The sequence below is a fragment of the Oryctolagus cuniculus genome, chromosome 3 (assembly GCF_051225735.1).
Source record: "Oryctolagus cuniculus isolate XC-2025 breed Fujian yellow rabbit chromosome 3, ASM5122573v1, whole genome shotgun sequence".
NCBI lineage: Eukaryota > Metazoa > Chordata > Mammalia > Lagomorpha > Leporidae > Oryctolagus > Oryctolagus cuniculus.
Genome location: NC_142869.1, coordinates 28,929,222 through 29,001,310, shown reverse-complemented (window position 1 = coordinate 29,001,310; position 72,089 = coordinate 28,929,222).

The following is a 72,089-nucleotide window of genomic DNA, read 5'->3' as shown; positions in this document are numbered from 1 at the left end:
AAAATAAAGAGCATTCAAAGATTGAAAAAAATGTCACTAACAAGTCCTGCTATGGAGCCGACAAGAAATGCTAGGAGGTAGTAAAACAGCTGGATTTGAGTTGCAAAGGTGGGCTAGGATAGGAGACAATGGAAATTTTTTAGTTTGCCTGGCTACCACCCTGTGAAATTGCCAGGAAGTGTTTGCAACTGCACTAGAGGTTTCTGACACTTAGCAGAGCCAATAGTCAGGAACAAGAACAACAAGTGGAATGGAAAGAGACCAATCAGGAACATCCCAGCACCTCTTTATCTGTCTGTCATCAATCCTAACCATTAATGACCTTCAGAATGTAGTAGTGATTGTTTTATTTCTGCAAATGTTTCATGGTCTCACTCTCAATCAATTCTAACCTGGAACTGAATGGGATTGGGGATGCTAGGATATATAGTTCCCAGTGAAATCAAGTTCACAAAAGAACATGTTGCACACTAGAGCTTACTGGTCTGTAACGTCAACTGTTGATAGGGACCTAATTTTGAAAGACTCATGTCCTAAGCAAAAGAATTTGACTTTCACCCTAAAGACATTAGTTTCCATTTATAAGGTTTAATTAAGAAGTTGACAAAGTCAATTTTGTATTCATATTGTGAAAGACGAATTGTTAAGGCTTGGGGTTGAAGCTGGGTGGTAATGTCTCAAAGTCTGCATCAGTGATACTTGTCTCAGTGAAAGATGAGAAGTAATATGAATTCAGAAGAAACTGGGATTATATCCATGTTTTTGGTTTGAGAGAGTATGTGAATGATGAGATATTACATTGGGAATGAAGTAGTGGGAAATAGTTCATAAAGAGGAACACTGATTTACAATCCTTTATTTGGTGTAGAGTTGAGCTTAGCATCAAATTTACTGTTCCCAAAGCTTGAATGATTTGTACCATGAATAATAATTACATGTAATAATTACATGTAATGTCTACCTGATTGTTTCACACACACATGAAAATAAGCAAGAAACCAAATATTTTCTCACTTACATCTTATAGAACATGAATTATTTACCATTTTATAGTTACAGATTGAAATCCATTGTCTGTGTTGACAATGCTCAACCTATTGGCAGTTCTGCATCCTCTAAATTCTGATTTGAATAGAACTGTAGCATGCTGATGGCCCCATAAGCAAATTGTGTGGAGACAGTTCTCTTTAATAAAACATAACTTCTATTCCCACTATGGCTGACTATGCTTAGTGTTTTACCTGTAGCACATCAGATTAGAGATCTATCACTTATATTGTTATGCTTAGCTCCTATGTAAAGAATCACACCTAGCTATCATGATTCAAAATTTTTGCCTCATACATATCATTTATTGGAAGAGCCACTCAAATCCTGTTACAGACAATTTCAAGGGGTTCTTCTTTTGTCATATTGAAACTAGTTTAAATTTTTCCTTAGTAGTTGAATGCTTGGCTAGAGTACAGACATGTAGGGATTTCAGCTGAATTGGTATTTTCTAGGAAAAAAAATTCACTTGGGACTATGTAAACAGATTTTGGCTCATGTAATTATATTGCAGGTTAACCTAGAAACCAAGAAATGGAGAAAATCTCAGAGAATGTGTTTTAAAAGCCATTTCTAATAAAGCTATTTCTTCACCAATGCCCTAAACAAGATTTCTTAACCTTTTTCAACTATTCAGCAAACAAGCTTGCTCTGTACACATGTGCCTTACTTTACCTGAATCTCAAATAGAATGTTTATGCTTGGCCAGATGTTAGTTAATTGAAACTAATTACATTTCCAGAGTAATCCTAGCATCTGGAATCAGCCAGGCTGAAAGTAAAGCTGAATTGAAGCATAGTGTTGTCGCTGAGTTTTCCCAGCTGCTACCAAAAAAAGAATGATTAGTGGTATAAGCACTTTTAAGTAAAAAAATTCAACTCAGTTTAATATTTTTATAAGTAGACAGTAACATACTGCCTGGTTATTATTAAGCAAGGTTATCATGCATGGACTCCAGAAATAAATGAAAAGTAACATGGAGATTGTGTTACTTTTTTTTATATCAAACGTTTTATTGATGACCTGCTTACATACATGACAATGCCTGTGGTGTTGTCTTACATAATTGTAGTTCTTAGCCATAACCATCACAGTTTGTATTTCAGAAAGGAAGCTTCAGCTTTTTATCATGAATTCTGATTAGCAGTGTTATAATGAAGTGACTTGGAAAAGAATTTTTAAATTGCCCTGATTTAAGATCAGATAGTTTCAATAATTTCCAAAAGGCTAAAGTGTATTTTAGTGACTTTTAGTCATGGATCATTTTCATGTGAGTTCATTGTACAGGCAAACTTTGTCAGAGAGAGAGAGTACTTTTTGCCACATAGGCAGAATTCTGACAATGACAGAAGAAGTGGCCTCATTATAGGAATATGTTCATTCTGCAATTAGTTGAATGAACTAGTGTTGGACATCAAACCATTCTAAATATCTAAAGCACAAAGTTATCACTTATTAAATCATAATTGAATGAATGAGTGGATGGATGAAATTATTATGCTATCATGTTATACTTTAATATTGATAATGCTGACTCTGGCCTCAGAATCAGCCCTTAAGGCATTAGGATCTGGCTGAAGAGCCCATGAGAGTATTTTAGGCATGGAAAGCCAAGACACTCTGGCAAAAAAAAAAAGAAAAGAAAAAAGAAAAAGAAGGCCTAAATGAAAGATCTCTGCGAGTAAGATCCCAGTGGAAAGAATGGGGCCATCAAAGAAGGAGGTACCATTCCCTGAAGGGAGGAGTGAACTTCCACTTTGACTATGACCTTGTCTAAATAAGATGGAGTCAGTGAACTCAAAAGGCTTCCATAGCCTTGGCAACTCATGACTAGAACCTAGTGAGATTACTGATGCCATAAACTAGAGTATCAAATTGTTAAGTCAACAACAGGAGTCACTGTGTACTTACTCCTCATGTGGGATCTGTCCTTAACGTGTTGTCCAATGTGAAGTAATGCTATAACTAGTACTGAAACAGTATTTTTCACTTTGTGTTTCTGTGTTGGTGCAAACTGTTGAAATCTTTACTTAATATATACTAAATCCATCTTCTATATATAAAGATAATTGAAAATGAATCTTGATGTGAATGGAATGGGAGAGGGAGTGGGAGATGGGAGGGGTGCGAGTGGGAGGGAAGCTATGGGGGGGAGCCACTGTAATCCATAAACTGTACTTTGGTAATTTATATTTACTAAATAAAAGTTTAAAAAAATATTGATAATGCTGAGAAAACTGTGTGATTTCCTGAAACACATTGACTCCCAGTAAGAGTTCTCCATTCACCCATAATGTTCTGTTGAAGGGGAAATAATTTACAGAAAGAAAAAAAGCACCAGAAGGAACCCAAGAACTGGTAAGATACACTGAGTCTGAGAAGGAAAACTGGTTTTGAGGTTTGTTCCAACAGAAGCACAGCTTAGACAAAAGAGAAAATTAAGATGAGGTATTATCTGGCATAGAGGTCCACTTTACTGATTGCTAGTGGGAAGTGTAAGATTATTGTAACTATACTAAGAAAATGACCATACTATTAGTAAAAAAAATATTATAAGTTTTGGTGGGGACAGATGACTTGGGAAATGAGAATTTCTTGAGAAGTTTAATTAGAAAGCATTTGAAACACCATAGTGTCATTTGGATAGGTGAGTATATGCATAGAGCACCAAAGTATTTACTGGCATGTGTTCTGTTATATATTTTTAACATACATGCTGGTTGTATAAATATTATCATTTTGTTATTTAGGGAGGAATTTCAAAGAGTACTTAAAAAGTTTGGTCTTGACATGTATAAAATGTGGAGGGGGGGAAAGTTGCATGGTATTGTTTGTAGGCTCTTGTGGGGTAGTGAGCTGTGAGAACCTGTTGGAGTGGAAGCATTATGCTAGATGTGATGAACAATAATCATCTTGGGAGGACCTGTTGCATAGTTTTACCCAAGAACTGACATTTCCAGATCTCAGTTTGGCTTATTCTCCTAGTTGGATTTTCAGAAGAGGTATTCCTTGAGATAGGAAACTCCACACTTGGGGATTCCTCTGAAACAATGGTGTACTCATTGAGAAATGATATTCACGAGAAATAGCAATCATAGCCATGCACATACTTTTATACCTTCATTCATTCATCAATATTTAATGAGGATTGTTAGTTCCCTGCTAATGTACATTCTGGATATTTCTGGATACAAACTCCAGGTGTTAATTGAAACATCTGGGACTATGCATTCTGATTTCTCGTCATCCTTAGTCAGCTGTAACACCCATGTACGGTCAAGCAATTTCTGTACTCCATAGTTTTTGTCTTCTGAAGTGAAACAGTGGCCTTCCACATTCTTAGCTTTTCATTGCTCTAGTCCATTAAGTTGAGATATTTTTCTTCCATATATAAGCATTGCCCTTCTTTAGGTTTGGGATTCTTTAACTGAACAGAATTTTGAAAACCTCCAGCTCGGTAGCAGAGAGGTATGGGTATCCCATTGTTTTGGTTGTTGGTAGCCTCTTTCCAACTTCCTGCTATAACCTATTTCTTCCTTTCTCTGTTCCTTCTGACTAATATTCTATTTTGTACCTCATTTGCTGAGAACTGGTGCTGGCCTCATTTCCCTGTACTTTTACCTCCGCTTTGATTTGTCATTGACAGTTCCCTGAAACCAGCACCTTGCCTTTTCCTTGCTGGTCTGCAGCTCTTGCATTTCGTAGTGGCAACTCCACTGATTGGTATGACATGTGCTCTAGACCTCCTTTATGCTGCCCACCCTCCTCACTGCAACCTCCCAAATTATTTGTTGTTTGATTTCCTGGGGCTCAACACTAGTTATTAGCCGTTAATCCTCCCAAAGCCACACTACCAGTGTATCATTTGTTGGAAACTATGTTCATTACCAAAGCCAGCTATGGGTTGTCAGTGGATATGGCTGTGTCTTTGCTGTCCTAGGGGATGCATTACTGGATCCAGAGCCTTCCTTTGATGGCCCTTCTTTTTGTTGTCTGAGCTCTGCTTCTACGAAGTGACAGGGATTGGAGTTAAAAAGGAAACATTCTCTTTATCCTGATGTTATTAAGGTGGAGGTAGTGGTATGAGGTGTAGGACACTGGTAGAAACAGTCCTACTGACTGGTCAGATTTTATGACAACAGAAGCTTTTCATATTCTGAGTGACTTCACTTTAGAGATTGGGATACACACCCAGCCTCTCACAAATCACTTAGGGAAAAGTCAATCTAAGGAGAAGCCTTAAAGCCCAGTTTGAATCCATAAAGAAGTAAAGTAGACAACAGAGGAATCCCCTGGGAAAAACAATGCCACTGCTCCCTCTGAGTGTGAAACAATAGCCTGTGTCTTTAAAGAGCCCAGTGCCAAGCTCCTGCTTTGTGGCAGTAATGTTGCCTCATGAAGTTTTGAGGGAATTTTGCACACCCAAATTTCATATATCATGAAAGTTTCTAACACCATTTATTTTGTGGGCTATTTCTGATTCATTCACTCTGACACACTTAATTTTTTATTTTTAAGATCACTTGGACTGAGTCTTTATTCAGTTGTTAGAAAGCAGAAGAAACTGTAAGCACTTTTGGAGGTATTTTGTATGCATAATTCTCTCTTGTCTTAGACTTCGATTTTTTTTAAAGATTTTACTTATTTATTTGAGAGGTAGAGTTACAGACAGTGAGAGGGAGAGACAGAGGGAAAGGTCAGTCCGTTGGTTCATACCCCAATGGCTGCAACAGTCGGAGCTGCGCTGATCCAAATCCTGGAGCCAGGGGCTTTTTCCTGGTCTCCCACCGTGGGTGCAGGGGCCCAAGCACTTGGGCCATCTTCTATTGTTTTCTCAGACCACAGCAGAGAGCTGGACTGGAAGAGGTGTAGCCAGGACTAGAACCAGCACCCATATGGGATGCTGGAGCCACAGGCAGAGGATTAACCTACTATGCCACAGAGCTGGCCCCATAGACTTCAATGCTTGAGCAGCGGCATCATGAGATACTGTTATGATGCTCTGCTTCTGAACTAGTATGCAGGGTTTACAAGGTTGAGATTACCCAAAAACATTGATTGTGAAGGGCTTTCTGGATGTTATCCTTTAAATTAAATGCTGGTTATTAAAATTAGGCCCTGTATTATTCATTTCTGCTTTAAAGTTATATAATTTTTCATGTATATGATACTTTATGTATAATTTACTCTGTTATAATTGTGCCTACTTTAAAAATAAAATCATTTAATTATTTAAATAATAAGTGGTCAGCTTTAAAAATTGAGCATTGCCAACCCCTCCAAAACTTTGCTGAACACCTTCTCAGAACATGTCCCTTTGCCTCCTTAAGGTCAAAGACATTGAAGAATGTATCTGTTGCGTCTGTAAGGATATGGTCACTAAAGCTTGTGTTTGTCTTCCCTTGTTTTTCAATATATTTTTACTTAAAGCATTATATGTTTATTTTTAGCATATTATATTCATGATATTCTATATTTTTACAGTGAGATAGAGAGAAAGGTCTTCCTTCCTTTGGTTCACCCCCAAGTGGCCACCATGGCCAGTGCACTGCACCGATCTGAAGCCAGGAGCCAGGTGCTTCCTCCTGGTCTCCCATGCGGGTGCAGGGCCCAAGCACTTGGGCCATCCTCCACTGCCCTCCTGGGCCACAGCAGAGAGCCAGACTGGAAGAGGAGCAACCGGGACAGAATCTGGTGCCCCAACCAGGACTAGAACCCGGGGTTCCGGCTCCGCAGGTGGAGGCTTAGCCTAGTGAGCCGCAGCGACAACTGTGATATTCTATATTCTTAAGGGAACTTGTTCTCAACATAATACTTAAAATTTATTACATAGATGATTATATAACTGCAACTTTTTCATTTTCATCACTATGTAGAATTCTATTGTTTCAATAGCAGAATATTCATTTGTTTATTCCATTGATGGACACACTTACTGTTCCTCTCTTCATCCTCATTTTCTTTCCTCCTTCTTTTTTACCAATCTCTCTATTGAAACCAAAGTTATTTGGATTATACGTGCAATTTCTGGGTTATTGTCAACATGCACGTGTTTAACAGCCAATCCTAAATAGTTTTCCAGAGTGATTGTGCCAAGCCATAATTCACTCCGCAGGGCTTTCCTCTAGTGCTGACTGTCCCCAACTGTTACGTGAATTTATCTTCTCTTGGTATCTTCATAACTTTAAATCTTTGTTAACCCATTGGTTTTAAAAAAGATAACTCATCCTGGTTTTTATTTCTACTTCTGTGATTATATAAGGGTTTGGCTTTATGTAAGAAAATATCCTTCATGTTTACTCATAGGTGACACTCTTCTTCAGAAATTTGCTTGTATTTTTTCTTCATGCTTATCATCATCCTCTTATTGCCTATTGAGTTTTGCTAAATTTGAGCTATGGATTCTTTGAGTGTAGTATATTTTGCAAATATTTCTTCCCAGTTTGTGGTGTTTTATATCATGTTTATTATGATATATTTTAATAAATAAAATACTTAATTTGAACGTAACTTTACTTATTAGTTGTAAATGCTTGGATATTCTGTCTTAAAAATGAATACTAATTAATACAATAAAATGAATGTTTTAAGAAGCATTTAAAAGTTATCATCATTGTGATTCTAGTGCAAACTCATATAGATTTTTACACTGGGAGAGGACAGAGAGCAGCTAGATACATATATGTATTTATACATATATACACACACAAATACACACACAAATTCTTGAAGTCTTCATCATTTTGAGAAAAATCACATCATGACTATAAGTAACATCTGTGTGTCAGTTAATACCTTCTCTGGTTTAATACACTGTCCAGCTTGGTTTGGCCATTTAGTTTATGAAGCCATCAATTTTTTTTGGCAGCAAGTATACCTATGATGGCTTTTCTCTGATACATTATGTTTTTATCATTGTTATTTGTTTCAGCCTATGACTTTATTCTCTGATATTGGAGAAACCTATTTATGTTGTCTAAAATACTACATAAGTATCTTTGAATTACTGTTTCATAGTACAGAGATGTTCAGGAGTCACCATAATGAAATAGGTTACACATACTTACAGTCAATAGACATTAAGAAATTGGATGTTGGTGAATCACAAGTGAATTTGTGTATTTTTGTGTGACTTCCTTATAAACGAATAACAACTTAGGAACAGTGCTTAGTTATGTAAATGACATGCTCTACTTTGCCAACAGAGTCATGATATTATGAAAAGACAAACATGACTTGTTGAAGTTATAAAAAAATTTTAAAAAAAGTTTACATAATTTACATGGTGTAAATGTAATTGAATATAAAAATGAAGTATTTTGTGTTTATACAAAAATATAAAATAATTATCAGAAAAGTTATCACCTAGTGTTAATATCCAGCAAAACATTACAAATTAGCACAGAGCATAGAATATTTTATTAGTCTTGCTTATTCTGTAGTTTAAAGAGCATTTTAATTTTTTTTATTTAGATAAGATGAACAAATATCTTGTATTCCTATATAAAAATTTAGGACAACAGCATAGAGATACTTCCTATCCTACCATTCCTCCCACTCATGCTCCCACACTCCATCCTCCTTCCTTACATATTTTTAATTTTTACAATAACATTCTTTCAGTTTATTTTATAATCATAAGCTTAACCCCCCACTAAGTAAAGACATCAACAAATAGGAAGAAGGAAGAGGAGGAGAAGGAAATAAAACACTTTCCCCCAACAATAAAGGGCTGTAAAAATAATTAAATCTGAAAATGTCAATTTCACTCATGTACATTATATTTTTTTGTATTCTATTAATATCACATAGCAGGGAAGACATATGATATTTTGTGGGGACTGGCTTATTTCACTAAGTATGATGGCTTCCAGTTGCATACATTTTGTTGCAAATGACAGAATCCTTTTTAATGTTTGAGTAATATTTCATATAGTATATATAACATATTGTATATATAACACTGTTTTTAATCCAGTCATTAGTTGATTGGTATCTGGATAGATTTCATACATTAGCTATTGTGAATTCAGTACCAATAAACATGGGGGTATGGATAACTTTTTAATAGGGTGACTTCATTTTGTTTAGGTAAATTCCCATTAGTGGGATGGCTGGGATATATGGTACATCTATTTCCAGCTTTCTGAGGAATCTCCATACTGTCTTTCACAATGGCTGTCCTAGTTTACGTAACTACTAATAGGGGCCTAGGATACATTTTCCCCATATCCTTGCCAGCACTTTTTTTTTTTTCTGAAATATAGCCATTCTAACTCGGATGAGGTAAAACCTCATCCTGGTTTTGATTTGCATTTCACTGATGGCTAGTGATGTTGAACATTTTTTCATTTCTTTGTTGGCCATTTGAATTTCATCCTTTGAAATATGTGTGTTGAATTCCATTGCCTATTTCAATACTATATTGTTTGTTTTGTTATTCCTAAATTTCTTGTGCTCTTTATAGATTCTGGATTAATCTCTTATCGGTTGTATAGTTTTTAATTAGTTTCTCTCCTTCTGTTGGTTGCCTCTTCACTTTGTTGAGTGTTTTCATTGCAGTGCAGACACTTCTTAGCTTGATGTAATCCCATTTGTCAATTTTGTCTTTGATTGCCTGTGCTTTTGGGATATTTTCCAAACAGTATTCACTATGCCAATGTCTTCCAGAGTTTTACAAGGTTTTCCTCTGGTAATATGATAGCATCAGGTCATATATTTGGATCCCTGATCCATTTTGATTTGATTTTTGTGTAAGGTACAAAGTAAAGTAAGGATATTGTTTAATAATTACATAGATATCAATTAGGTCCATTTGGTCCATTGTGTAGATTGGGTCTGTTGTTTCTTTGTTGATTTTTTGTGTAGTTTGTTTGTCTATTGATGAAGTGGGGTGTTGACATCCCTCTTTATTATTTGACTGGAGTCTCTGCCTCCCTTTAGATCCAGTAACATTGTTTTTAATTAGCCAGGGGCTGTGGTATTGGGTGAAAATACATTTACTATAGTCACATATTCCTGTTGAATTGATCCCTTAATCATTACATAGTGCCCTTCTTTATCTCTTTTAACAGTTGTTATGTTTAAGTCTATTTTGTCTAAATCAATATGGCTACTGCTACTCTTTTTTTTGCTTTCCATTAGCAAGGAATACCTTTTTCCATGCTTTCACTTTCAGCCTGTGTGTATATTTGTTGGTGTGGTATATTTCTTGTAGACAGTAAATAGATTGGGCTTGTTCAAACCATTCATCCAATCTGTATCTTCAAAGAATTTAGGTCAAATAAATTCTAGGATATTATTGATAAGTAACAACTTGGTCCTGTCATTTTTCCATGAATATTCCAATTGTTTGCTTTGGATGTTCTTTGTATTTTTTTTAAAGTTTTGTTTTATTCATTTGAAAGACAGAGTTTCACAGAGAGGTAGAGACAGAAGGTCTTCCATGTGCTGGTTCATTCCCCAAATGGCCACAAAGGCTGGAGCCAAGAGAATTCAAAACCAGGAGCTCCTTCTGGGTCTCCTTCATGGGTACAGAGGCCATCCTTTGCTGCTTTCTCAGGAACATTAGCAGGAAGCTGGACCAGAAGTGGAGTAGCTGGGACTTGAACTGGAGCCCATATGAGATGCCAACACTGCAGGCTGAGGCTTTAACCTATTGCACATAGCACCAGCCTCCTTTCCTTTGTTTTAATGGGAGATTTTTCTGCCTTCACAGTCTTTCATAATGATGACTATTTTTCTGTGTTTCTGTATATAGCCATCTTTAAGCATAATTTGTAAAGCTGGACAAGTAGTGACAAACGTTTCAATTTCTTTTCATTATGGTAGGTTGTTATTTCACCTTCATTCATAAATAAGAGCTTTTCAGGGTACAGTATTCTCTGTTGACAGTTGACAGTTGACTACGTCTATTATCTCCTAGCCTGTAAGTTTTCTGATGAAAAATCAGCTGTCAGTCTAACTGGAGATCATTTCACGGTAATCTGATGTTTCTCTAGTGCACATTTTAGAATGTTTTCTTTGTGTGCTACTGTTCAAAGTTTGACTGCAATGTTTTGTGGTGAAGATTTTTTTCTGGTAATGTCTATTAGGAGTTCAGTGTGCTTCCTGTACTTAGATGTCCCTTTCTTTCTCCAAATTACAGAAGTTTTCTGTTATTATTTCACTGAATAGGCTTTCTAATCCATTCTCTTTTCACACCTTCAAGAACACCTATGACCCATATGTTGGGGTGTTTGATAGCATCGCATAAATCTTACACACTGTTTTTGATTTTTCTAATGTCTTCTTTTATTTTTTCTGGGGGGAGTTGACTGAGATATTTCTAAAGATTTGCCTTCTAGACTGGATATTCTTTCTTTTGCCTCATTAAGTCTGTTGTTAAGGCTTTCCACTCTATTTTTATTATACACATTCAATTCTTCATTTCTAATATTTCCTTTTGATTTCTCAGTAATCTCTCTCTATCTCCTGGGTAAATTTTCAGCCATGACATAACAGATTTCTTTAGCTCAGGAATTTGTTTCTCATTTCTTTTGAGTAACCCTATGATAATTCTTTTGAATTCTTTTTAGTTATTTCATCAATACCTTTGTCTTCATATTCTAATGTTGAAGTGCTGTTGTGTTCCTTTGAGGGAGTCATATTGTCTTCATTGTTCATGTTTCTCTTATTTCTCCATTTATTTTTAGGCATTTGTGGAACTATTTGTTGGTTTTCTTCTCTGATGGCTTTTGTCTCTTAAAGTACAGCTCTGTGGCTTAGTGGAGTGTCTACTTCTTTTTTTTTATTTGACAGAGTTAGACAGTGAGAGAGAGAGACAGAGAGAAATGTCTTCCTTCCATTCACTCCCTAAATGGCCACTAGGGCCAGCACTGCGCCGATTCGAAGCCAGGAGCCAGGTACTTCCTCATGGTCTCCCATGCGGGTACAGGCACCCGAGCACTTGGGCCATCCTCCACTGCCCTCCTGGGCCACAGCAGAGAGCTGGACTGGAAGAGGAGTAGCCGGGACAAGAACCTGGTGCCCATATGGGATGCCAGTGCCTCAGGTGGAAGATTAACCAAGTGAGCCTCAGCGCTGGCCCCAAGTGTTTGCTTCTTTAGTGGATATTCAGAGGCATGTACTAGCTGGTACCAGGGAGGTCTGGTCAGTGCTAAAGTCCAAGAGTCCAGGGTGACACCTACATTGGTGTAAATGTAATAAATCTCTGATATTTTGGGTAAAGAAGTGAAAAAACAACAAAGACTCTGTGAAACAGGAGAGAGAGGACAGGGACAACACTGCAGCCTACCATGTGGCTCAGTCAGCGCCAGCTGTGAGCCACTGTCATACCATGACAACGTAGAATAAATTGCTGCGTTGTTTGACACTCACAATTTTAGCTGAGACGGAATTCCACAGTTACGCACTGACTTTTACTTCAGCCTGGGGAGCTGAATTGGGTCTGGGCAGGGAAGCCAACCTTCTTCTTCTACTCCTCCACTCCTTCAGACTGCCATATACAGCAAGAAAAAGTTGCACAAAGCTCCTCTGTTCTACTCCTACCAGTATCAGAATTAGCACCAGGAATTGACATCACCTTCTTAAAGAGAAATGAGAGGACTCTGCAGCAGACTTGTCACTGGTGATATTATCTGAGGGGAACCCTGAGAACCACATGGACTTTGAGTGTGGCCTGGAGGGCTAGTGGGGACAGGGTATCTACCAAAACCCTGTAAGTGAGAGAACATTGTCTTCTTTCCCCCACTGCAAGGGCTCCCAGTGAATAGTAGGGAAGAAGCATCAACTTAAAAGATGAGTAGAGGGTGTCATGGCTCGTGTGTATGTGACTAGGAAATTTTAGCTGAGGGATAAATCCACTCTCTCCACTGACTTTGAGTGTGGCCTGGAGGGTTGGTAGCGGGCACAATGGCCACTTAAGCATATGAGGCTCTCCCTTCTGTTGTATATCACTGAAACCTGTACTCAAACAACCAAGGTAGAACACCAACAGGCTGCTGGCCCTGGAAACACTTAAGCTCTGAGTGGATGGAGCAACCTCACGGAGCAAAGAGTGGATCCTCTTCTCCCTAAGACTGTGGGAGCCCTGTGCACTGTGACTGCAGGATAGGATGTGGGATGTAGCTGGGTCTCGGGGCAATCCCTGTCTGGCTTCAGAGGCTCAGATTTCACTGAGTGCCTGGGGTTTGTCATTACAGAGGGCTGTATGCTCACACTGACAGCCACAGATTCTTTGGGAAGTTCTTGTGAATGCGTTAGTGGGGTTGTGTGCAGCCACTGTGGGCTCACCTTTCACATAGATCAGCTTGGCAGAGAGGAGGTGCAGCAGTGATCACAACAGCTGATGTGATCATACTTTCCCTCCGCTTACAATGAAGAGGCTTTCGAATCCTTGCCCAAAAGAGCCAGTAGCGCTCCCCAATTATTGCAATAACAAAAATACCTCTAAAAATTTACAGGACACCTTGTGTGAGATATGACTCCCACTGAGAACTGCTCCTAGCACAGTGAGTTTCACTTTGCTAATAGCGCCAGTGGATAAATAGCACCAATAGAAAGGATCTTCTTCCTTTGTCCCCATTACTTTGCCAGTAAGGGCTTCTGATGCCTTGGTTCCAGCTGTCCCTCACAGTAACTTCCTCAAACTCACCCTTAGGCCCTTACACTCAGGCACTGATGAGAACGGACGGATAATCTGAATTGTCCCCCCTTAAGCTAATCAACAACAGCATCCCTGAAATGCATATCTGTTGAGAGTTCCTTACCTAAAAATTCTCTTCGTTTTTGTGATGAACTAAAGAAACAAATCTATGAATCATCACAATGTGGCACATTTCTGTCTCTCCAAGGCTTCCTTTGTCAAGTTCTGAAGCAGTTCATTAATAGTAATTTAGTTCCAAGTGAGTTTCAACCTCTCTACATTACCAGAGGGACCCCTTGTCCTGTCCTGAGAACATCTAAAATCAGGTTTGTAAAATACATCATTAATTCATGTGTTTTTTAAGCACACTACCAACAAAGAAAAACTTTAATCTTACAGGGGATTTTCTCTAAGAAAATTCTTAGAAAGTTATTAAAATAATTATGCAGAATGAAGAAGACCAGGCTAAAATATGTTTTGAATAGGGTGACAAATACTGTGCAGGATTCATGAACAGAGATGAGACACCATGGCCAGGAAGCAGTCTTTTATGATGTCTGCATAAAGCTCAGCTGGATTCTTACCCAAAAGCCTGAGCCCTGAACAACAGAGGGGCTTCTGTTTCATGTTTTTAGCTTCATTGTCTCCTTTATATGGCTACATGCATATGTTGATTGGTTAGTCTTTTATTATTTTTAAAGATTTGTTTTTTATTTATTTTATTCAGAAGGCAGAGTTTCAGAGAAAGGGAGAGAGACAGAAACTGAGAGGCCATCCATCCACTGGCTCACTCCCCAAATGACTACAATGACCAAGCTGGGCCAATCTGAAGCCAGAAGCCAGGAGCCAGGAGCCTCTTCTGGGTCTCTCACATGGGTACAGGGGCCAAGCACTTGGGCCATCATCAGGGAGCTGGATTGGAAGTAGAGCAGCTGGGGCTTGAGTCAACCTATGCTGGTGCTATAGGCTGAAGCTTAACCTACTATACCACAGCACTGGCCCCTGATGGGCTATTCTAGTGCTAAAAGGCTGCTATAGGAATGGATAAAATATTGTGCAAGCATCTATAATTACTGATAATGACTGATAGTTTCCCCTAATACACCTAATATTTCTTCTGGACATGTACTGAGCTGTATGCTGTCTGGCAAGTGTTATTTTGGTTGTATGAGCTTTAACAACAATTTTGCAATAATAGTTTTCTACAGAGAAAAGAGAAGCAAGTTTATTTCTTTTCTACATCATACTTGATAAAACAATTATATTTATTATTGACAACTTAGAAAAAAATTCCTTTTATCTTATGACTTGTTAGTGGTGTTTGCATGTGCAATTTTGGAACTGTGAAATTTAGGAAACACACTTTTAATTTAACTGGAAGTTTTCAGGGCATTACAAATTTCCATGTACCACGAGTATTTTTAAATACTGTTTGATTTGACAACTTTCATTAAACACTTGTCATGGGTGTCTTCATAATATTGGCAAAGTGTGGATTTTATATTTGTCAGTGTCGGCACCTCCTGTTAAACCAAGAAGAACTTAATTAGGACCTATAGTAATGTTACTGGGTCAGACCATTTCAGGTAAAGGAAAGAGCATGTGCAAGAAGACATGATTAGGCTATCAGATATGTGGTACATTTATGGTGTGAAAAAGGATGAAACACTTAGATTCAAGTCTATACATACATGTCTGGACCAAAGAAAGCAATGGAATCTGGTGTTAAATCTTGTCACATTTCTCAAACTCCTTCTCTTGATTTTATTATTTTTTTGTTGGTTGTTAATTGGCACATAATAATTGAATGTATTTAAGAGGAACAATGTGATGTTACAATATACATAAACATTTTGGATTAACCCAATCAGGGTATTTAGCATTTGCTGACCACATATATTTATCTTTTTGTAGGGTGGTGATGGTGAGAAAATATCTCTCTTCTATTTTCAAACAGTCAATTCAATATTGTTATCCACAGTACCCTTACTGTGCAATAGAACTTCAGAACACCAAAGCTTACTCCTCCTGACTGTAACTTTGTACTCCTTGACCGACCTCTCCCATTCTTCTACTTCCTTCTCTCTGCAGTTTCTGGTAACCACTATTCTACTCTGTAAGAAATCAAATGCCTATTGATGGATCACAATGCATATGAACACTATACTCATTAGCATTGGAGTCAGACAAAGCTTAGTTTGAATCTTATCTCCTAATATCACTATCTGGGCAACCTTGTTAACGTTCCTTAACAATACAGGTAAATAATATATCTCCAAGTTAATACATTTTAGCCACCTGTAAAAAGTGCCAATAGCTACTCCATTGCGTCTAAACACAAATGAAAATGTAATGGAAGAGTAGAGAGAATAAGTAAGTACAGCCATTTTATAAGTTTTACAAAATATATACCTACATGATGTTATTATTAGGATTCTTCCTAGGTTCTTGGAACAGAAGAGCCCTAAAGCTTAAATTTCTTTAAGATCAACTTGAACCTGATTTCCCCAAAAGACACAAGATCACATCTGAAAATTGAATCCCAAAGATAGCACAGGTATCCCGGAGTTCCCCAAACTGTGCAAAGCACTCTAATTACAACCCTAGGCTACCTACAAATACTGACTCTCTCCTTGCACAGTGCCAGGTTGACCTAGAGAAAAACAAACAGACTCTCTGATGGGTGTGCCAGCTGAATGTCAGGGATGATTAGTGAGAAAGGAAGGAAGCCCTCCTTTTCGCTCACCGACTTCAGGGGTGTGCAGAGCAGAGCGTGACAGAGGTCCAGAAAGCAGCTGCCACATGGTCCGGAGGGTATGCATCCCTGCAGCATTACAATTATCCCTTTCACTTTGAAAGGTTGCCCACTTGTGCATTACATATTTCTGTACTTTCTTCAGTTTCCTAGTTTTTCCTGTACAGAGATTTGTTTCACTGCAGAGTTTATTTCTAAGAGATGAAATCTGTTCTTCAGTCTTTCATTTTACTCATCCATGTTGTGTTGAAGGCATTGCGCAATAATCCTTCCCTCCATTTAATATCTGTTTTAAACTTTTATTAATCATTGGTACTTTAGTCAGTTGAGCTTCTCTGAGTCTCAGTTTCTCATTCTCAGTATTTCTTCCTCTGCAAGACAGTTATGAAGAACAAGTAAGATGGTATATATGAAAGTGCACTACAAACTGTAGCCACTGATGTGTATGATTATTTGACACTCTTGCTTTGGCTCTTTCCTGTTACGCCACTGTGTGATAGAGTATCATACTGTGTGACCAATGGGCACACGGATAAACAGTATCTAAGTAGAACTCCAATAAATGATTCAGTATCTCCACTATATTGATCATTGTATTCCTTTTCTAAAAAGACTTATTTATTTACCTGAAAGGCAGAGTTACAGAGAGGCAGAGGCAGAGGCAGAGGCAGAGGCAGAGAGGTCTTCCATCCACTGGTTCACTCCCCAGATGACTGCAATGGCCGGAGCGCAGCCAATCCAAAGCCAGGAGCCAGGAGCTTCTTCCAGGTCTCCCACGCAAGTGCAGGGGTCCAAGGTCTTGGGCCATCTTCTACTGCTTTCCGAGGCCACAGCAGAGAGCTGATCGGAAATAGAGCAGCCAGGACTTGAACTGGCTCTCACATGGAATGCTGGCATCCCAGGCAGTGGCTTAACCCACTATGCCACAGCGCCGGCCCCCCATTGTATTCTTTAAAAAGTAGTTTTTGAGTAAGAAAAACACAATTTGTCAGGTAAAGTAACTAGTGAGGTAATACGGAATGAAGGTAGGCAGAGAATCATATAGCGACACAAAGTTCAAAGGCCATTCTGTGTTTAACAGGGTGGAACATAGGAAATGATATAAATATTTAATTAGAGTTTCTTATATGCCAAGCACTCTTCTTGGTACTTGGAATATATTATTAAAGAAAAAAACTAAGATCCCTCTTCTTGTGAAGTTCAAATTGTAATATTTAAGAACAAGTCAGAAAGAAATTTTTGTTGTCAACTTATAAAGAATTTTGGAAATTTTAACAAAAATATTTTGCAGAAAAATGATTACCTACCTCCTATCCCAATCTCCACTTTGTTTTCATTATTGAAATAACTATTTCAAGCCAAAGTGAATTTTTTAACTCACTAATTTGCTAACACAAGTCATTTATTTGCTCATTTCTTCTCAGAAATTAATATATGCCTACAATACATCAATCAACATGCTAGGTGGTAGTGATACAATATGGAACAATAGTTTAAAAGAACTAAATATATGTCCTCAGGGAATTTATGGTTAATGATTATATTATAGGGTTTCATATGACCTTGTCATTCCTGTAGGTCATTAGCAGGGGAAACCATTCTATCTCAATGTGAACTGAGTAATATAAATTATTATATATGCTGTTAGCATCTCTATGTAAATGATTTACTTACACTTAAAATGTTTAGACTGTATCCTCTCTACTGCTTAGGGAATTGAGTTAGAGTTGGAGGACATATTCAAATATTAAAATGCATGAACCATTTCAGCCATCACAAGGTAAATGTTTAAAACAATCCCAGAACGTCAGCACAAGCCACCCATCTATGACTAAGATCTCCACAGATGGAAGGTGATAGAAGGAATGAACAGAATGAGTAGGCAGGGGTAATAGCCTACTGAAAATCTCATAAAGCATGCCATGATAGAAGATCTGTAAAGCTAGTGTTTAGATCTAGCTGCCAGACAAAGGAAGAAAAAGGAGAAGAATATCTACGTGTTAATGAAAGAACTGCATTAGTGTGTCTCACAGAAGAAAGCTGCCACTGAATGGTAAGTGCTTCAGAAGCACCAGATCTCTTTGGGCTGAAAATTCGGTAGTTGAAACTTTGTTTCTCCGTTTTTCCTATCCATTTTGACTCTTACCAGGTTTACCGTTTTCCCTTTGTAGGTGCTTCTAATCTCTTTTGAATGAGAAGACCATCTTGCCGTTAGTCTAACTTATAGAGTCAGTTAATAGTAAAAAATATGTAAAAGTGTAGATATTATGCTTTCATAAGCATCATTTTAAACAAATGTGTGTAATTTCTTATTTTCAGTATTCGTTTATGCACAAGAGGTGTTTATTTGTTCTGCTAAGAATACTTCCTTGATTTTGGGTTTAAAGATTCTTGATTACTCCATAGAGTCCCCAGAGGTTCACAGGTACTAAGATACATAACAGGTTCTAGAACATAACCATAAGTACTATGGAATACGGTAAGAGTATGATTCCTGATGTTTTGTGTTCAGATTTGCACAACAAGTCTCCTGTCATTTGTACAAGGGTCCAAAGAGGCAACTTGGCCAGGTGTCACCACTCAGTTTTTGCCTTGTCCCTAGATTCTCAGACCCTAGAGCTCCAGAAGATTCTGGGGTTTCACAGCTCAGGCTAAAAGGGTAGCTACAAACAAATGCTACTAAAAATCACACAGGTGTGCCATTGTCTCAACTTGACAAAATACTGGAACAGTCTACAAACTACTTTCTCATCTCTAATAACTTGTGAGGTAACCAAGTAAATTTAAGAATCTCAAATGATGTCATGTCTGCCTATAGTCAAAATTATATTTTCTGTGGATATTAGGCAGAAAAGATAGATTGGATAACTGCTGTTGTACATCATCTTTAAAACAGAGTAGCCATACCAAAAACTTGTGTTTATATTCTGAACGTTAATAAATCAGGGAGCCCCTGAGAAAATCGTAGAGGGCTAAGATCCAAATGTGACTCAGTGGGATAATTTGCAAATGCGGAGGTATTCTCTAATCCCCCAAATGCTAAGCAATTGACTCTATGTAGGGACAACCTGCTCAAAAGTCGATGCTGGGTGTCCTCTCCCCTTAACCAAGTGTCAGTTAATTAGAGGGATTTTGTTTAGTTACTCTACTCTTTAGAAACCTTTCTATCTTAACTGGTCATGAAATTGCTCAGCTGAGCTAAAAGGCAGAGTGACAATAATTGGAAACAAAACGTCTTTGTTCCCTTTCCCTCTGAGCAACAGACTGTTCCTTACAAGCACCATATTGGTGAAGGCAGTCTCTTTATTGAGCCTGCTGACAGAGACATTTCAGTGTGTTTATAACAGCTGAGGATAGCATGCCCCAAAGAGTGAACTTAATTCTTAGATTGCCAGGTAATCTTCTGTGCATGACAGTGATTTGTCCCTTGTGATTCTTTTTCTTTCTTACTGACTATTCATAAAGCAGTATTTGACAGCCTGATTTTATATAGCTAATAATGCTAAGGAGTAATGTGATTTTTGGTTTGTCCATTAGACACTCTGTGTTAAACTATTTTTAACAAACAATTTTCTCTACCCCTCTCTTTTGTGGCTTACCAAGATTTGGTTGCAATTTTTATATTTTTACTAAGTAAGCTTTCAGACATTCAAGCTAAAGATCATGTAAATTATTCTTGATTTTGTTCAGTATTATGTAATACACAAACTTGACTACACTATAGCAAAATATCTTTGTAATCCAGTAGTTACATTAAAAGAACAATTTGTCCCATATTTATTTTAGTGTATGCTATGTGCCAGACCTTTAGGAATTGGGGGCATAAAGATGAATGAATGACAAGTACCCAGAACCCTAGAGGAACTTTCAGTTAAGGAAGCGGGTGGGAACATTTCTCTTTACCTTACCCCATGACTAGGTACCAATGTCATTCCCATTTTATGGATGAAACAATGCAGGCCAACAAAAGCTAAATGATTTCCCAGGAGTCACATTATTAATTTATAATGGGGCTAGGATTCAGTTCTAGACATCCTGATGATAGTGCCCAGGCCAGGCTCTTCATGGCAATAATAAATCTGCACTCAGAGTTTTGTCCAGGGACGTATTACATTTCCATACATCTTGATTATACTTTTACATAGTTCAATTACATTATTCTAATTGATTATGCCTGATCACTGACAGTCATATTCAGAGGATAATCATGTTCAGAGGAAAGTGAGAACATAAAAGATGGAGAGAAAATTTCCTGTTCTTTTTAGCCCCAACTAATAAATTTTCCTTGGACAGAAGTTATGCCCAGAGGCCACAGGTCATCTTTTCATCATTTCTAGCTTTCAGCAATATTTTACTTGTATGTGTTATTAGATTCCCATAGGCATCTTTTAAGGAATTTGTTTCCATTGCAGGACATGATCTTGCAAATTTGCCACTCAGAGGCTAAATTTCCATGCCTGATAAATAATTTTATTTTGCCATCCTGATATCCTCCATACTTTTATTTTTGTTTTTGAAGATTTCTTTCTAGAGTCAAATACTCCCTTCAGTTCAGTGCCATCAATGTTAATGGGGCTATTTTTGTTAACTTCTGCAGGGAAACCTGCTTTCTAGGACTGGATTTATCCAGAGATGGGTGGCTCTGTAACAGGAGGCTAAGCAGCAGGATCACAGCCAAGGATTCAGTGGTTAACTTTAGTGTAGGGGAGGACTCGTGTCACTTTGTGACGGAGAATGTTATTCTACTCTTGTTTTAATTATCTGTGATTACTTAATATTTACCATATATGGGTGAAAATGGTCACTTTTCCATTCAATTGTTATTTACAGCCCTTGCCCATATTCCTGCTAAACCTGGGTCATTTTGTCTTTTACTTGTGAAACATCTTATTTGGTGAAGCATTAAGCCTTTTTACTGTAATATAAATGTAAAATGTGTTACCTCAAAACACACTCTCCACCTAAAAAGAGGAAGGAAGGAAGGAAGAGAGAGAAAGGATGTGAGGAAAAGGGGGGAGAGAGGGAGGAAGGGAATATCATATTCTTAGAATTGTATCTATGAGCTACAATGAATCTGGTGAAAACCATTTAAAAACAAAAAAAATTAAAAAGAATGACTCACTAGAACAACTGGAGAGATAGATTTGCTTTCTCTTCCTTGGAGTTTTCACCTCAGAAGACAAATGTTTTCTAATATAAGAGGACTGATTCATCCCTCAGCAGGGCATACATTTCAGAAGCAGCAGCACCATGTCAGAGTGGCTGCCTGTCGTGTGTTATGAATATACACTGTTCCAAATCAAGTCACCTTATCATTTAACTTCAGAGCTCAAGGAGGTTTTCATTCCATGATCTCTCTAACATAAATAGGGAAATTATTTTTGTTCTTTCATGGGTTTCAGGCACAGATCTTGGATAAATCTGGCCTGACTCTCATCCCCTCTGGCAGCCAACATATATCCTTCACCCTTGAGACTACCCCTGGAATCATTCTAGTTGGGACTTACTCTCAGACATGGTTTTGTTAGCATCACCTTTTGTATTTATTAACCATAGGCTCTCCAAAAATTTTAAAAAGAAAATGTCACCATTATGATATCCCTTTTATATCACCTTAATTCAAGACAAGAAATAATAATAATGATATCTATGATTATAAGGATAAAACTATTTGATGTGAATTAAGTATTTACTGTGTGGCAGGCAGTGTGCTAAGTATTTTGCATGTATTATAATCTCACATAGGGGAAGAAAGATGCTAATGTCTGTTTGTCACATGAGGACATTAAACCATTAAGCGGATTAATAACTGGTCCAAGATTATAGAACACAGACCATAGGATTCCAAAACCTACATCTTCATTCTCTACATACTGTTATGTTTAAAGAATTTCCTTTTTCCCACATTGGTTTTCTTTTTTTTTCACACTGGTTTTCTAAAATATTCTATTGCTACTCAATTTCTCCAGTCAGAATGGTTTTTAAATTGCACTCCAAGGCCTATTTTCTTTTTTTATATTCAGTATTTATAGCAGCTGATTTTGATAGCTGAGAATAGTAGCATATAAATAATGATGTAAGACCTCAGGCAAATCACTTAACCCCTCTGAACTTCAGTTTCCTCATTTGAAAGATGATGAAATAATAATACTTGCCTCACAGGGTTGTTAGAAGATCAAATGCAATAATGAAAGCAAAGTGCTCTTAGTGAATAAATGTTAGCTCCATTCCCTTGCCTTCCCATCGCTTTTCTTGCAAGTGTAAGAAAATGTGGCAAGACCTGTGGCGAATTTGAAACTATAAGGATTTTTTATTGATTAAATAATTAATCTCATCTCATTCAGAATTTGAAGTAGCTTGATGAACATAAAAATAATATAGTCAGTATAAATGTGTTATATTTTTCTCATCTCATCCTACCTATTATACTAGTATCCCCACCCATTTCATTCCTTCATCTTGTTAGTTATTTCTTTATTCCTTGTAAACAAATATTAATCTCTTTCCTAGTATTTGAAGACACTGTTTTTGTGCCACACCACTTGCCCTTCTGATAGTAGCCCTTTCTTCTTTTGAACCTTCAAGTTGCTCATCAGTCATGGTAACCTGACTTCTGACTTTTTCACCGTGATTCCTGAATATCTTCTTAAACATCAGTCTTAGTAGACATGTTTCCCTTTCTTGACTGCTCTGCTGCTTATCATGATGCTGATTGTGTCTTCCTTATTAAAACTTCTTGAGCACTTCTTTAATAGGATATTTTCCTTAATCTTCTTATTTTTTCGCACTTCATCTTTTCTATCAACTACCTCTTCTTGCAATCTTAAATATTGTTGGTCCATAGATTTCAACTCTAAAAAGATTCTTAATTCCTGACTATTGCTATGGTATGATTTTTGTTGGGTATACTTATTTTTGGTATGTTTGTTACCCTAATACAAATCTCCATACTAAATTTGTCTTTCAGGACTGAGACTTATATGTTATTACTGAATAAACATGTCAAGCACAACAATATCAAAATAAGTGAAAATTTATTTCCCCCTACAAACCCCCACCTGTTCTTCCAATATTCTCAATACTACCACCCAGCTATGGTGCTTAGAACTAAATTTGGATATATCTTTGAATCTCCCTTATCCCTTAATTTCCCACATCTTTTCAAATCACTACCCAAATACTCATAGGACTCCACTGCATTCTGACGAGGTCTGTGCTAGTTAGGCCTCCTAGCCTTCTTTTGTTAGACAACGGGATCATCTCCCAACTCATTCCTTGCCCTCAAGAACACAAGCTCAAATCCATACTCTTTGCCTGTCCTGGAAAGATGCCTGGCATCCTAATCATAATTTGGACATACTCCTCTTTTGCTTAAAGTTTACATGTCTATGTAAATAATGTTTAATCGGATTGCTAAGGTTCACTGGAAGTGACTCTGGTACAGGTACTATATTGTGCTGCTGGGACTCGGAATGAGAATTTAAGCAGTTCCTAGTTTGTCACTATACTCTTCCTCTGTCCTTTCTTACTTAAGAAGAGTGGTGCTATTTTTATCCTTTTACATATTTTAGTTCCATAAAACATTTTATTTTGGATAACAGGATGGAGGGCAGAGAAGGAATTGAATGTTTTTATGAAACCTGAAAGCCAGTAGCCTGTGTGACAACAGTTTGCATGACCCAGCTGCTGTCCAATTTGCCAGCCTCATCCCTCAAAACTCTCTTGCCTTTTAATTTATACTCCATCACATTCATCTAGCCACTCACTTGATAAAAGAAAGATGGGGTTTTATGGTATTATTGACTTCAGAATAACATTCGATTTGATTCAGGCCAATTCTAAATTCATTTTTTCTTGGAATCATGAATCTGCTTTACATTTCATAGAATGCAGATACGGAATTCTAATCTCTTCAGTTTTTCATGCTCATTTCCAGGAGATTGGCTTTCTTCCCTTGCTATTCAGAGTGATCCCATCCTTTTTCTTTCTTTTATCAGTATGGCAGGTGGCCTTATACAACTGAGCATCTGTGGGTTTTTCTCAGAGACCCTTCAGGGATGAGTTAAAGCCACAACTTGACCTGTTCATGTTTGGGATTTTTTTTTCAAATTATCTTTTCAGATATCTTTAAAACGAGCCATACAATTCTGCACACAAACTAGGGAGCTCAGCTGAATGGACAGCTCAATCGAAAATAAAAGTGACTTCCATTTGCCTAAGTGCCATTCTCAATATAATATGCTTTTTTAAAAGCACTCATTAATATGCACTTTAAGACTTAATTTAGAAACAGCGTCTGTCATTGATTGCCTCTCTGTTTACATTTTAGAAGTCTGCTGAGAGCACACTGGTAGGCTCTTTTAAAAGTTGCTTTTCCTTCTCTATTCCTTCTTTATTAGCATCAACACCTTCCTCTGGGATCTTTATTAAAAAGATCAAGAGTAGAGGTTTTAGATTTCATAAATATTGCAGCAGTTCCTTGCTCTTTGGAGAGTGGCTTCCTTAGATCGAAATGGCTTCCTATGGGGGCAGATAGTGTTTCAAAGACAACAAACCAGAAATAGTAAAACAAAAAGATTTCCTCAATAAACACACAAACATATTAGAGCCTGGACTAAATAAGTCAAGTGTCACTATGTAAGAGGTACTCGTTTGTTTTTAAAACTTTCTATAAAATTATATAGCTGTACATGCTGGGGTCTTTGGCCTACACAAATACTGATGAGTGGAATCATTTTATTAAAACAAAAGCTAAAGGGAGTATTGGTAACCTTTTAAGAAATTAATTGCCGACAACATAAAGTCTCTGATGAGGAAATATTTCATTGTGCTGAAGATGGTGTCTTTTGAGCAAGCTGACTAGTGTCCATTTTCTTTCTTTCTATCATTAGTCAGCATACTCAGCCTCAAATGTTGTGTTCATGTTGTGGAATATATATTGGGGTGTCTGCTTGGAGTGTGGGAAGGGGAGTTCATAAAAATGTCATAAGTAGTTGAAAGCAGTATATTGCCATATTATAATTCATATGTATGAATTCATATGTATCAGCTACTTTTTAGTGTGTTACAGAGCTGGAAACTTAATTAGAGTGGCAAGAGGTAGGTGATTTGGTCAAAGCACTGAGAAGTTTAGAAAACTCTTGCACCAGTGAATGAAGCAAATTCCATAATCTTGCAGTGTTTAATATGATGATTAAATCCAAGCCTTAAAGTATGGGGTTGATGAGTGAGACAGGATACAGAGAGAAATTTGTACAATTCTACTTCTCATCCTATTCTACAGAATGCTAAATTCCAGATTATGAATTTTTTTGAAACAAAAATGGAGAAAGATCAGAAGTTCCGTAATCCAGTTAGTCATTGCTCTAATTTTGGGGAAAGAATCAAAAATGTCCCAGAAAAGATACAGAAAGTCCCTTTCCATTCATCACTCCACTTCAATCTCTGAGTAATATGAGCAGAATATTCCTGAAACCATCACACTTGAAATGGTGTCATGTGTAAAATTCATGGCTGGCCTTCCAAGGTAAGGAGGGTCCCGATTACCAGGCCCCTCAGACGACAATCACCTGGGCAGCTTTAAAAGCACAATGGTGCCCAGGTTCACTAATTAAATTGGGAATAAGGTGAGGAGTATTACCATCATTTAAAAGATTCCCATGCGATTCTAGTTCACAGTCACAGTTGAGAACCACTGTTCTAGTATGAATATTTCATAAATAGTAAAGTAAGGCATTTTCTTAATCACTCCTTTTTCATTAAGTAATAACCTTGAATTAAATCTAAATTCTGTCCCGTTTTCAAGCATATTCATTATCTCATGATTTTATAACAGTCTACAACTCATACAATCTAAGCATGTAGGTCTCACTACCCACAACTGACTCTGCTCATCCCTTCTGCCCTGTTGTTATTAGTGTAAGTCTTACCTGCATAAACAGCTTTCTCTTATTCACTCCAGTGGACGACGTCCTCAAATGTCAACCATAACTCCTGTCTCCATTCCGTCCCCGTTCCGGTTTTTACTCCATATTCTAGCACCCAATTGCAGATGGCCTTGTGGAATGTAGTGTTTGTGGAATTCATTCAGCAGATCCATTGAGAGTTCCCAGTGTTTCACTCTAGAAAACCATTTCTGTTCTTTAAGAAGGACTGTACTTAGGCAGCTCTAGCAAACACCTGAATCCTAAAGTAGCCTTAAAAATGAGGGTTTGTTTCTCATGTGAAAATTTTATTATGGACTCTCTTTTCACTGACTCAGTGATTTAGGTGCCCTTATCCCATTGCTCTGCCATCTTTTTGCCAAAGCATCCATTTCCACTAACGGGAAAATGCAAGTGATGTCAGATTCCATTTATTAAACCATTAGACCTATGTGTGACTCATGACACTTCTGATAAGCTACCAGCAATAAAATGTCACATGGCTTGCTTTATTGCAAGGCTTTCTGGGAAATATGAAGAGCATGTGATATCTGGAGGGAATCACATGTCTCTGTGGCACATTTTCAAATGTGCAAGGTCATCTGTCCTTTGCTACAACTCTACAACATTGAGAGGTATGTATTATCCTATTGTTATTACTTTAAACACATTTTATTTATTAGAGGGAGAGAGGGGAGGATTTCATGGCTCACTGCTGAAATGACCACAACAGCCAGAAGCTAGGCTAGGTCAGACCAGGAGCCTAGAACTCAACCTGCATCTCCTACGTGGGTGGCAGGAACACAAGTATTTGAGCTGTCATCTGCTGCCTTCCAAAATCACAATTTCAGGAAGGAAGACTGGAAGTGGAAGAGTTAGGACTAGAACCAGGTACTCCAATATGGGATGTAGGCATCCCATGTGACATCCTAACTATTGTACCAAAAGCTGCCTCTCCTTTATTATTTTATAATTACCACAATTATTATTATTATTATTACTATTATTATGTTTATAATGAGGATACATGAAGGGGTTTCTTGAATATTATCTAAGTATATATTGCAGGACTATTGAAATTAAATTCCATACACTTTTAGAATATAGAAGCCACTTATTGCCTTCATTCACTGATATCATTATTTTTCCATAAATAGTATTTGGTTAAACTGGTGAATTCTACTTGAAATTCAAGTAGCTGTGGCTTTTATTGTACCTCTGACATCCCTAGGTAGGAAGTGAGAAACTCATGAACAAATGATTAATTAGGTTTAATTGGGGAAATTCACTGCTTGAATCTTGAATTCTATTAGTGAGTGCCAGTTGGAGGTTTTAGGTACAGGAAATGCAAAGGTGATATGTGAAAGAGAGAGGATAGCAAAACTAAAGACACAAAATCCTACACTCACGCTTCTGTGTGGAGGTCATGTTTAATATCTTACACAACCTTTATATGGTCTTGAAATACCAATATATATTTGATGAGAATGTCTGGTTAATTTGAAACAAAATAAACAACAGAATATTTTTCCAGGTAGGGTTAAAAATGGCAAGCTTCACTGTATTTTGAAGGCTTAATCCACCAAACCTTCTTAGAAGTTGTCTCATGGTGGGTTATGAATATTTTGCTTGTAGTATTAATCAATTTACCTGAAATTCAGCATGCAGAGGAAACAGTCAAGAAAACACTGCATTGTTGATCTAGACACTTGTATAAAACACCATGTTGTGATGTGGGCAAAGGTTTCTGGGGATTTTTAGGTTTCTTCCCACATAATTCTCTCTTGGGGTGGTTTCCATGGGACCAAAATACTGATTGACCAGATGACTTGCAGCAGTGTCTCTCCTTTCATACCATGGCAGAATTATCCATCAAGTAAGCATCATCTTGCTTGTTGGAAAAAAAAAATGGGTTACAGTCAGATAACCTTGATTTCATCCAGATGCTTCTACATTCCTGCTTTGTGAGTTTGGAGAATTTAACCTCTTTGAATCTTGTTTTTTCCCTTACAAAATTTTATATTCACTAGAGGGTCAGGACAAAATAAAGCACCTGCCTTATTTCTTGTGTTTACAGAAAATTTCAGTAATTGCTTTGGCTTACAGGATGAAAAAGGAAACGGGGTAAGCTGTGGATGAGCAGGTTGATTTAATTTAGAATTGTTATTATGGGAAAAACTTATAAATTATTTTTCTTTCCTAAAATTACTGGTTCCTTATTTTATTTTATTTTTTAACATTTATTTAATGAATATAAATTTCCAAAGTACAGCTTATGGATTACAATGGCTCCCCCCCCCCCATAACTTCCCTCCCACCCAAAACCCTTCCCTATCCCTCTCCCTCCCCCCTTCCATTCACATCAAGATTCATTTTCAATTCTCTTTTTTTTTTAAACTTTTATTTAATGAATATAAATTTCCAAAGTACGACTTATGGATTACAATGGCTTCCCCCCCATACCGTCCCTCCCACCCACAACCCTCCCCTTTCCCACTCCCTCTCCCCTTCCATTCACATCAAGATTCATTTTCGATTATCTTAATATACAGAAGATCAGCTTAGTATACCTTAAGTATGGATTTCAACAGTTTGCTCCCACACAGAAACATAAAGTGAAAAATAATAGATGATTTTTTTTTAAATGATGATGAAATCAGATCAGACCTATTGTCATGTTTAATCCCAGTGAGAGTCAAGTTGGGAATTGATAATTTCTTTTTTTTTTTTTTTTATTTCCAGAGGATCAGTTTAGTATGCACTAAGTAAGGATTTCAACAGTTTGCACCCCCATAGAAACACAAAGCGAAATATATTGTTTGAGTACTCGTTATAGCATTAAATCTCAATGCACAGCACATTAAGGACAGAGATCCTACATGAGGAGTAAGTGCACAGTGACTCCTGTTGTTGACTTGACCAATTGACACTCCTGTCTATGGCATCAGTAATCTCCCTATGCTCCAGTCATGAGTTTCCAAGGCTATGGAAGCCCTCTGAGTTCTCCGACTCTTATCTTGTTTAGACAAGGTCATAGTCAAAGTGGAGGTTCTCTCCTCCCTTCAGAGAAAGGTACCTCCTTCTTTGATGACCTGTTCTTTCCACTGGGATCTCAATCACAGAGATCTTTTGCCAGAGTGTCTTGGCTTTCCATGCCTGAAATACTCTCATGGGCTTTTCAGCCAGATCCGAATGCCTTTAGGGCTGATTCTGAGGCCAGAGTGCTATTTAGGACATCTGCCATTCTATGAGTCTGCTGAGTATCTCGCTTCCCATGTTGGATCACTCTCCCCTTTATTTACTCCATCGGTTAGCGTTAGCAGGTACTAGACTTGTTTATGTGCTCCCTTTGACTCCCAGTCCCTCCACCATGACCAACTGTGAACTGAAATTGATCACCTGGAACAGAGAGATGGCATTGGTACATGCCACCTCGATGGGATTGAATTGGAATCCCCTGGTATGCTTCCAACTCCACCACTTGGGGCAAGTCAGCCTGAGCATGTCCCAAATTATACATCTCTTCCCTCTCCCATTCCCACTCCCATGTTCAACAGGGATCACATTTCAGTTAATTTTCAACACTTAAGAATAACTGTGTATCAATTAAAGAACTAAACCAGTCATATTAAGTAGAACATTTTCAATTCTCTTTATATACAGAAGATCAGTTTAGCATATATTAAGTAAAGATTTCAACAGTTTGAACCCACACAGAAACATAAAGTGAAAAATACTGTTTGAGTACTAGTTATAGCATTAAATCTCAATGTACAGCACATTAAGGACAGAGATCCTACATGGGGAGTAAGTGCACGGTGACTCCTGTTGTTGACTTAACAAATTGACACTCTTGTTTATGGCATCAGTAATCACCCTAGGCTCTTGTCATGAGCTGCCAAGGCTATGGAAGCCCCCTGAGATCACCGACTCTGATCATATGTAGACAAGGTCATAGTCAAAGTGGAAGATCTCTCCTCCCTTCAGAGAAAGGTACCTCCTTCTTTGATGACCTGTTCTTTCCACTGGGATCTCACTTGCAGAGATCTTTCATTTCGTTTTTTTTTTTCCTCCCAGAGTGTCTTGTCTTTCCATGCCTGAAATACTCTCATGGGCTTTTCAGCCATATCTGCATGTGCTAAGGCTGATTCTGAGGGCAGAGTGCTGTTAGGACATCTGCCATTCTATGGGTTTGCTGTGTATCTCGCTTCCCATGTTGGATCATTCTCTCCCTTTTTGATTCTATCAGCTAGTATTTGCAGACACTAGTCTTGTTTATGTGCTCCCTTTGGCTCTTAGTCCTATCATTATGATCAATTGTGAACAGAAATTGATCACTGGGACTAGTGAGATGGAATTGGTACATGCCACCTCGATGGGATTGAATTGGAATGCCCTGGTATGTTTCAAACTCTACCGTTTGAGGTAAGTCAGCTTGAGCATGTCCCGAATTGCACATCTCTTCCCTCTCTTATTCCCACTCATATTTAACAGCGATCACTTTTCAGTTAAGTTTCAACACTCAAGAATAACTGTGTATTGATTACAGTATTCAACCAAAAGTATTAAGTGGAACAAACAAAAAAAAATACTAAGAGGGCTAATGTATTAAGTTGTTCATCAACAGTCAGGGCAAGGGCTCATCAAGTCACCGTTTCTCAGAGTGTTCATTTCACTTTAACAGGTTTCCTTTTTGGTGCTCAGTTAGTTGTCACCTATCAAGGAGAACAAGTGGTATTTGTCCCTTTGGGAGTGGCTTATTTCACTCAGCATAATGCTTTCCAAATTCCTAAAAGGGATCACTATTCAGTTAAAATTTAAACACCTAAGAATAATTGTGTGTTAATTACAGAGTTAAACCAATAGTACTAGAACAAAAAAAATACTAAAATGGATAAAGTATTAAGTTATTCATCAACAGTCAGGACAAGGGCCGATCAAGTCACTGTTTCTCATAGTGTCCATTTCATTTCAACAAGTTTCTCCTTTGGGCTCAGTTAGTTGTCATCCATCAGGGAGAACATATGATATTTGTCCCTCTGGGACTGGCTTATTTCACTCAGCATGATGTTTTCCAAATTACTCCATCTTAGTGCAAATGACCGGGTTTCATTTTTTTTGACTGCTGTATAGTATTCTATAGAGTACATGTCATAATTTCTTTATCCAGTCTACTGTTGATGGGCATTTGGGTTGGTTCCAGGTCTTAGCTATTGTGAATTGAGCTGCAATAAACATTAAGGTGCAGGCAGCTTTTTTGTTTGCCAATTTAATTTCCTTTGGGTAAATTCCAAGGAGTGGTATAGCTGGGTTGAATGGTAGGGTTCTATTCAGGTTTCTGAGGAATCTCCAGACTGACTTCCATAGTGGCTTAACCAGTTTGCATTCCCACCAACAGTGGGTTAGTGTCTCTTTTCCCCCACATCCTCTCCAGCATCTATTGTTGGTAGATTTCTGAATGTGAGCCATTCTAACCAGGGTGAGGTGAAACCTCATTGTGGTTTTGATTTGCATTTCCCTGATTGCTAGTGATCTTGAGCATTTTTTCATGTGTCTGTTTGCCATTTGGATTTCCTCTTTTGAAAAGTGTCTATTGAGGTCTTTGGCCCAAATCTTAAGTGGGTTGTTTGTTTTGATGTTGTGGAGTTTCTTGATTTCTTTGTAGATTCTGGTTATCAACCTTTATCTGTTGCATAGTTTCAAATATTTTTTCCCATTCTGTCTGTTGTCTCTTCACTTTCCTGACTGTTCCTTTTGAAGTACAGAAACTTCTCAATTTGATGCAATTCCAAATGTTAACTTTTGCTTTGACTGCCTGTGCTTCTGGGGTCTTTTTCAAGAAGTCTTTGCTGATACCTATATCTTGCAGGGTTTTTCCAATGCTCTCTAATAATTTGATGGTGTCAGGTCATAGATTTAGGTCTTTAATCCATGTTGAGTGGATTTTTGTGTAGGTGAAAAGTAGGGGTCTTGCTTCATGATTCTGCATGTGGAAATCCAATTTTCCCAGCACCATTTATTGAATAGACTGTCCTTACTCCAAGGATTGGTTTTGGATCCTTGATCAAATATGAGTTGGCTGTAGATGTTTGGATTGATTTCTGGTGTTTCTATTCTGTTCCATTGGTCTATCCATCTGTTTCTGTACCAGTACAATGCTGTTTTGACTACAACTGCCCTGTAGTATGTCCTGAAATCTGGTATTGTGATGCCTCTGGCTTTGTTTTTGTTGTACAAGATTGCTTTAGCTATTCGAGGTCTCCTGTGCCTCCATATGAATTTCAGCATCATTTTTTTCCAGGTCTGAGAAGAATGTCTTCGGTATCTTGATTGGTATTGCATTCAATGTATTAATAGCTTTTGGGAGAATGGACATTTTGATGATATTGATTCTTCCAATCCATGAGCATGGAAGATTTTTCCATTTTTTGGTATCCTCTTCTATTTCTTTCTTTAATGTTTTGTAATTTTCACTAAAAAGGCCTTCTAATCCTTTCTCCCTCTCCATGCCGTCAGGAACTCCTAGAACCCGATTGTTGGGTTTTTTAGTATCCTGAAGATTCCTGACAATATTTTTTACATTTCTAATTTCCTCTTCTTTTCTTTGGCTTGACTTTATATTTTCCTGTGCTCTGTCTTCTAAGTCCGATATTCTCTCTTCTGCTTCACCCATTCTGTTTTTAATGCTCTCTAATGTGTTTGTCATTTGATCTATTGAATTCTTCATTTCATTATGATTTCTCGTCACTATCACAGTTTTATGTTCTACTAGTTGTTTCATTTCATTTTGATTCCTCCTTAATATTTCATTTTCGCAAGAGAGATTTTCTATCCTGTGCAGTAAGGATTTCTGTAGTTCAAGAATTTGTTTTTGAGAACTTCTTAATGTTCTTATCAATTTTTTGAGATCTGCTTCTTGCATTTCTTCTATCTCATCATCTTCATAATCTTGAATTGGGGTGTCTATTTCATTTGGGGGTGTCATAGTGTCTTCCTTGTTCTTGTTACCTCGGTTTTTGCGACTGTTGTTTGGCATATTGGAGATATTCTTTGGTTTCTTTGGTGTGGTGTTTTTTCTCGTTATACTGTGACTCTATATTAAGTGGATTGTCTGCTTTTGATGGATCCTTAGAGGCTGTGATGGGTGTGGCCTGAGAGCTCTGTTTGGTTCTTCAGGGTTAAGGGTGTGCCAAAGGTGACTCACCCAGATTGTTCTTTTGCTCTCTCTCTCTCTCTCTCTCTTTCTCTCTCTCTCTCTTTGACTCAGTTGGGAAGTAATTCCACACAGCTGAGTGGAATTGAGAGTAGTTGATATATGAAATCTGGCCCCTGTGGGTATTCGTCTGCTTACTGCTGGGACCACACAAAGAGTTTATGCAGCCCTCAGTGTGGTCTCAAATTTCTCTGCAGTCTCTCACCAGGTTACCGAGTTTGTGTACTCTGTGAGTTCTCTCGCCACCCCCCCCCACTCAGTTTTTCACAGTCTCAGTTGGTTAGCTCCACACTTTCATTAGGTGTTAACTTCCTGTTATTTCTCCCCACAGGAGTCAGGTTCTTCTGCTTGACTAATGGGGGCACCCGCTTTATATATGCAAAATGGTGCGCACCACTTTACATACATAAAATGGCGCCTGCCCTTTGTCTTGCTAGGCTTTGAAAGGTGAGTGGAGAGAGAGGCTAATGTCCGTGCCAGTTCCCCTTATTTATTTGATTTTTTCTCTCCTTCAGTCAGCCTGGTGAACTTTCCCCAGTGGGGTTTCAGGCCTCGTTTTTCTGCAGGCTCTTTCTGCCTTTCCCCGCCAATGTCTCGGGTTACTGAGGTCTTTGTCTCACCTCCCCTTCCAGCACTGGAGCGCAGACTCTGTGGCTCAGCTCCCACGGCTCCCGTGGCTCCCACGGCTCGCGCGGCTCCCGTGGCTCCTGTGGCTCGGCTTCCACGTGGTGGGCGACCTTGCTCTCCCCATAGGTCCTCTGTGTCACATCCACTAGATCCGGAAGAGTTTCCTCTGCAATTTTTTCCTGATCCTTTTCCTGAGGCTATCGTAACTCCACTTTTTACTTTTTTTGCTTTTTTTTTTTTTTGACAGGCAGAGTGGACAGTGAGAGAGAGAGACAGAGTGAAAGGTCTTCCTTTTTGCCATTGGTTCGCCCTCCAATGGCCAGCACGGCTGGTGCACCGTGCTGATCCGAAGCAAGGAGCCAGGTGCTTCTCCTGGTCTCCCATGGGGTGCAGGGCCCAAGCACTTGGGCCATCCTCCACTGCACTCCCGGGCCATAGCAGAGAGCTGGCCTGGAAGAGGGACAACTGGGACAGAATCCAGCACCCCAACTGGGACTAGAACCCAGTGTGCCGGTGCCGCAAGGTGGAGGATTAGCCTATTGAGCCACGGCGCCTCCCATAACTCCACTTTTATTAAACTATCTTTTCCCGGACTATCGGTGCGCGCCCTTACTATTCCGCTATCTTGGCTCCGCCCTTGGTTCCATATTTTATATAACAATATTTGAGTTTCAATTAATAGTATCAAGGAGCATTAGTAAATATAGCATGGCATTCTGGAAACTGATATAAAATTTTCAGGTTTGGGGTTGAGAGTCTTTCTCTCTCTCTAAAACCTGAATCAGCAACACTTGCCATTAATTTCTGATGCCAGGACATACAATTTGTATATTGGACTATATGTGTGGTCCATCTGTTTATTGTGCCTAAATTTTTTTTTCTGTTAAACTATAGAATCCTAACAACAACAAAGAAGATATTTTGAAATTACATGTAATCAGGTATTCCATGTCTCAGTTTGGACAAAGTCCAGTTGAACATAATTATTTTTCATTAACTCATTTACTCATTGATTCAATGGATATATAATGAGTTCCAAGCACTGCTCTAGGTACCTGGTATACCTGTTAAAGGAACAAACCAGATAAAATCTACAAAATATGTGGGATTTACATGTTAGTAGAACAAAAAGAGATAGCAAGTGGTAAATGTGATAAATTATATATATAATTAAAACTATAAACAAATATATTAGTGGTGACTGTTGAGAGGGAAAAGAAAGGATAAGAATGCAGAAGATGGAGAATTGATAGTGTTCTGGGGATTGGATTTAGGTATTTGATTGAATTTACTGAAAGAAATAAGAGGCTTAGCAAATATGGGAAGGGGAGTTCAGGCTGTAGGAATAGCCAGTGCTGGCTTATTCTCTGAACAGTGAGGAGGCCTGTGTGACTGAGAAGTGAGGGAGAATATGGCTAATAGGATGTTGTCAAGAAAGGAGAGCAAGGGGATAGGTAGTGTAGGACTGTGGGTGACTTTGTACAGAATTTATCCCACTTATTTAAGAAAAAAATAAGGTAGATCTCAAATATACGCAACTTGGTAACAACAGCGAAACATTCAAGCAGAATAGCATATCTCAAAAGTGTTGATAAAGGCCGGCGCCGTGGCTCACTAGGCTGATCCTCCACCTGCGGCACCGGTACCCTGGTTGGGGCTCCGGTTCTGTCCCAGTTGCTCCTCTTCCAGTCCAGCTCTCTGCTGTGGTCCAAGAAGGCAGTGGAGGATGGCCCAAGTGCTTGGGCCCTGCCCTGCATGGGAGACCAGGAGGAAGCTCCTGGCTCCTGGCTTCAAATCGGCACAGCGCTGACCATTTTGGGGGTGAACCAATGGAAGGAAGACCTTTCTCTCTGTCTCTCTCTCTCTCACTGTCTAACTCTGCCTGTCAAAAGAAAATTTAAAAAAAATGTTAATAAAGTAAATCACATTATTTTTCAATGCAAATTATAATATGTTTAGCTTTATAGGAAAAGTTTTAGCATTAGATGGTAAACACTCTTCTGATCAAGTGTTGGAACATCAGATTTAATCTATCTTCTGATGTAGAACACATCTCTTGGGAAAGGAAGCATTATAGTCCTTATAATTGCATTTTTAAATGTTAGCAATCACTCCTTACCTTGAAAAATTGTTCCCTAAAACAATTCTGCTGTTTCTTAAAAATATGCTGAGCTTTAAAATACATTTCCTAATAGTCAGGACTCAGTGGAAATGAGCAGCTGGCCAACATCTTGCATCTCATCATCTATCATATGTGTAATAATTATTGTTAATTTCCCACAGAGTGAGCTCTTTTACAAGATAAAACACACTATTCTTTCAAACTTACCTCATAAATCTTCTTTTGTATAATTTTAGTTATTTGGGATTATGATTACCCTCTAAATTTGATACTTAGCTTTTTCCAATTTACACAACATAGTGTTAAAACTGACCTAATTCTCTCATTTGCAGTAAAAAAACAGAAGTAAAACACATGGTATTTAATGATACTGGATTCAGGAACCTCTTTGCAAAGCTCAATCTCTATTTTTTAGTTACAAAAGCTATGTGTCTTTATGCATATATGTATGTATGTTTTACATGATCTATTTACTTTTTGCTTGATTACAACATGAGATTCTATGAATTACAATAAACAAAAGGCAGTAAAATCAAACTAGTGTCTTTCATAAACAGGTGATAGGAGAGGAGAATTTTTGCTCATTTCTAAATTCCTTGACTGGGAAGCCAAGAATGTCATGACCCAAAGTTGTACTGTTTTTGTTGGAAGATAATAATAACAGAGTTCCAGACAATATTATTCTTGAATTTGTGAAAATAAAATTATATTTGCAAATATTCTAGTATATCCATGAACTAAGCTCAATAAAAGGATGATTCACCTTAAGGTATGATGAGAATAATAACTGAAACTGGCTAAAGTTGATTTATTCCAAGGTTTTATACAGCTAGCTATGCCAAACATATGATCATGCAACATATATTCAAAGAATAAGGTGCAGCTCCCAGTTTATTACTCAATTCTCTGGGAAGTTCATAATTGAGTGAAGAATCTACCACACTGGAGAAGCCTATGAGCATGGATTTGCTGCCTTTATAAATGTCAAAACTCAAGGCTATATTTCAGCACAATAGAATTAATATATTACTGATACACAGCTACATTCATTCATATTTTTTCTTGCTGTGCCATTGGGTATACTTGAGGTTTCAGTGTTATAAGCCAGACCACAGCCGTAACCTACAAAATGATAATGGTGGAATCAATAGTTTAAATGTTTCTCAAAAAAACCTTGGTTATGAATTCTATAACAATTAATATTAAATAGAAGGATAACATAGACTATAGCAAAAAGTCATCTAACATTTTGTTTCTCATCCCAAACTATGACAATTATGTTGCTCAACTCCAATAATAAGAGAGTTTAGTGAAGAGCATTATATGATTTTGAATTAAGAATATATAAATATTGCTGCAATTTACCTCTGATTCTCTTTTCATTAGTGATTTTCAAAGTGTAAATTAAAAATCAAACCATAAAATTCACTTATTTTATTTGACAAAGATTTTAACTTCCAGAAAAAAAAATCTCTTCTCCTTTGAAAGCATTAAAGTTTTTGTGTCATTCTCACCTAGAAGAGTCCTATAGCAGGTGGCTGGCTGCTCTCTGGTTTCTACCAGAAAATGTGTTCTGAATCATTTCTCCCATATATGGTAAAGGATATCAGGAACTTCCAATGTTGCATTAATTTAGCTCCAAATATTTCCCATCTATAGTTTTTGAAAATCAAATGCATCAATAACAAAATATTAGAGCACAACCTCACAACTGTATTTAGAAAAGACATATAATTTGTTAATAATTACAAAATTCTCTAATATAAGCACTAACTTCCTTGTGCAATACAAAAGTACATCTCAAAAACTCACATAATTGAAATCTATATAGTTATTTCCAACCATAAGCCAAAGTAGTAACTTCATTGTTATCTAGGAGATATGGGTGGTTATTTTGGAGAGCTGCAGACGCAATGGAGAAAAGGAGTATAGAAAGAAACCTCTTGGTTTCAACTTCAGTCCATGCCAGTTGTCCAGAGTTCATCTATGGGATTAAATTCAACTGGGAGAAATTTTATTGAGATGTTAGTAGTAACACTATGCTTCCCTTATCTTTAAATATACAGTATACAGTTTGAACCAATATTTTAGTCAATAATGGACCACATGCATGACATCAGTCCTGGAGGATTGTATCACCTAGTGACACAGCTGTCTTAGTGTGTGCATGTGCATTCTATGATATTCATACAACATCCCATCTCTTCAGGGCATTTTTAGAACATATCTGTACTGTTAAGTGCTGTGCAATTATGTAAATGATATATAAAATACATGTGTCTTCATATGTGTGTATCTTTGGACAGTTTAGAAAAAATTTTCTTTTGACTTTTGAGAAAATTATTTGCAAGGCAGAGAGAGAGAACTCACATGCTCTGGATTACTCCTTGACACCTGTAATGTCCAGAGGACATAAGACAGTAGCTGGGAACTCAATCCAGATCTCCCCTGTGGAGGCAGGGACAAAAATCCCTGGATTTCTTGGGTTTAGGTTATGGTCTACATTAGCAGCAAGGTGGAGTCTGGAGCTGGAGCTGAGTTCTGAATGCAGGAACTTCCAAATGGGATATGGACTTCTTAACTGCTGGACCAAACACCCCCCCTCTCTTCTGGCTGTTAGCATCCCAGCCTTTGATAAATGTGAGCCTCTGAAGTGGCAACAGGACTATTTCTTTCTGCTACTGTATGTAGCAGTACATTGTGTCTTCTTTGCTCACAAGTTGGCACGTCTCAATTTTAGAAAGCTCATTGTCTTAATATTTCTTCCCAAATCGTCACCATAGGTACAGATATCTATCTTTTCAAGATGGAAGAGAAACTTACTGGTTTCTCCCTTCTTTTTACTTCACTTGTTTACCATAAATATGTCTCAGAGTCTACCTTCTGCTTTCCTTCATAGTGTGAAACATGAAATTGATAATTTTGGTAAATATTTATTGAATTTTTTGTACTGGAAACCATGATAATTGCCTTTTCATAATTAAGTATAAAAGAGGTATTGATATGTCGAAATTACTAATGAGGAAACATGGGAAGACTTAGAAAGGGTGGGCTTACACTATAATTTATACCTTATAAAGTGGTGGGTTGGGATTTCTATTTTCAAAGAAATAGGTTTTGGTTTATTGATTTTCCCTATTGTATTTTTTATTTTTCATTTTATTGATTTCATCTTGAATATTTATTATTTCTTTTGCTTGCTGAAGGCTGAAATTAATTGCTTTTTAAAAAGGTATCAGCTAAGGTGTCAGCTTAGATGATTGATTTTGTTTCTTTCTTACTGTATGATAAATGCATTTAATGCTATAAATGTCTATATGCTCTGCTTTCACATCATTCTGTAATGTTGAAAAGTCATACAATCATTTACATATGGTTCAAATTTGTTTTAAAATTTCTCTTTAAATCTGTTCTTTCGTCCATGTGATATTTAGAAGTATGTTAGTTAATTTGCAAATACTTGATTCATCATCTCTCTTTTTGCTATTGATTTCTTGCTTATTTCCACTGTATTCTAAAGACATATGATTTCCATTTAAATTTGTTATTATATAGATTATGACCTGTAATTTGGACAATCAGAGTGAATTTTCCATGGATACTTGAGAAGGTTTTGTTTTCTGTTGCTGAATGTAGTATTGTATAAATGCCAATTAGATCAAATTGATTGGTACCACTGTCCAGTTCAGCTTTGTATTAACTCATTTCCTGACTAACAGATTTGTCAATTAATGAAAAAAAGGAGTTGAAGCTTCAATTATGATATTGGATTTTCTGTTTCTCCTTTCAATTTTTAAGTTTTTGGCTTAACTATTTTGATACTTTGATTGGGTACACGGATGCTAATAATTGGTATATCTTTTTGGAAAATTAACCACTTACTATTATGCAATGAACCTCTTTATCCTTAATAATTTTTTATTCTGATGTTAGCTTTTTCTGAATTTGGTTCTCCAGCTTTCTTTGATTAATGTTAGTATGATATACCTTTGTATATCCCTTCATTTTTAATCTATCTGCATTGTTTTATTTTATAAACATTAAACAGTTGGACCTTATTTTCTCTACAATAATGATATTTTAATTAGTATATTTACACCATTCCTATTTAAAGTTATTTTTGATACAATTGGATTAATACCTACTATATTTATATTTTTTGCTTATTATATTTATTTATTTCCTCCTCATACCTTTATCACTCACTCTGCTTTCAATTACAATGTTATATGATTTCACTTTATTCTCTATTAGCAGATATATTAATAATTATAATGTTTATAACTGTTCTTTTAAAATGTTAACGGTTTAATGTGTTGTGGATTAAGCTGCTACTTGGGATGTCCATATCGCCCATCAGTGTACCTATGATTAAGTTCCGCCTCTGCTTCTGATCCAACTTCCTGCTAATACATGTTTTGGGAGTCAACTATTTGGGTCCCTTCCATGTGAGAGACCTGGATTAATCTCCCACTCTTGGCTTCAGCTTGCCCTGTCTTGGCTGTTGTGGGCATTTGGGGAGTGAACAAGTAAGCTGAAGATCTCACATTCCTCTCTCTCTCTTCCTCTCTCTCTCTCTCTCTCTCTCTCTCTCTCTCTCTCTCCATTTAATGAAAAGTTACTGACAGAGGGAAAGAGAGGTAGAGAAAGAGACAGAGACAAAGACTGATTTCCCATATGCTGGTTCACTCTCCAAATGCATGAAGTAGCAATGGCTGGAGGAAGTTGAAGCCAGGAGCTAGGAACTCTCATAATACAACTCATTCAGCACAGAGTTCCTACATGGGGAGCAAGTGCATAGTGACTCCTATTGTTGATTTAACAATTGACACTTTTACTTATGATGTCAGTGATCACCCAAGGCTCTTGTCATGAGCTAACAAGGCTATGGAAGCCTCTTGAGTCCACAGACTCCGACATTATTTAGATAGGACTATAATCAAAGTGGAGATTCTCTCCTCCCTTCAGAGAAAGATATCTCCTTTTTTGATGGCCCCTTCTTTCCACTGGGAACTTACTCACAGAGATCTTTCATTTAGGTCATTTTTTTGCCACAGTGTCTTGGCTTGGCTTTCCATGCCTGAGATACTCTCATGGGCTTTTTAGCCAGATTCAAATGCCTTGAGGGCTGATTCTGAGGTCAGAGTGCTGTTTAGGGCATTTGTCATTCTAAGTCTGCTGTGTATCCCGCTTCCCATGTTGGCTTGTTCTCTCCTTTTTAATTCTATCAATTATTATTAGAGGACACTGATCTTATTTATGTGATACCTTTGACACTTATTCCTATCTTTATGATAAGTTATGAACTTAAACTGATCACTTTAACTAGTAAGATGGCATTGGAGGCCTGCACTTGTGAGAAAAACATGTATTATGCAACTGTAGGATGAAAAGGTCTGTAGATATCACTTAGGATTTTTTGGTTTATAGTGTCGATTAACCCTGTTTTTCTTTGTTGATTTTTTGTCTGGTTGATATCCATTGCTGAAAGTAGAGTATTGAAGTCCTCCATTACTCTTGTATTGGAGTCTATGTCTCCCTTTAGGTCCCTTAACAGTTCTTTTAAATAGCCAGGCATCCTGTAATTGGGTAGATATACATTTATTATAGTCAGATCTTCCTGTTGAATTGATTTCTTAATCATTACATAGTGCCCTTCTTTGTCTCTTTTAACAGGTTTTGTGTTAAAGTCTATTTTGTCTGATAATAGGATGGCTATACCAGCACTTTTTTGTTTCTCATTAGCATGAAATATCTTTTTCAATCCTATCATTTTCAGTCTGTGGGTTTCTTTGTTGGTAGGATGTGTTTGTTATAGGCAGAAAATAGATGTGTATTTTTTTTTAAATCTATTCAGCCAGTCTGTATCTTTTAACTGGGGAATCGAGGCTATTTATATTCAAGGTGATTATTGATAAGTAATGACTCAGCCCTGCCATTTTTCCATATATATTCCTACTTTACTCTGGATTTCCTTTGTATTTTTATTGGGAGATTTTCTGCCTTCAGATTCTTACATAGTGATGATTATGTTTCTGTGTGTAGCACATCCATAAGCATTTTTGTAAGGCTGGACTAGTGGTGACAAATTCTTTCAATTTCTTTTTGTTATTAAAGTTCTTTATTTCACCTTCATTCAAAAACGAGAGCTTTGCAAGGTACAGTATACTAGATTAACAATTATTTTTTATCTTAAATCATGGACTATGTCTCACTATTCTCCCCCAGTCTTTAGAGATTCTGATGAGAAGTCAGCTGTAAGTCTAATTGGAGATCCTCTGAAAGCAATCTAATGTTTCTCTTCTGCACATTTTAGAATCTTTTCTTTATGTTTTACTGTGGAGAGTTTGACTACAATGTGTCATGGTGAAGATCTTTTCTGGTCATGTCTATTAAGAGTTCTATGTGCTTCTTGTACTTGGATGTTCCTTTCTTTCTCCAAGTTGGGGAACTTTTCTATAATTATTTCACTAAATAGGCCTTCTAATCCATTCTGTCTTCACAGGCCTTTAAGAACTAAAGCCTGTATGTTGGGTCATTTGATAGTATTCCATAAATCTCCAAAACTGCTTTTAAATTTTCTTATTTTTTCTTATATCTTCTTCTTTTTCCTCCTCCTCCTCTTCTTCTCCTTCTCCTCCTTTTTCTTCTTTTAGTTTTTTTTTTGGTCTTATTATAAAATTTACAAAGATTTCTCTTCTCAATCAGATATTCTTTTTTCTGCCTCACAAGGTCTGTTGTTAAGACTTTCCCCTGCATTTTTAAATTTTATCTAATGAATTCTTCATTTGTAATATTTCTATTTGATTTCTTCTTAAAATCTCAGTTTCATGGGAAAATTTTTCATTCATGTCATGTATGAATTTCTTTAATTTGTGGATTTGCTTCTCATTGTTTCTGAGTAATCCTATGATTAATCTTTGAATTCCTTTTCCAGTGTTTCATCAATCTCTTCATTTTCATATTCTAGTATTGAAGTTCCTTTGGGGGCATCATGTTGTCTTGCTTATTCTTGTTTCTATATCTCTGAATTTATTTTTAGACATTTATGGAGAGATACTTTATTTTTCTCGGATGGCTTTTATCTTTGGCTTAGTGGCATTTCTGTTCTTTCAGTGAATTCCCAGATGCATGTGCTAGGTGTGCCAAAGTAACTTTGTTCAGTGCTCTAGTGTTGGGGGAGTATCAAAGGTGACACCAATTTAGGCATTGTAGATATCCTCTTTTTAAATTTTTATCAGAAGTGAGGATTTGATCAGCTTTGTTGGCATAGTCTCACCTTCACCTCCTCTCACCAAAGCCTGGGCTCTAGCCCTAGTGGGTGCAATATTCATCTGTGCTGCCACAAGATACTCTGTGGTACTAAGTATGAGCATGTGGAGCTGCCCACACAACTGCCCAGAGACAGAGCCTCACCCTGCACTCTCCTGTGTAGCCACAGTGTTTCCTCAGTCCCTGAACACAAGAGTCCCACAGTCATGGAGTACCAAGGATTCATTCCACCCTGCCACTCTATCCCACCCACAGAGAGCCAATGACACTTCTAGAACCAGCTTTCAGTGTGTGCTCCACCCAGGCAGCTTGAGCCCCAGGGCCTGAGACATGCTGGGAGGTTAGGCGCACTTTACAGTCCTACATGGATACCTAGCCCCTGTCAATCCTCCCAGTCTCCTCTTGGCTAGTTGTTGGGCATGCAAAAACAAGCTGGCACAGTTGTGATATGTGCCATTTTTGGAAGAACAGAGAGAGAAATGTGCCCCTTTTTTCCCTCTAGATTGGCAGGTACACTGTACCCTACAGAACTCCAGGCTAGGCTCATGCCAGGCTCTCCCTGCAGCTATACTGCCAGTGGCTTGGGCTGCCAATGTCTGATCTCACCTCACTCTCCAAAGCTGCTGTTGAGTCTCTCAGCTACTGATGTCCTCGGTTGTATCTGTGCCCATGCTGTGTGTCCACACCCTCCACATAGAGCCACAGTGTCATTTTCCCTTCTGTGGAGTTTCTGCTGCAGATTTTTCCCTAAGTCTTCCCTAAGGTTACACTATCTCCCTTTTTGTTTTAACTGTCTTCCTCTAGCCTAAAGCAGTAAGCACCCTCTCTATTCCTCCATCTTGGAATCTCTTCTTTGCAATTAGTACTTCAAATAATTCTACTCTTTTCTCTCTTTGCATTCTTTTCTGTACTCCTATTGCACTTATACTTTTTGAAAAATTTTCTACAGCAGTTCTTAGATTTCTTTTTCCTGTTCTGATTTTCTTCCTGAAATTTTCGAGGTTTCTAGTGACATATCTTGAAACTCCCTAATTTTTATTTACTTGGTTTTTCATTTTATTTGAAAGACACACACACACACACACACACACACATACACAACCACAGGGAAAGAGATATTCCATGTGTTCATTCCACAAAAGTCCACAACAGCCTGGGCTGGGCCAGGCTGAAGCCAGAAGCACAAAACTCCATCAGGCTCTTGATGTGGCTGATAGGGGCCTAAGTACTTGACCCATAATGCTGCCTCCTGGAGTGTGCATTAGCATGAATCTGTCATTGAAAGCAGAATGGGATTTGAACTCAAGCATTCCAATAAGGGATACAGGAATCTCAAGTGATGCATTAACCACTGTATCAAAACCCAGCTCTTGCTAACTCTTTCTCAACTGTGTCCAGTATGCAACTGAACCTGTCAAAAATCATTCTTTACTTCTGTTAGAGTCCTTTTTTTATTTGGAGTTTTACTAATTTATCTTCCTCAAATAGCGTCTGTGCTTACAAGTCATGTTTTTTTATTTATTTTTTATTCTTTTTCTATAATCTACTGATGCTTTGCTTTAGCCTTGTTGGTGTGGTGTTAAATTTTAGTGAAGGGAAAACATATGGGTTTCCTGGCTACATCACTTAGATGAGATAAGAAGGCCAGAAGGGCCTGGGGAGGGAGAAATACCCTTTCTTGTTTTTTTGACAGGCAGAGTGGACAGTGAGAGAGAGAGACAAAGAGAAAGGTCTTCCTTTGCCGTTGGTTCACCCTCCAATGGCTGCCGCGGCCGGTGCGTTGTGGCCGGCGCACCACGCTGATCTGAAGGCAGGAGCCAGGTGCTTCTCCTGGTCTCCCATGGGGTGCAGGGCCCAAGTACTTGGGCCATCCTCCACTGCACTCCCTGGCCACAGCAGAGAGCTGGCCTGGAAGAGGGGCAACCAGGGACTAGAACCCAGTGTGCCGACCGGGACTAGAACCCAGTGTGCCGGTGCCGCAAGACGGAGGATTAGCCTAGTGAGCTGCAGCGCCAGCCAGAAATACCCTTTCTAAAGCTGAATTAAGGCTCTGGTAAAGACTTTTTCTTAAACAACATGTCTGTAGTATGGAGAATCATAGATTTGCTTCCCAGTGATTATACATCCCCTCCCCTTGCAAGATGCATTAGGAACTATAAGATATTCACCATGAAAACTTTGTGAAGTCCCTGAAATTAAAAGCCATGAAATTATTGGGTTCCTTTGAAGTCTGTTGGTCCCCAGTAGTGTCTTAGTTTCAATATAGTATACCGTCAATCATCAACAATTCACCGAAATGGTCAATTAATTTTTCTATTATGGTTGCACCAGCTTCTCTTCCAAGTTACAGATCTCTTTGTCTCCAGATTTGGGGAAGGCCCTGATGGACTAAGAAAAACAGATGATTGTCGTTTCATCCCTTTTCTTTATATAATGATAAGAGTGGCAATAACCAAGTTCTTTACATGTAAGAACTGAAACCAGATGTCTGGGTCTTAGAAGTAACCCTGGATCTGCCTGACTTGAAGTTTAGGTTTTTCCTTTATGCAAACCTTAACTTTTTAGAATAACATCACCACTAATAAGATGTCTTTCCAGTTAAACATGCCATCTTCTCAAATTTTAGGTTTTCTCTATGAGTTATTTCAGAGAGTTACAAAGAGTTTCATATAAGTCACCATAGTTAAGTTAAATAAAATGGAGAATTAGGTATAACTGGTTTGAAGTAGACAGATGGTAGCTCATCTTTACATCATTGTCATAGTTCTTTTTATTTGCAAACCTAACACATTCTATAATCGATTTTGCTTTAGTTCCAAGTTGTCCTGATCAACACCTCTGACATGAGCAAATAGTAAAGTAAATAATAGGGAAAGGTGAATGGTGTAAATAGGAAAAAAAAAAGAGAGCAGATACGACAAGACTGGCCATTTAAATGGTCATTAAAGGAAGACACAATTTGGCCATATTACTCCCCTAAGAGCTCCTTGGTGTGGGTTTATGAACTCTTGGAGAGGGTCCAAGTTAGGCCTAATTATATTTAGATTAACTTGGCAATTTAAATGCTTAACCTTTTCTCAATTTTTTCATCCTTTATCTCTCTGATTTTTTTAAAATTTTGTAATGACTCCAAATGTCTCTTTATTCTTTGACCTTGCTACTATTCATGAAATTCTATACTTTATCACTTCTTTATCCTTTCTTAAAAATAAAGGAATTAAAATTTACCCATATTTATATACAGAAAAAAGACACTAATATTTAAAATTTTAACATAAAAGCATGTTGAAATGAATGCACACCAACATTTTTTCTGCTTGTTTGTTGCTTCTGCATTTTAGGTAATTCGATTTCCCTTTAAATACAAACCAGAAAATCTGACAATAATAACATCTGAGCTTCAGAAAATATTGAGGGAGAGATTTTGTTCTCTATGACTGTTTATGCCTGGAATATCAGTCTTATGCTTTCTCCTCCAGTGAGCATTTGTTTTACAATGCTTATTTCTTTGTACAAGGCAAGGCGGGAAGTGAGAGGATCTTTACTTTTTAGTGTTGCTTTTTTAAGGTGGCACAAACTCGCTATTTTTATGTATTATACTAGAGTATAGAGTTTTAAGCAGTTTTGGGATCAGAGATACTTCTGAGAAACTGATGAAAGTTGGTGAATTTTTTTAAATTAAAGTGCACATGCACAAACATTGTCCATATATAGTAACTTCAAGAAGTTTTCCAAACCTTTTAAAGACTTGAAGTAATGCTTGCTGATCTTCAGGTTAAAAGCACTGGGTGTATGCTTACATCTCAAAGGTGATCACTGCTTCTGCAAGAAGGGCTTTTTACCAGGTATATAAAAAAGAAACAGATTCTGCCTGATTCAATACTCCATTTACTCTTATGTAATAATGTTCTTTATCTCTGGACTTTATAAAGAAGTCAATAGGATTTGTTGAGAATAACTGGACCCATTGTGTGTAATAATAATACTGAGTTTACAGTACATATTGGTCTATATAATAAACTACAACGGACAGCCAGTTAGTCTCCTGTTCCCCCTTTACCAAGGAAATAGTCATAACCCTTAACTGATGTGAATAAGAATGACCTAGCCATTAAGGGAAATCCTTTGTTCTCCTTCTGTGTGATCTTATCTGCCTGGGAAGGTCGCTTTTTTGCTTCAGTGACTTATTACTAGGTCGTAGGTTTTGTTTATGAATGTGCTTAAAACAGGCTTTGACAACTGGGAATTGATTTTTGCAGAAGGCTTTGCTTCCATCTAATACGCTCAACAATATTATGATGGTGGCAGAGTAAGCGTTTGGCTCTATTTTTTTTTAAGCTTGAACTCAGTGGTGTCTGAGTCTGTGCTCTTTATGTAATCATTTAGGTATAGAACAAGGTATTCAGACAACGCATCACTGGCAGCAGCAGTGGAGAAGTGAGCTTCCACTGGCCTGTGCAAAAGGGGTTAATAAGCTGTTTCATTACGACAAGCAAATATCAAGAACATGTTATAGACATGCATGTGCCAGGATTGAGCTTGCTAAATATTCATGACTTGATTGTCTGAATATATGTATTAAATATATATATATATATGTAGTTTGTGTGAATATAATCAAGGTACAAATTAATTCTGTCCAATTTATGCAAATTAGGCTACAATCTGGAGAAATGGTTTGATGAAGACATCCACAATTTATAAAGGGGGTGATAATATGCATGTGATTGACATGAATTAATTAAAATATAATGTCCTGGGCTATTGTTTGCCAGGCAGTTATTTAATGGTGTAAGAGAAATGTCATCATGCTGCTTTACTGTAAGATGGGTTTTCATCACCAAAGAAAGAATGTTAAAGCTCTCTTTGTGTCATCACTTGCATTGTGTAATTCCTTTATATCAAGAGGTGATATAGTGATTACACAGTGGTAAGAACATAGGATTCAGAATTGCAAACCAGCATGAAAAACTAGGAGTAGAGTCACATCTACCACAAATTTGCTATGAACTCATTATTACTCTAAGGATTAAACCCTGTAAGGAAGGATAATAACACATACCTTGTTGGATTGCTGGGAATTTTAGAGGGTGCATGTGTGTTGGTTTGCAGAACACCTTGTGCAGACTCTGTTTAATAAAGATATATTATGATTAATGCTGTTGCATTGCCTCCTAAATTGGTGTTCCTTGTACCCTGGGTGTAAGAAACAGTTAGCCCTCAGGATCTAAACTTTCTATACAAAGTTCAGAACACAAACTTCATTTTCCTGTTTGTTTCTATAAACAGAATAAAACAGTTATTTTTGTTCTCTTTGAAGTCTTATTTGCCAGATCTCTCTCATATCCATGTCTAGAACTATCTCCACTATATTAGTAAGTGCCTTGTTAATTTTAGCAGTCTCCTGTTCAGCAAGGCTTGCATTTTTTTTCTTGAGCCTTAATTCCTTTTGCCATTTTCTCTGATATGGATCTAGTATCAAAGACCCATGTCAGGGTAGTTTGCTGATGAATAAGATCACCATATGGTTTAGTGATGTTTCTGTTCTACTTCAGGGCATAAATTAGAGCTTAAGTGTATTCCTTTTCATTTTAAATACACTTATCTATATTACCCAGTGTTTTCAAACTTTTTGTCATAATTTTTCAAATGTGTTACAATTATCTGGTTAAATTTTCTAAAGAATTTTGAATCAAAGATGGGACCCAGAGTAAGTCTCCTTTTGAAGCACAAATATTCACATTCTCTGTGGAGTGTGCTTATGCAACCTTAGTTAAATGACCCAAAAAGATGGAACATTTCTGATTCCCATAGCATCTATTTTTGAGACCAGAAAATTTTCTTAATTGTGCTAGTTGAGCAAGAGTTTCTTTATTTTGTAGTCATCTTCCTTTTGCTCTACTATTTATCTTAGATAATGAGCACTGTTCATCCCAAATGTTAATTGTGGCTTTGACTGCCTGTGCTTCCGGGGTCTTTTCCAAGAAGTCTTTGCCGATACCTATATCTTGCAGGGTTTCTCCAATGTTCTCTAATAATTTGATGGTGTCGAGTTGCAGATTTAGGTCTTTAATCCACGTTGAGAGGATTTTTGTGTAAGGTGTAAGGTAGGGATCTTGCTTCATGCTTCTACACGTGGAAATCCAATTTTCCCAGCACCATTTATTGAATAGACTGTCCTTACTCCAGGGATTGGTTTTGGATCCTTGATCAAATATAAGTTGGCTGTAGATGTTTGGGTTGATTTTTGGTGTTTCTATTCTGTTCCATTGGTCTATCCATCTGTTTCTGTACCAGTAGCATGCTGTTTTGATTACAACTGCCCTCTAGTATGTCCTGAAATCTGATATTGTGATGCCTCTGGCTTTGTTTTTGTTGTACAAGATTGCTGTAGCTATTCGAGGGCTCCTGTGTCCCCATATGAATTTCAGCATCATTTATTCCAGGTCTGAGAAGAATTTCTTTGGTATTTTGATTGGTATCGTATTGAATCTATAAATTGCTTTTGGGAGAATGGAATTTTGATGATATTGATTCTTAGTCAGTCAAAGCCAAAATTAACATTTGGGATTGCATCAAATTGAGAAGTTTGAGAAGTTTTAGAAGTTTCTGTACTGCAGAAGAAACAGGAAAGTTAAGAGGTTTAGAATGGGAAAAAATATTTGCAAACTATGCAACAGATAAAGGATTAATAACCAGAATCTACAAAGAGATCAAAAAACTCCAAAGCAACAAAACAAACAACCCACTCAAGAGATGGGACAAGGACCTCAACAGACATTTTTCAAAAGAGGAAATCCACATGGCCAACAGGCACGTGAAAAAATGTTCAAGATCACTAGCCATCAGGAAAATGCAAATCAAAACCACAATGAGGTTTCACTTCACCCCAGTTAGAATGGCTCATATACAGAAATCTACCAACAACAGATGCTGGCAAGGATGTAGGGAAACAGGGACACTAACCCACTGTTGGTGGGAATGCAAACTGGTTAAGCTACTATGGAAGTCAGTCTGGAGATTCCTCAGAAATCTGAATATAACCCTACCATACAACCCAGCCATCCCACTCCTTGGATTTACCCAAAGGAAATGAAATTGGCAAACAAAAAAGCTGCCTGCACATTAATGTTTATTGCAGCTCAATTCACAATAGCTAAGACCTGGAATCAACCTAAATGCCCATCAACAGTAGACTGGATAAATAAATTATGACATGTACTCTACAGAATACTATACAGCAGTCAAAAACAATGAAATCTGGTCATTTGCAACAAAATGGAGGAATCTGGAAAACATCATGCTGAGTGAAATAAGCCAGTCCCAGAGGGACAAACATCATATGTTCTCCCTGATCGGTGACAATTAACAGAGCACCAAAAAGGAAACCTGTTGAAATGAAATGGACACTATGAGAAAGAGTGACTTGATCGGCCCTTGTCCTGACTGTTGATGAACAACTTAATACTTTATCCCTTTTAGTATTTTTTTCTGTTCTGCTTAATACTATTGGTTGAACTCTTTAATTAGCGCACAATTATTCTTAGGTGTTTAAATTTTAACTGACAAGTGATCTCTGTTAAATATAAGAGTGGGAATAAGGGAGGAAGGAGATGTACAATTTGGGACATGCTCAAGCTGACTTGCCCCAAATGGTGGCATTAGAAATGTGCCAGGGGATTCCAATACAATCCCATCAAGGTGGCATGTACCAATGCCATCTCACTAGTTAAAGTGATCAATTTCAGTTCACAATTTATCATACTGATAGGTCTAAGAGTCAATGGGATCACATAAACAAGACTAGTGTCTAATACTAGCTGATAGAATAAAAAAAAGCGGGATACACAGCAGACTCATAGAATGGCAGATTCCTAAACAGCACTCTGGCCTCAGAATCAGCCCTTAAGCCATTCGGATCTGGCTGAAGAGCTCATGAGAGTATTTTAGGCATGGAAAGCCAAGACATTCTGGAAAAAAAAAGATCTCTACGAGTGAGATTCCAGTAGAAAGAAGGGGCCATCAAAGGAGGTACCTTACTCTGAAGGGAGGAGAGAACTTCCACTTTGACTATGACCTTGTCTAAATAAGATCAGAGTCAGTGAACTCAAAAGGCTTCCATAGCCTTGACAACTCATGGTAAGAGCCTAGGGAGATTACTGATGCCATAAACAAGAGTGTCAAATTGTTAAGTCAACAACAGGAGTCACTGTGTACTTACTCCTCATGTAGGATATCTGTCCTTAATGTGTTGTCCAATGTGAAGTAATGCTATAACTAGTACTCAAACATTATTTTATACCTTATGTTTCTGTGTGCATGCAAACTGTTGAAATATTTACTTAATATATACTAAATTGATCTTCTGTGTATAAAGACAATTGAAAACAAATCTTGATGTGAATGGAAGTGGAGAGGGAGCAGGAGTTGGGAGGGTTTTGGGTGGGTGGGAAGTTATGTGGAAGCCACTGTAATCCATAAGCTGCACTTTGAAAATTTATATTTGCTAAATGAAAGTTAAAAAAAAGACTGTTCATCCCACTAGATAGCATTAATCTTAAAATATAACATTTATGTTGCTAGAACTATTCTAAAGAGCCTCAAAAAAGTGATTGACTTTGAACATGCATTTCCATCAAAATCTCCCTCTGCTATCACTGTCACTGAACCTGGGAGAATGCCTTTTATATGTCTAGGCTCATAACAATATAATTTCTAAATGATAGTAATGTTAAAAATAACATTTTTCAGCAATGTCATTCCAGCAACTAATCTATGGCGTTATAGCAATCTTCAGTTTGATGCTTTATGTGCTGTGAAGGGAAAAGTATAGGGTTTAATATATCATGGTGTCTCGTTTATTCATTTCTTTTAACTTTTGCTTTTGTGCTTATAAATTACCTAGAACAGATTTGCGAGTGATGTCTTAGTCATCAAATTTGCTATCATGATCTAGGATCCTGAAAAAGGTTTTATGCAATGCTTTACGTGCTTAAGAATTCTGATTGTAGATGTCTTTCTATAAACCTTAAAGTCTGGCACATTTCTAACAGTGGTGTATTAATCTACTTTTTGTAACTTTAACTAAAATACCTGAGTGGAGCTCCTTTGAGAAAGAGTAGGTTTGTATCAGCTTATAGTTGGACGTTATTGGATCATGTGGCCCATAGTCAGGCATCTGGAGATTGATCATGACAGGTACAGAGGTAGGACCACATAGTGAGCCAGGACTGAAAGGGAAATTTTATTGAGCTTGAACTAGAGTAATGAACACTATTGTGGGAATCTGAACACTTGTCATTGGCCCTATCTCTTCTGTTGAGTGATAAAACTTGTGGGAGGGAGCGAGGAGGGGTGAGAGAGAGAGAGAGAGAGAGAGAGAGAGAGAGAGATGCCATCTTCTGGTTCTCTCCAAATGGATGAATGCAATAGCTAGGCTTGGGCCAGCCTATGGCCAGGAGCAGGAAGTCCATCCATGTCATAAGCTACCATCTGCTGCCTTCCAGACACATTAATGGAAAGCTGGAACAGTATCAGAGCAGCTAAAATTTCCAACCAGCACTCTGACATGGGCTGTTGGCATCACAAGGCTGTTGGCTTAACCTGCTGCACCAAAATGCGTCCCCAGCTCTCTATTCTTAATCCATCAACCACTAACACTAAGACATCAGAGTTTAAATAGTTGCATGACTTTTGGGAAGACAAGTCTTTCTCAACTCATAACAATGGTATTTCAGAGATAAGGCTGATTCACATCTTTTGGGCTACCCAGTCATGCTTTCAAAGCTCTGTTTTGTATGGCTACTCATTTTGGCTGGCATAATTTTTAACTACTAGGACTTAGAAGCTATATGATAACAATTTTTGAATAACTGTCATATTCTTGAGAGATCCTCAGAGAAACCCAACTCTTAGGACATAGGTATGTGTGTTCATATCCTAAGCATAGATCTATATAGTCATCATTCGGTATTTGTGAGTGTTTGGTTCCATGATCCCTATAAACTCCAAAATATTAAACCTTAAATAAATACTTAATAAATAAATAACAGTGAGCCAAGGTGCCGGCCCCTGGAAAAATCTTATATAATGTTGGTGGAGATATAAATTAGCACAGCCACTATGGAAAACAGTATGGAGAGTTTTTTAAAAACTAGAAATATAACTACCATAGGACACAGCAATCCCGATAACATATGTTTGAGTATGTATCAAAAAGATGTGAAATCATTGTTTAAATAGATCCATGCTGGGCCAGCGCCGTGGCTCACTAGGCTAATCCCCCGCCTTGTAGCGCCAGCACACCGCGTTCTAGTCCCGGTTGGGGCGCCCGATTCTGTCCCGGTTGCCCCTCTTCCAGGCCAGCTCTCTGCTGTGGCCAGGGAGTGCAGTGGAGGATGGCCCAAGTGCTTGGGCCCTGCACCCCATGGGAGACCAGGATAAGCACCTGGCTCCTGCCATCGGATCAGCACAGTGCACTGGCCACGGTGCACTGGCCGCGGCGGCCATTGGAGGGTGAACCAACAGCAAAAGGAAGACGTTTCTCTCTCTCTCTCTCACTCACTGTCCACTCTGCCTGTCAAAAAATAAATAAATAAATAATAAATAAATAAATCCATGCTGAAACTTGTTTATAACAGTGCTGTTTGTTGGGCATTACCCGAAATCTCCATTACAATATGGCGCCTGGTGGATGTTCGAGGGCGTGTCTGCGGCTGCTGTGGTTAAGCTATGTAAGATCAGACCACCAGTCCACTTTAGTTCCAGACACGTGGACAGTGCGTGATCCCTATACTTTGCTTAAGATGCCCCTGTGCGTGGTCAACCCATGCCTGCATGACCTTTTCGCTGATTGGCTCCCCTACTGTTCATGTCTTTTGTAAGCTTTATAAGCCTGCACACTTCTTCAATAAAGCGGTTCCTGCTTTGACAGAATTCACTGGTGCTTGCTGTGTTCTTGACCCTTCGACCTTACCTTTCCTGTTTGCCTTGTTGGGGAGTGCTTGCACTGCCCCTGCTGTCAGGGGCTAGCATTGGGCTTGAGACCCCGACACTGTTCACAACAGCCAAAATATGGAATAGACACAGGTGTCCATTATCAAATGAATGGATAAAGAAAATACACAATTTAATACTATTTAACTATTAAAGAAGGAATGATATACTGTCACTTTCAGCAAAATGGATGGAACTGGAGGGCATTACATAAGTAAACAAATACCACACATTCTCCCTGCTTCATATGTGGTATGTCATTAAAAAAATCTCAATATTAAAATAGAATATTGATTACCAGAGGCTGGGAAGGGTGGCTGGGAGGCAAGGAATTTGGATTAAATAATAGGGAAAGCTGAGTGTGGCTTATGGATTGTGACAAATATATTAATATAATTTGTTAATAATAAGTGAAGCTGTGCATGGGGAATATGGGAACTTTGTACAACTTCTACAATTTTGTTTTGTAAAAAAAATATTCTGAAATAAAAAGGAAAAATGAGAAATTATGCAAGACCTAAAGAAATAGTTTTATTTATTCAAATAAAATCTCTCTTTACATGTCCAATATGGGTAAGTATGGGAACTCTGTTGATCATAGTTGTTAGAGAAGTCGTACTCAGTTACACAAATGCACCATGATCATTGTGCCAGGACAAAGGACTCTGAGACTTTTAAATCACACCACCTTCATTCACACTGTATTGATCAACACAAATTACATGCCATTGTGTCTAATGCAAAGTAGGTGAGGGAGTGTAATTTGACTCTGAACCTGAAAAGGAAGGGAACTGGAGTACATGTAGAAGGTCCTCTTACCTGCAGTTGGGACTGTTTAGGTGCAATTTTATATCTAGAATGATTTCAGCCTTAATTCATGACTAAGAGTACAACATATCCATTCAGTTAATTCACATAATAGGAATGAGAAGATGGGCTCTTGCCAAGCGAGTTTAGAACTCAAGATTGATATGAAGGATCAGGCTCTATTTATGTCCGTTCTATTTCCCCAAGATCTTTGGCTTTGACACCTTGTGGATTCAGGAGACTCGTACAGCTACAGATATCACGTCCTCACATATCTGCCCCCAAATCAGGAAAGGGAAAACAGATTTTCTTCTTTCCCTCTCTCCCTCTCATCAAAGAAAAATATTCCTTTTGAAGAAACAAGTCTGTTTTCTTAGCAGACTTTCTCTTATTTTTCATTAGTCAGAGTCCCGTCACCTGGCAACCCTTAGCTACAAGGGAAACTGGGAAGTATTGCCAAGGAGACAAAGGATAAGTACAACTGGTTTAGAAGATTATCATGGCTTTAAAATCTTATTCCTCTGGACACCTTGCCCCTTGAGCAAAATTGCATCACTGATATTAAAAAAGGAGGGGAAATGGCTATAGAGGAGACAAGAATGCCTTTCACAGAAAAACAGCCTTTAAATGCACAGGATGTGATCATAATTGTGGTAATTTGTAAGCAGGGCAAATTATCATGCAGTCAAAGAAAGCTAAAAAGCAGGCTATGGGAGGTGAGATTATTTTAGCTTTGGGTTCAGGCCAGTCATTAAGGCAGTAACAGGAGCAAATCCTTGAAAAAAGTGGAAGAGTAACAATAGTAGAAAGGGAATTAACGAAATAAAACACTAGAGACAAAGACACAAGAAAACAAAACTGTTTGGAAATAAGATGATTTTAATAATGTAGAACTATGAGTGTAACAGATATCTTGTACTCTTAAAGGAGTGTTACAATATCGGGCATTGGGATTGGTGGTTAGGAATAATCGTTCTGTACTCAACACCCCACTTCCATTTGTGATCAGATCAACCAAACAAAACAATCAATAAACACCAGAATTAACCCACACTATAAACCAAAGGATCTAACAGACATTTACAGAACATTCCATCTTACAGTTACAGAATGCATGTCCCTTTCATCAGCACATGGAGCATTCCCTAAGATAAACCATTACAAGGGCACGAAGCTTGTAACAACAAATTAGTAAATATTAAATCATGCTATGTATCTATTCTGACTACAGTTGAATAAAGCTGAAATTTAACAGCAAAGGAAACTCTAGAAATTATGAACATAGATGGAGACTGAGAAACATGCTTCTAAACGAACAAAGGGTCATTGAAGAAGTCAAGAGAAATTTAAAACTTCATTGAAATTAATGAAAAATACAAACAACGATTCAAAATGTATGGATCATAGCAAAAGCAGTACTAAGAGAAAAGCCTATAGCAATAAGTTCCCACATAAAAAATGGGAATATGCAAATAAATAACTTAATAGTGTATCTCAAGGATCAACAACAATAAGACAGACCCCCAAACCAAATTTATTAGAAGGAAAGAAATAATAAAAATTAGAAAAGAAATCAATGAAATGGAAATTAGAAGACAGTACAAAATAATCATGAAAAGGAGAGTTGGTTCATTGAAAAGATAAACAAGATTGATGAACCATTAACTATAGTAAGAAAAAATGAGAGAAAACTCATATCAACAAAATCAGATGTCCCTCAGTTCCATGCATTTTGTTGTACATGACAGTGTAGTAGGCAGGCATGCAGGTTAAAAATGATCAGATTTGTGAACTGGAAGACCACGCCTTCACCAAGCCCTTGTGTGACCTCATGCCCCTACCTGATGCCTTTGCCATGCCTCTGTGTGGCCTCATTCCCCTACCTGGCCACACCTGGGTGCCCACCAGCCAATCAGCTTAATTAACCACTCCCCTTTGGAAGTGGGTTAAAAGCTGGGCCACGGTGTGGCCCGGCCGGCTCTTATTCCCTGGCCTCTTGCCAGGACAGGGCTTGCTGTAGCCCTGCGCCTCCAGGGCGCATGGCCTTCGGGCCATGTGCTCTAGGCTTCCTGGCCTAGATGCTCATCCATGTGGCTGGTTCCTGGTGCTCGGTATGAACGCCTATTCACCTTTCTCTCTTAATAAAGCTCGCACTCTCCTATGCATTTTTCTCACTAAATAAAAGCTTAAAATGTACCATGCTGCCTCATTTCTCTGTGCCAATATTTAGAATTCTTCTCTAACTATTAGGCAAGAACCCTCTTGGGATTATTAATATTGGGGATTTAGTAATAAGCCCATGGTGAAATCGTAAGGCACCCCAAATTCTGGTAGCACATGTGGCACCCTGGATAGCATTTCCAGGAAACTTTAAGGGGCCACATTTCAAGGTAAAATTTAGGGGGTCTTTTCAAATTTCAGATGGCAACCACAAAGGGATTCGAACTCTCAATCTTCTGATTTCATTCTTTTTTATATGACATTTTCTTTATGCAGTGCTTAATGGACCCCTTGTTTGAATTCATATGTTGGCTATTGTGAATAGTGCTGCGATGGATATAGTGGAGTAGGAATCTCTTTGATGCAATGAATTATTGTTTTTTGGATGTACAGCCAGTAGTGTGATTTCTAGATCATATGACAATTCTATTTGCAGTTTTTAAGGAATCTCCATATTGTTTTCCCTAGTTGTTGTACAAATTAATATTCCCACTTGAAGTGTATAAGAGTTCCTCTTTCTTCACAGCCTTCCAGTATTTGTTATTTTCATTATATAACTTTTAAAATACAACAATTTCAACAGAGGTGAGGTGGTATCTCATTGTGCCTTTGCTTTGCATTTATTTAATGTATGCACTATTGAGCATTTTTCCATATATTTAAGTGAGATAAACCAGACAAAGAAAGATATATTCCACATACTCTTACTTGTATGATAAAGCTACAAAATTCAGTCTAAGCACAGAATAGTGATTATTAAAGGAGAAAGGGATGCGTGGGGGTGTGGCTTGAGGGAGTTTAGAGAATGGGTACCACATGAGAGTAAGACTGAAAGAATAATCTTCTGGTGTTATATGGCATAGTTGGGTGACTGTAGTTCACAATAGCCTAATATGGATTTTATGAACAAGTGGAAGAGGGAAGGTCCAATGCTCCAATCATAAAATATACAGTGTGTGTACATGTATTGAAATGTCACATTGTATTCCATAAATATTTAAAATTATTATTAATTAAAAATAAAGCAAAATAAAGAGATTAAAATGGAGAAATTACAACTGATATTGCAGAAAGACTTTCTCAATTCTTTTTTTTTTTTTTTTGGACAGGCAGAGTTAGACAGTGAGAGAGAGAGAGACACAGAGAAAGGTCTTCTTTTTTTTTTTTCCTTTGGTTCACCCCTCAAGTGGTCGCTATGGCCAGCGCGCTGTACCAATCAGAAGCCAGGAGCCAGGTGCTTCTTCCTGGTCTCCCATGCGGGTGCAGGGCCCAAGCACTTGGGCCATCCTCCACTGCCCTCCCTGGTCACAGCAGAGAGCTGGACTGGAAGAAGAGCAACTGGGACAGAATCCGGCACCCCAACCAGGACTAGAACCCAGGGTGCTGGCGCCACAGGCGGAGGATTAGCCTAGTGTGCCACGGTGCCGGCCCACTTTCTCAATTTTATCTCAGTCAGTTCTAATCACTAGCTGTGAAATATTGAGCAAGTTCTCTGTATCTCCTAGTCTTCATTTCCTTATCTGTAAGAAACGGGACTAATAAATGATACATAATTGTGTTAGGGCATGCTAAACTTCTGAAGTGCGTAGATGCAAAAGTGTAATGACTGAAATATAACAGAAGTTTGTTTCCTGTTCGAATAACAAGGTTGTAGACAGGCTCTGCTCCATGAAATCATTCAAGAACCCAGATTGACAGCACCTTTGTCATCTTCAATACGTACCTTCCAGAGTCTTACTGTGAATTAGAATTATCATCCGGTTCTAGAGAGCACTGCATGGTAAAACACATACTAAGTACTGAGCATATCACTTGACACAGAACAAGCAATAAATAAATGTTGTCTTTTATTGATTTTCACTGTAATTTTGGCTTAGGAACCAAGGGTCTTACTGGGAAATGAAAATGAACGTGTCTTATTATCACAGAAGAATATTGTATATATTGATTCTGAGCAGAAAAATGAGTCAATTAGAACTGATGTAAACATTGTTTTGGGGGCCAGCACTGTGGCATAGAGGGTAAAACCACCATCTGCTGGTATCCCATATGAGTGCTGGTTCAAGTCCCAATCCAGCTTCCTGCTAATGTTCCTGGGAAGGCAGGGGAAGATGGCCCAAGTACTTTGGCCCCTGCCCCTATAAGGGGGAGGTGGAAGAAACTTTTGGCTCCTGGCATTGACTCAGCCCAGCTCCAGCAGTTGCTGTCATTTGGGGAGTGAACCAGCAGATGGAAGAGTCTCTGACTCTCTCTGTCACTCTGCTTCTCTCTCTCTCTTTCTATGTCTCCATAACTCTGCCTTTCAAATAAATAAATAAATCTCAAGAGATTGTTCTGGAAAATGTATAATGGGTGATTCTATGTGGGATGTGATGATTGTACATACACAAACAAGTCAGGAGACAATTGTAATGGTGTTAAGCAGAAATAATGTGTTCTGAAGAGAGATGGGTAAGTTGAAGAGTGATGAGATTCAATAAAATCTACTATTTGAAAATTTTTAGAATCTCATATTTTTTACATTCCTCAGTGTCCCAAAGACGATATGTGTTTGGCATTCTCATTTATCACCAGCAAAATCAAAGTATTTGATTTATAATTTCAAAATAATTTTGTGAATGTATTTGAAGAAAGAAATGTTGAATGATGTTACTGTAGTATATTGCCTAGTAATTTGATATGTGAATATTTATTTTGAAATCAAGCTAAATAATTTATAATTGATTTTTTGTTTAATGAAAAATTACTATCATTTTATTTCTCACAAATGCTTGTTGTGTCCCAAAATAATGAATAAATTTAGACCCATTTTTGATTTATTTATCTTCCTTCTTTTTCTTGTCTCAGGATTGTATTCCACATTTCTGATTATATTATCAAAAATAACAAAAGAAATCTTTTTAACTATCAATAATCTAGAATTATGCCTACTAATATATTTAATGCTGCACACTACCAAACTGTTGTAAGAATTTCTCACTGATAGCATTATGGATTTGTATTTGCCTTCCATTTCTAGAAAAGTTGAAGATTAAAAAAGGAGTGAGATAGGAGACAAGCAGAATTCTTAAAACAAATGCCCTATGTAGATCATTGAGTGGTGAAGTTTGTGATGATTAGGAATTCCTTATGCTATTCACCTATTTTGGTCCTTAAATGCTAGCCTCCATGGAAGCACTGAAGATAACTTGAGGCATGAAGCTATCTGTATTGTTGTAAACTCAAAATGTACCATCTTTTGTCACTGTTGGTCCATATTCTTAAAGCCTATGCTAGTTTTTAGCTACTGAGACTGTGTGTAGGTGTGTCTTAAGTCTCATGGTAATACTCTGTGAATCATACCTTGTCTTGGGCTATCTCTGTGGGAAGAGGGTTCTCCAAAGCACTTAGAAGGTGCCAAATTAAATTGCCCAAACTGGGGGCCGGTGCTGTGGCACAGCGGGTTAAAGCCCTGGCCTGAAGTACCAGCATCCCATATGGGTGCCGGTTCTAGTCCCGAATGCTCCTCTTCCAATCCAGCTCTCTGCTATGGCCTGGGATAGCAGTAGAAGATGGCCCAAGTCCTTGGGCCCCTGCACCCACATGGGAGATCCGGAAGAAGCTCCTGGCTCCTGGCTTTGGATGGGCACAGCTCTGGCCATTGTGGCCATTTGGGGAGTGAATCATCAGATGGAAGACCTCTCTCTGTATATCTACCTCTCTCTAACTCTGTATTTCAAATAAATAAATAAATCTTTAAAAAATTGCCCAAACTGAACTGAAGCTATGTGGGTTGTAGTGGCTAACACATACACTTCTTTAAATTAGATGGACTCCTGTACTGTTTACAGCCATGCTTCTCAAGCTTAAATATTTGTTAGGGTGAAAGAAATTCCACATAGTGAAAAAACTGGTCCATGATTTGCACCACTAGTAGCAACACAACTCCCCTGTGCTGGTCCTAGAGCAACCCAGCTGACTTGTTTTGATGGTGGAAGCTGAGCCAAGGCATCGAAACACTGTATCTTAACCAGAACATTCTTGACCTTGGCATTGTGCCTGTGTGTATGTATGTAGTGTTACTTTACAAGCCTGAGTCTTATCTCACTGGAGATCATTAGAAATCCAGGCCTTAGTCACTTGTCTAATAAACCAGAAGATAAATACAGATGGGTGTTAAAGTTTATGTTAAATAATAAAATGTTTATTTGAACACATTTCTAACTTACCATATAATATAAAGAAATTATATATCTGGAAGACACCTGCTGAGGCCTGCGAGTCAGCTAAAATACCATCCTGGGAGGACTGGTTATTTATGGCTGATATTCAGGCATATTGGTGAGGGCCCATGTCTGATAGTGAGAAGTCTGTGTCATAGCTGATGTTGAGTGGTTTGACTGTCCCCGCTATGTTTCCTATGGGTAGTGCATCTGTACAGCTTCCTTTACTTTGTACTGAATGAGTCCAGCAATTTTCACAGTTGATACTAGTGAAGTAGTATCAGGAATACAAGCAAACGAAGACATTCCTATGTATTCCATTCGGTTATATTCAAAGGGTGTCTTGAAATCACATAGCTCTGTAGTTTCCATTCACCAGGGCTCAGAAATCCAGCATCCCTAGATACACATTGAAAACATTTCCTCCAGAGTTTAAGCTGCCACTTTAGGGCACTGGGGCGGAGCAGAGAAAGCATGTGCAGTCTTGCCTTCCTTTTTTTTGGGGGGGGGGGTCATGGAAACGCCCTTTCCCCCTCCCTCTCCAATCTTCCCTCTTCTCTGGAGCACCACCTCCTCAATGTGTTGGGTTTTCCCCAAGATAGGAAGATAAGATGTTTCGCGACAGTCTGCTTTTGCCCTTCAACATGAACCTCTATTGAACACAAAAGCAGATGGGGCTAGCGGCTGAAGAGTTGAAGAGGAACAGAGCATAGTTTAATATCACAATAAAGTGCTTGGTCACATCTCTTTGGTACTCCTCTTTCACACACGAACTCTGTACTCCCACTCTGGAGACAGTAGCTGTTAGTTTTGGCTGGAAGTGTCCCTTTAATTTTCCATCCAGCTCTCAGCAGAGGGTCTTATTAATGTTCAAATTATCTAAAATTTAATTTCTAGTTTTTCACCACCCTCAAAATAGTTCTTCCTAATGTGTATTCTATCCATGCTGGCTTCCTGACTCAATCTCTGGCTGCCCACTAGATAACACTGCATAAATTTCTTTAATGTCATCTCTAAACTAGAATTATTTTCTTCCCTTATCAACTTGCACTTATGAATTTGGTATTTGGTTGATACTTTGTACTACTCCAAACTGCTTTTAATATGCCCAGTGAGTCTTGCATTTAGGGTGACACAACCAACAATACTAAATACATATCACGGTTTTTTTGGAGGGAGTTCCTACCAGCTTTTCTACCTTGATTGTAGACCTCTGTCACAAATGTTCTGAACACATACAAAGCCCTTTCTAGGTCATTTACTCCTGACAGGGGCCTGAGAGATCTGTGGAAACTATCTTGGTACACTTCTCTAGCAAGACATGGGCACTGAGGTCTGATTGGAAAATCTACTCTTAAATGACACACTCCTGGGAACTCGAGTTCCAAGAACACTACTGTCTCTAACATGTCTTTTGCCTTCTGTGAGGGTGTTCTATGCACATTTACTGTGTCGACTTTTGCCCCTAAGAAACTTGTTCCTTAGCTTACTTCTGTGAGTTACTTTGACTCAGATCCACTGCTGCCCTGTAATAGTATCTTCTGCTCCCTATTTCCTACTACTTTAGCTTTTGTATAATGCCTTAACTGGTAGTTATGAAGGTCTGTGCAGTGTACAACTGGATGCCCTTACATTCTATGCAAGCACTACCAAGAGCTCAAGGAACCATCACTTTGGGTCCAAGTTGTGTTTATCAACCCACACATATCCATAGGTCATTGTGCAGTAGTTCTTCCCCTATATTTAACCTTGTCATTGAGATCTTCAAATGCAGTAGGTCTTCTCTCTTAGGATTCAGAATCTGAATCTGTAGTCATGTATGGACCCAAATCCCTCTCTCTTTAACAAATGGATTTTCCTTTATTTTAACCTCTATTCTGTCTCTTTCCTGTATATCCTATTTCTTTAATTCTCCAATGTAATTTTAAAGCACCCAATTGTATACAATTATATTTTAGATGGACCAAGTGGTGACAATCCTACATGATTTAGTAGGTTGTAGGTCAAACTTTTTCTGCTACCAGGATTTTTTTTTCATCATGTCTCCATGTTGGTTATGCTAAAATATTTCCTATGACTTCCCTCACTTGAAATTGCACCTGGAAATGCCCTATTTTATCAGGGCTGCCTTTACAAGTACCCTGAACAGAAAAGAGGAGTGAGATATTTCACAGTTCTAGGAAATATCTAGGGTGAAAAATTTCTCAAAATAATGTCACCTTGACAACATGCACACAGAACGGTGCAAAATACATTTTTAAAATAGACTTATGTTTAAAGGATAATATATATAAAAGAGAGGGCACTGTCAGAAGTATCAATTTAAAGCTTTTTGCTAAATAAATACATTCAGGTAACCACCCAATATATCAACAAATTAAGATCACAAGTGGCTCAGGAACCTCACTTTTAGACACTGCTCTACAAAGTAACCAAAGTCAGATATGTGACCCTAGAGATAAGTTTGTCTTTTTTCAAATTTATATAAACAGAATCATGAAGCATGTACTTTTCAGTTTCTGATTTTTTTTTGTCCACTACCATGTGGATGAATGATAATCACATTCCAGAAAGGTAAAATCCCAAACTCTGTAATCCCAAGTGTTGAAATCACAAAAGATCAAAATTCCAGACATTGAAATTCTGAAAGCTGAAATGTGAAAAACACAATTCCCATTTGAGAAAATTGGTATGGAAGATAAATAGAAAGCTGAATTCTGGGGACAGAATCAGTGCTTTTTCAGTTGAATGATAGGTAGTAGTCCATCAAGTACCACTTCAAACGTAGTGCCACTTCACATTCAGAGTCCTTTTATGCATAGTGCCATGCTTGCCTTCCAAAATTGTCAATCTTCACCCAAAGGAGTTTAAATTGATAAAGAAAAAAGCGGTCTGCACCCTAATGTTTATTGCAGCACAATTCACAATAGCTAAGACCTGGAATCAACCTAAATGCCCATCAATGGTAGACTGGATAAAGAAATTATGGGATATGTATTCTTTAGAATACTATACCGCAGTAAGAAACAACGAAATCCAGTCATTTGCAACAAAATGGAGGAATCTGGAACACATCATGCTGAGTGAAGTAAGCCAGTCCCAAAGGGACAAATACCATATGTTCTCCCTGATCAGTGACAATTGACTGAACACCAAAAAGGAAACCTCCTGAAGTGAAATGGACATTATGAGAAATGGTGACTTGATCAGCATAGCCCTGACTGTTAATGGACAACTTAATACATTATCCCTCATAGTATTTTTTTTTTGTCAGTTCTACTTAATATGACTGGTTTAATTCTGTAATTATCACACAGTTATTCTTAAGTGTTGAAAATTAACTGAAATGTGATCCCTGTTAAACATAAAAGTGGGAATAAGAGAGGGAAGAGATGTATAATTTGGGGCATGCTCAGGCTGACTTGCCCCAATTGGTAGAGTTGGAAACATACCAGGGGATTCCAGTTCAATCCCATCAAGGTGGCATGTGCCAATGCCATCTCACTATTCCAAGTGATCAATTTCAGTTCACAATTGATCATAATGAAAGGACTAAGAGTCAAAGGGAGCACATAAACAAGTCTAGTACCTGCTAACACTAACCGATAGAATAAATAAAGGGGAGAGTGATCCAACATGGGAAGTGAGATACTCAGCAGACTCATAGAATGGCGGATGTCCTAAATAGCACTCTGGCCTCAGAATCAGCCCTAAAGGCACTCTGATCTGGCTGAAAAGCCCATGAGAGTATTTCAGGCATGGAAAGCCAAGACACTCTGGCAAAAGATCTCTGTGAGTGAGATCCCAGTGGAAAGAACAGGTCTTCAAAGAGGGAGGTGCCTTTCTCTGAAGGTAGGAGAGAACCTCCACTTTGACTATGACCTTGTCTAAACAAGATAAGAGTCGGAGAACTCAAGGGGCTTCCATAGCCTTGGAAACTCATGACTGGTGCATAGGGAGATTATTGATGCCATAAACAGGAGTGTCAATTTGTAAAGTCAACAACAGGAGTCACTGTGCACTTACTCCTCATGTAGGATCTCTGTCCTTAATGTGCTGTACACTGAGGCTTAATGCTATAACGAGTACTCAAACAGTATATTTCACTTTGTGTTTCTATGGGGGTGCAAACGATTGAAATCTTTACTTAATGTACACTAAACTGATCTTCTGTAAAAAAAAAAAAAAAGAAAAAAAGAAATTAGCAATTCCCAACTTGACTCTCACTGGGATTAAACATGACAATAGGTCTGATCTGATTTCATCATCATTTAAAAAAAAATCATCTATTATTTTCACTTTATGTTTCTGTGTGGGAACAAACTGTTGAAATCCTTACTTAAGGTATACTAAGCTGATCTTCTGTATATTAAGATAATCGAAAATGAATCTTGATGTGAATGGAAGGGGAGAGGGAGTGGGAAAGGGGAGGGTTGTGGGTGGGAGGGACGGTATGGGGGGGAAAGCCATTGTAACACATGAGTCGTACTTTGGAAATTTATATTCATTAAATAAAAGAAAAAAAAATAATTGAACAAGCTCAGTGATCTTATGAACCAAAGACACTTGTTTCACTTGCCTTTATATAGAGAGGTTACTCATATTCAAAAATATTAAGTGGTAAGCTATTCTTAGATATCTGACTTTGGAAGAAGATGGTGTCATATTTACCTCTACATCTAACTTAAAAAAAAAACTAGTATGTGCTTTCCTTTGGCTAATGGATGGCACTTTCAAAACTGTCCCCCTGTTTTTTGCTGAATATCTAACAATTCATATACTTGTTGTATTTGAAAATGCTACAACTCCTTGTTTGTGTCTCCATGACTAGAAAATGCAAAGAAATTTATCAACATATATTTAAGAGCTTGGTAGACTTTGCAGAAGAGAAAGACTTCTGAAGATTCCTAGTTATGGATTTTATCTCCTTAACTATAAGGAAAGTATTTATTTGAATAATTTTAGTAAATTGTGTTTTTCTAGTGTATTCTTGACTTACTAATTTCCACATTATCATTTACTTTCTTTAACTTTTTTGAGCTTAATCTGTTCTTTTAAAGTCCATAGTGTACTTAAAAGTTATTAAATTTAAGACTTTATTTTTAACATAATTAATTAAGGCTATACATTTCTCACTGAACATTGCACAGTTTATCTATATTTTTTTTTGTATTTTTTTATTTGACAGGTAGAGTTAGACACTGAGAGAGAGAGACAGAGAGAAAGGTCTTCCTTCCGTTGGTTCACCCCTGAAATGGCCGCTATGGCCCACACTGTGCCGATCCGAAGCCAGGAGCCAGAAGCCAGGTGCTTCCTCTTGGTCTCCTATGTGGGCACAGGGGCCCAAGCACTTGGGTCATCCTCCACTGCCTTTCCTGGTCACAGCAGAGAGCTGGACTGGAAGAGGAACAACCTGGACTTGAACCCAGTGCCCATATGGGATGCTGGCGCCACAGGCAGAGGATTAACTAAATGAGCCACAGCGCCAGCCCCTTAATTTCTCTATATTTTGAAAAATTGAAAATTAATTTTTCATTCAAAACACTTTATTATTTCCATTGTAATCGACTGTTTGATTTTTGGTTCATTGCTTTGTTTCCAAAGAACTGCATATTTTTCCCTTTGAGTTTTTTCTATTTACTTTTGGTTTAGTTTCACAACTGTTTTAAAGCATGTATTTGAAAGCCAACACGTATTTTTTCTTTATTTAATGTTCCAAAATCTTTTGGAAAGAAAATGTACTCTCCAGTTGTTTCAGTGACCATTTCTGTTCTGTGTAGTCAGCTGTGATATTCATCTCATGAATTCTTAACTTCTGTTAGATATTTTTCAATCCTCAAATTTCTATCTGGCATCTTTTACAGATACCTGTTCTTTGTTGAAATACTTCTTATCTATTTTATGAAAGTAGTAATCACAGTTATTCTAAAATCCAGGTCAAATCATTTTGAATCTTGAATCATCAGTGTTATTGTCTGTTTTTCTCTTGATTTCGGCCTTTTTTCCTTGCCCTTTCATTCTTAGTCATTTTTCTGAATGCCAGGCAGTGGGTATGGAAATTGTACAAATGATGTGAGGTTCTGAGGGATGCTCTCTTCCTTTCAGGGTTCTTACTCCATGTCTGGAGTATATTTCAGGGATGTTCTTTGTTGGTTGGCCCTGAACTTCAATTTTTGTGTCCTGTGTTCTGAGATTGTTGAAAGCTCTTCTGATCTTAATAGCTGCAGTTTTAGGTTTACTTCATTGTGCTTATTTTCTGTCCAATATCTTGGCCTCTTATCTGAGCTGTTTTGGAAGCTGTAACTTTCAAGTTTTGCCTCTGCATTCCTTTAAGACTGCTGCAAACGGCTCAGATTTCCAGGCTTTTTGCCACACATCTCTACTCAAATTTTAGTCCTTTGGTTTTATGCCATTTTCCAATCAGCAAATGCAGGGTGGTAAAAATCACCATCAATTACTGGATTCTTCTCAATGTGCTTTTCTTTTCTTAGGGAGGATGGACCCTCAAATCCTAGTTGTCATGATAGCTTTCTGATGCCCTCAAACATTTTTTAAACACTTATGTTTCATAACTTCTTAACTTTTTGTGTTAGTAATATTAATAGAAAGAAAAAATACTCATAAATTTAGATTTCTTCCTCTCATTTGTCTATTGCAAATTAAGGTAATAATAACTGCTCACCATATCTCAGTGTGATATATTTTGTGTATTATAAAACATCATGAATATTTAGAATCACAATTTTAATGAATTAATGTTTTAAAAATAAGCTCTTATTTTCCTCATACTCTTACTAGGGCCCACTTTTCTGAATTTAGCATAGTATTTAAAAAAAAAAAACTTCCTACATTGATTTCTTAAATGATACATTATAATTTTTGTCCTTAAGAGAAATGCATGTCAAATTTAGGGTCCTCGTGTCCACATTGTAGTTCATTGAGTACATACAGTAAGTCATGGAGAATGAGAATTTTGTTATTTCTTTTCATTGTTTTCTCTCCTTTTTGCATGAGAAAGGTATTTCCTCTGACTCTTCTTATTATTTGCTTTCTGGGTAAATAATGAGTTTTCCCCTGAAGTCCACTGCGTTCACACCACTGTATAGGACTTGAGAACGTGCGCTCTGCACCCTCAGGGTAACGATTTCCTCGCTGTTTTCCAGGTCTGGCGTGTTTTAATGAAACTGCTTGCACAGAAGCGAGCACGTTTCCTTGCTTCATGCCTTTTGTGACACTGATGCTTCTCTGCTCTATTTCTTAGGTCACCGCATTTGATTAACAGTTTTTTCCTCTTTCCATTTCTTATTTGTGTGCTAGCTTTTCTGTATAAAATTGTGTTTTCACCTAATCACTTTTTGATAATCAGTAATCTGTGATTATAAACATTTCAAGTGTATATAACCTATTATCGATGTTATTATCAACAATAGTCATGGCCTGGATCCCTCTGACTGTGTGACACATTGTGTGTTAACTGCACCAGGAAACACTCCAATCTCCACTCAGATTTGGGTCACATATCACTGCATTTTCTGTTTTTAACTCTCTGAGATACAGAATATGTGATGCAGTGGGGCAGCAAAAAGAAAGTTGAACATTTGAGAATTGTGTCTAAGTGTCTCTGTTTATGTTCTTTCCGTGAGATGTCACCTTCTTTGGGCAGATTCCTGACTGATTTTCTCATAATTACTTATACTTCTATTATGCTATCGTTCTTCAGATTGTAGGTAATTGCCATGGACCCAATTCTCATTTTAAAATGTGAGTGTCCTTTGGGTATTAGCATGTTTAATGACATTAAAGAATTAGTATCATGCTCATGTTTATTTATTCAGTAAACACTTACCAGGATTTATTAAATTAATTAAAATGAGGCGCAAAATGAGACATTTATTAACCTAATCATAAGACACTTTTATAAAGTGTATGGGAAATATATAATTGTAATTATGGTATAATTGTATTATATTATAATGGATTATTTCTTCCTTTCCTCTATTTTCAGTTTCCTCTCTTTTTCAATTTCTTGCACTAATCTCTCAAGTGAAGTCATCAGGATTTTTCAGATCCTTAAAATTTTGGGTACTTGTTGATACTATGCTCAACCTAGCAACTTATTAAAAATCTAATTTCTGTGCAAATACTAACAAAATCATTATAAATTCCTCTGTAGTATTCTCAAATTAAGTTACAGGCAACATGTAAATCTTCCATACACACTTTACATGGTCCTAGATAGCTTTTGTTTTCAGATTATTTTTTCATGAATCTTCATAGATCATTTTCAAAGTTCCTTTGTTATTAATCTGATCTTAGTAAGGAAATATATTTGGCTATTTTTCCCTTTTGTTTTTGAAATTTCATTTTGTTTTTAAGATTTATTTATTTATTTGAAACTCAGACTCAGAGACAGAAGGAGAGGCAGGGAGAGAGAGAGAGAGAGAGAGAGAGAGAGAGAGAGAGAGAGAGATTATCCACACAGTAGTCCACATCCCAAATGGCCACAACAGATGGGGCTAGGCCAGGCTGAAGATCTTGCTCTCTGTCTCTCCCTCTCTCTCTGTGATTCTGACCTTCAAAAAAAGTCCTTTTTTAAAAAAGGATAAAATTTATAGATACAAATATAGATAATAATTGTTGTATTAGGTAGTGAAAATTGATTTGAGTAATTGAGGAACAGGGGATATTTTAAAAAATTAAATACATTATAAAAATTTTCATGATGCCTACAGATATTTGATTAATAGTGAGATTCAATAACATATATAACTCAGAAAATGCTTCTTTGTTTTGTGTACTATACTCTAGGTATTTTTATTTATTTATTCATGATTTTAGAGGCAGAAAGACAGAGAGAGTGAGAGCAAGCTCTCAACCACTGGTTCACTCACCGATTTCCTACAACAGTCAAGACAGCCTCAAGACTGAAGCTGGAATATGAAATGTAATCTAATCCAATGCTATCACTCTTTTGGCAGGAATCCAGCTACATGAGCCAAAACCACTGTCTCATGAAGTCTGTATTACCAGAAAGTTGGAATCAGGAGCCACAACCAGGAACTGATCCCAGCTACTCTGATGTGAGATGTGCGTGTCTTGACTGCTAGTCTAAATGCCTACTCCTCTAGTTATGTTTTGTATTAATAGCAATGAGATAACCAAACACAGGTTAGTATCACATGATTTCACTCACACATGTGGTCTCAAAAAAGAATGCTATCATAAAAGTTAAAGGTATAAGAGTGGTTATTAGATGCTGGGAAAGAAGAGGTGAGGTGAAATCCTGCTTATGGATTTCAAAAAATTTTGCAGTAATTTTATTTTTTAATAAGCTTTTTGAAATACTCTTATATTATGCAACACATTATATCTTCAGTTCTAAGAGCCCTTCAAAAATACTGTTGGGTTTTTTCTAAAAATGATCACTAATTACACCTGACCTTTTTCCCAAGCACTAACCAATGAAGAAGCAGATATGGTGTCTGCAAGGAATTAAAATGTCACCTTTTCAGTTGGAGAGCAGTAATGAATAATGCAGTTTTAGATGATTCTTGTGGTATACTGCTTTCACCTCTAAATATAGACCACTTTCTCTCCTGTGGATAAATTGCACATAGAAGACACTTTTACAAATGCATAAGAGAATCTCAGTTTTTCTATAACTGTATGTTCAGAGATGTTCAGATTTTGAATGACTTTGAACTCCAGATTTGCTTCTGGAAGAAAACTTGACCAATGCAACTTGGTCAGGAACATTAATGCAAATAAGAGAATGCTTTAGTTCTGCATGGAAGATATTATTGTCATTAGAAGGGAAAGCCATTCCAATAACTTAACCCTTCCCAATAGAAGGAAGTAGCCAATGGTGGATGCTGTCAAACTCTTCCAGAGATGTCAAAATCTGTATTATCCGAAGAATTGTGTACAATGAATATGGAGCCCTAATGAGCTCCTCCAAAATTGTTCCTTCCTAGGGAAATGGAGCAGATGTCACCTTTTTGAAAAGCTAAGGAGAGGAATGTGACTTCCTTCTAATTGAAGTTATTGCTTCTACTGGTTTAAAGATAAGATCAGGGGATCTTTAGTTCACTGTAGTTAAGTTACTTGGAAAAGTCTCCTAGGGACCAATGATATTCTGAGAAAGAACCAAATCCGAATTTTCCAATTCTATAGTTACGCTCTTTAAAGATAGTCAAAGAAGCAGATATGTCACAAAACTGATGTGAAAAAATGTTTTGGGAGCAGGTGTTTGGCAAAGTG